Source organism: Lutra lutra, chromosome 15, assembly GCF_902655055.1.
Source record: "Lutra lutra chromosome 15, mLutLut1.2, whole genome shotgun sequence".
In the NCBI taxonomy this organism is placed as follows: domain Eukaryota; kingdom Metazoa; phylum Chordata; class Mammalia; order Carnivora; family Mustelidae; genus Lutra; species Lutra lutra.
In genome coordinates, this window is record NC_062292.1 from 37,088,667 (window position 1) to 37,160,755 (window position 72,089).

The 72,089-nt window shown below is 37.5% G+C and overlaps 1 long non-coding RNA gene and 1 other non-coding gene across 2 annotated transcripts; both read right to left on the minus strand.

Moving 5' to 3' along the window:
* Window positions 1–37,429: 37,429 nt before the first annotated feature.
* Window positions 37,430–49,225, minus strand: LOC125086048 (uncharacterized). Its single transcript, XR_007123084.1, has 3 exons — window positions 48,886–49,225; window positions 41,742–41,747; window positions 37,430–37,440 (listed from the first exon to the last, which is right to left on the minus strand). It is a non-coding gene; the product is annotated as an uncharacterized LOC125086048 (long non-coding RNA).
* Window positions 49,226–65,908: 16,683 nt separating this feature from the next.
* LOC125086511 (U6 spliceosomal RNA) lies at window positions 65,909–66,016 on the minus strand. Its single transcript, XR_007123235.1, has one exon. It is a non-coding gene; the product is annotated as a U6 spliceosomal RNA (small nuclear RNA).
* Window positions 66,017–72,089: the final 6,073 nt, after the last annotated feature.

The following is a 72,089-nucleotide window of genomic DNA, read 5'->3' on the forward strand; positions in this document are numbered from 1 at the left end:
AGAAAAAGAAAAACATGGATTGGAATGGGTAAAGAAAAGAGATAAAAGGAAATAGTAATAGTTTAAAGAATAAAATCAGTATAATAACAGTTTAGGAAGTGGATGTTCATCTATTTTTAAAACAGATGAACAAAAAGTAAGATCTAAGTATGATAAAGTAGAAATATTTATACATAGGTAAAACAGTGAAGTAAATAAAGGACTTAGAAGAATCAGAAATAAGACCTGGGACAAGTAACATCAAAACACTGAGTTAGGATAAGGAAGGTGCCCAAGAGGAGTGAGAACAAACCTCGCCTGACAGGTTAATGTCCAGGCTGCTTCCAAACAGGGGCTTCAAAAATAAGACGAGGTCAAAGGAAAAGAAGGAAGAAGGAGAAGGGTCAGAATTAGTCCATGGGCTGTAAGAGCTTTAGGCAACAGATAGAAATACTGTGTTTGCTTTCTTTTCAGAGAAAGGTTTAGGTTGACTTGTGAAGGACGCCAAATGTTTGTTTGGCAGAGTGGTAACACAGAGAGAAAATGTTATTTCCTAGCAGCATTCTCTGCAAGAAAGAGACATGTAAATCTCTAAAGAGCATGTGGAGGTTAAAAGGTAGCCACAGTTGGATTATCAGGATTTTGTTTTGCCTGGAGTGTGTAAGGTGTGTAAGATGAAGGTTAGAGAAGAAGTAGGGAAAGAGAAGAGATTTTCAGAGGTCATGTTGCCGTAGAGAGAGGAAAGCCAAGGAGGGAGGAAACTTTTTTTTTACACTGAGGCATAGTTGAGACAACAATGTCACATTAGTTTCAGGTGTACACATAGCGATTGGATAAGTTTATAAGTTATGTTAGGCTCACAAGTGTGGCTACTATCTATCACCCTATGACACTCTTAAAATACCATTGACTAGGGCGCCTGGGTGGCTCAGTGGGTTAAGCCGCTGCCTTCAGCTCAGGTCATGATCTCAGGGTCCTGGGATCGAGTCCCACATCGGGCTCTCTGCTTGGCAGGGAGCCTGCTTCCCTCTCTCTCTCTCTCTCTGCCTGCCTCTCCATCTACTTGTGATCTCTCTGTCAAATAAATAAATAAAATCTTTAAAAAAAAAATACCATTGGGGGCGCCTGGGTGGCTCAGTGGGTTAAGCCGCTGCCTTCGGCTCAGGTCATGATCCCAGGTCCTGGGTCCCAGGTCCCACATCGGGCTTTCTGCTCAGCAGGGAGCCTGCTTCCTCCTCTCTCTCTGCCTGCCTCTCTGCTTACTTGTGATTTCTCTCTGTCAAATAAATAAATAAAAAAAATCTTAAAAAAAATACCATTGACTATATTCCTTTTTGTCCCCGTGACTTAATCATTCCAATGACTGGAAGCCTGTTTCCCCCACTCCTCTTCTCCCATCTTGCCCATCACTCACCCCGTCCCATCCAAGAGGGAAGAGATTTCAAGGAGAGATGACAGTTAAGGACCTTAGTTTTAGGTGATACCTGCAGCTAATTTTGATCGTGTGTCCCCAATCCATAAGCAACAGAGGAAGATAGTGTAAGGGATCAATAACCATAGAATTGACATAGAATATAGTGATATGAGTTCACTTTTGGAGTCAAACTGACCTGGGTTCAAAACATACCTCTTACTTCCTGTTAGTGTCACCTTTTATGCTTCTCAGACTAGAGTGAAAAACAGAGATGAGATCAGTCTTTTGGTCCTTTGTAAAAACTACTAATTTTACTAATAGTAATTTCTATTTTCTACATTGAAAAAATATATATATACATTTTGAAGTAGGAAACATTTGCCTGATGATATGGTGTATCTGAAATAATTTTGTTTTAAATACACAGTCAAGGATACTCTTCCAGAAAATATTTAATTTAGGGTCCAATCTTATCTTTTACTTTTCTTTTTTTTTTTTAAATTTTTTAAAAAAGATTTTATTTATTTATTTGAAAGTCAGAGATCACAAGTAAGCAAAGAGGGAAGCAGAGAGCCCAATGCGGGACTCAATCCCAGGACCCTGGGATTATGACCTGAGCCAAAGGCAGAGGGTTTAACCCACTGAGCCATCCAGGTGCCCCCTACTTTTACTTTTCTTTTTTAAATTTTTCTTTTCAAGTTTTTTTACTTTCCCAACATTTAATGTACTATTTACATAACAGACTCTGAAACTCAGAGCAACTTCCTGGAGACCCAGAGGAAATGAATAGTGGTTGATATACATTACTGTAGGTCATAAAACACGATTGCATTAAAAATTTTTAGGTACAAACACATTTGAATAAACAAACCCACAATGCAGAAACACACTAAGTTTTAAATGGATAAAGATTTTTTTTCCACTGGAGGGTGCAATTTGTCAGTGTATCAAGATTTCCATAGTTCCTTAAATGAGTGTACTTTATAAATAATATAAGAGAGCTGATTATTGCCAAGACGCTAATGTAGAATGCTGAGTAGATTTCGTGAACTTTAAATAAGTGAAATTTCACTAATAGGAATCTGAGCTTTATTCTACAATATACTTATGATATAATTGGAATCAAGTGATTTATAAACTGAGTATATTTTATTCTTTTATTCTCTTTTCTGGATACTATGTATGACTCTTCTTGGCTTTTTTTTAGTTTTTTGTTTTTTGTTTTTTTAGACTTTTTATTTATTTATTTGACAGACAGAGATCACAAGTAGGCAGAGAGGCAGGTGGAGGGGTGGGGGAGCAGGCTCCCCACTGAGCAGAGAACCTGATGTAGGGCTCCTGGGATCATGACCTGAGCCGAAGGCAGAGGCTTTAACCCACTGAGCCACCCGGCACCCCTCTCTTGTTTATTAATACTGCAAAAGTGTATGTTAATAATTCATAATAAAGAAAAATACAATCTTACCTATATATTATGATGTTTTGCAGTTGTTTTCCCCAGCAGTCTATATATTCATTGAAATTCTCTACAAAATATAAATCACTTTCCCGTTATTAGATTTCACATGCAGTAATTACATGGAGTCTAACATTAAATGTAAATTTAATAAACATACTACTAATACATGCATTTAATTGAAAATATTTTTGCTTTTATTATATACCTTACGTAGTATGAAGGCTATTAGATAATGTGTGCTTTAGATATAATACTAATAGAACATGAATTATAGTAACAGCCAATATTTATTGAACACCAGCTTGGTGTCAGGTAGAGTTCTAAATTAATTAACTTTCCATTTTTAACTTACTTAATTCTCACAACATTTTCAACAAATAGGCACCATTTCCCCCACTTCACAGATGAGGAATCTAAGGTCAAGTGACTTGCCCAAGTTGACTAAGGTAGTACCAGAACTCAACATAGGTAGTCTGAATCCATGGCCCAGACTTAATGACTGCTTAATAATTATGTGAAATTCACTGGTACCAACCATGGTTACTTAGATAGTAAGGTCTTGGATTTTTATTTTGGACACTTGCAGATAGGTACTTTCCATGGTGGGGTTAATATCTCAAAAACATCAATCAAATGTGCCTTTTTAACTTGGCCCAAACTGTTAGAACTCCTGTTAATTATGATTTAGATAAATGATTTTGTGGCGCAGACTCTTAATTGCCTACCTTCGCAACCCATCTTCCCTGTCAGTGACAGAAGAGCAGTATTGGGTTGGCACAGGTCATTCTGGGTAGGAGACTGCATTGACCAATCTCATGCAGTCTCAGCAATGCATGGCTGCACAAGGAAGTGGGTCATAAAGTGTTATGTAAGTGTTGTGTAGGATTTCTGGGGAATCTCCTTGAAAAATAAGGTCCATGCCTTATAATACTTACTCCTTATTCTTTCCACTGCCTGTAGTGCTGGCATGAAGAGCAGCTGGATCTTAAGCAGCCACTCTGAGCCTTGGGACAAGATAAATGACAGAATGACAGAGCAAGAGGGAAGGATTTCTGTCTCCCTTAAGCCTCTATTTTGAATTTTTCTATTATAGGCAACTATAGTTAATTATATTAACAGTTAACAGATTTTGATAGCATTAGGAGCCCATTTATCTTTTTTTTTTAAGATTTTATTTATTTATTTGACAGAGAGAGAGATCACAAGTAGGCAGAGCAACAGGCAGAGAGAGAGAGGAGGAAGCAAGGCTCCCTGCTGAGCAGAGAACTGGATGCGGGACTCAATCCCAGGACCCTGAGATCATGACCTGAGCCAAAAGCAGAGGCTTAACCCATTGAGCCACCCAGGCATCCCTAGGAGCCCATTTATCTTTTAATCTTATCAACACCAGACCCCTGACTTACTCAATAGATGTGACTCTACCATGAGGTCATTAATTGTTTTTTCAGACTTCATTAATTTTTAGTATTTTTTAAGCTAGTAACATTGGTTATTTTTTTACACCATAATTTTCTTAAAGATCATTTCTACCTGTAGTTCAAAATCAATTGTACAAATTGTTCTTCTCAGGTTAACAATTTGTGACCCCCTTTTAAGTTGTCAACTATTTAAAATATTTTAATTCTTTCCAGGTTATCTTTCCCTTTTTGTAACCAGGAAGAATACTATGGTGTACTTTTCTTGCAGTCAAATAAATTAAAAACTATTTTTATGAGATTAGTATCATGGCTTTGCAGTAAAGAATAAGTATGACACAGTTATTTTCTACAAAGGAACTCATAAACTTTATTTTCTGGCATATCCTCTTTGCTCAAACACAAACCTAGCTTCTGCTGTCCTCTCTTTAAACTTGCTGCCAGCCTCTTATTTAAGGGAAAAGAATAATGAGGGTTGTCTCAAGGCCCTTTCCTTGTGGTTTAATCGAAGTTTTGGGGGAAAACCCCATAAACTTCATTCTAGATTAGATGACCATAAGCCTATGGGAATTATGAAGATCACACAGGTTTTAAGATTGCCATATGTAACAATAACAGTAGCAACATAGTATGCTTGTTAATAATACCATCTTACTTATGTTGTACTTATGTATTTGGCACAGTACTGATTTGTATGTAATGTCATTTGACCTTCACAATACTCTGAGAGGTAGCCGAGGGAACTGAATCACAATAATACTAAATATCTTGCTCTAGATCACTCAGCTAAAGTGGAAATAACAGGACTTGAACCCATGTTTATTAAACTTGCAATATTATTATAAAGTATTATTACATTCCAGGGTGCATGGGTGGTTCATTTGGTTAAGCATGTGACTCTTGATTTCAGCTCAGGTCATGATCTCCGGGTTATGAGTTATAGCCCTACATCAGGCTCCACACTCAGCATGGTGGAGCCTGCTATTCTTTCTAACCCACCCTCTCCCTTCACCCCTCCCCCAGCTCACATTCTCTCTCTCATAAATAAATAAATAAATAAAATCTTTTTAAAAAAACATATAATACATTCAGAGAGTTGTTACAATTATTGCATTAAAATACAATTGGAAATCAAAATACAATTGGAAAATATATACAAAAATACAATTGGAAATATATACAAAATCAAAATACAATCAAAATACAATTGGAAAAATATACAAAACTATTAAAGATAGTTTTTGATCTATGCTTTTCAGATCCTCTTTCTTAGTACTGAAAGGTAAATTTATGCACATTGCCATCTGAATATTTATTGCATTAATGATTTAACATTTTAATTTTATTTTTTTTACTAAATTAAGTAACTTCCAAAGGAAACAGTCACAGCATTCATTCAAATTCTTCATATTTTTTTTATTTTTCTATGACTTTACCATATGTAGATATTAGGATAAATGTTTTCACTCAGGTTTAGATTCAGTATTGGGAAAGAATCACCAGGTATCAAATTATTCAGTTTGACAATGTGCTGATTACGTCTAGTTCTCTTTATTTATAGTTGGCCCAGAAGGTAAATAAAGTTATCCACCTCCATGTCTACCAAGAATATCCAAAAGGAAATGATATGTAGAGCTGGAAAGATACTTTAAAATAAATTAACATTCCCTGTATTTTGTAGAGGGAAATAGGGTTCAGATTCATCAAAAAACTTAGCCAAGATAATTTACTCAGGCAAAAGTTAACAGTAAAATATGAAGAGCATGTACTTCAGTGTCAGGAGATATAGGTCAAATCTTGGTTCTGCAATTCATTAATCAAGAAAACGTGGCTATGTTGCTGAATCTCTGGGAGGGATCAAGTTTTTAACTAGTGGAATTAGCTAATGATAATATCTTCTCTTAAATTATCATGAAGACCAAATGATAAGATACAAATGGTAGTGTTTTGCAAACTAAGTGTTATATAAATGTTGGCTATTATTAATTGGGTTTTGCTTTCTATTATAGAGAAGAGATACTATAAAATGTATACATCATCAGCAACTTAGAACTGGTTCCCATACTAAAGCAAATACCTAATATCTTCTTTTAAAAAATATTATAGAGTTGTCGACATTAGATTTCTGGGGAAGATGGCAGAGTGGGAATATCCTAAGCTCACTTCATCCCATGCATACAACTAGATAACACCCACATCAGTGTAAATAACCCAGAAAATGGCTGGAAGACTAGCAGAACAGACTCTCTATGGCTAAATATAGAGAAGAGGCTACATTGAAGAGGGTAGAAAATGTGGAGATACAATCTGGAGCTAAATGGACTCATGGGACTGTCTGAGGGAGGGACACTTCAGGATGCAGAGGGGAAAGGACCATACCCTGCAACAGGCCCTCCAGGCACAGGGGACCCACAAAAAGAAGATGAATCCCCAAAACATTTGACTTTGAGAAAACCAGAGGGGAATTATTTCATGAATTCTTACAATCAGTGGGGGTTAATGTCTGGAACTTTAAAAATCAGTAGGCTCAGCTCTGGGAGTGCTGGAAGGGCAAGAGGAAATTGAGACCATGTCCTTAAAGACACAGCACAACAAACAGTCCCATGGAGATACACCATAGAAGCAGTAGTTCGAAAAACATTGGGGTACTCAGGAGATTTGTTTACTAATCCTAGAGCATGTGCTGCAGGGGCAGGTATGATTGGGAGACTTCTTCAGGAACAAAGGAGCTCGTGGGTGCTATTTCCCTTCCTCATCCCCCAGCCTAGACACACAGATACCTGCAGAAACCAGCATGGTGCCAATATTCTCTACCTAGCTTGCTAACAATGTACCCTACTTTTGCCCTGTGTTCTCCTGTGTACATGTTCCTCCAGCAAGGCCTTATCCAGTTCTTCTCCAAGAGCATACTCATGCAAACCTTGCTAACACCTCTTCCCCACACTCCTCTGGGCATACCCCTACTCCAATGGCTAGTGTTGGCAGGAGTTTTGGGCAGCTGCATGTTCCCTCCTATAGTGGAACCGTGCTGACCTTGCTGGTACTACATGTCCACCATACTCTTCTGCAGACTTGCTTCCTCAAGCCCTGAAGATGGAATTTCTAAAGTAGCTACAGGTTCCATCCCACAAAGACCTGCTCAAATCTTACTAACATCATGCCTCCTGCCCCCATGTTCTCCTGTGGACATGTCCCTTCTAGCACATCCTTGGACAGAGCCCATTCAAAGAGGTGCCAGAAGCCTGGCAGTGTGCACGCAGCCCCCACAGGGGCCAGTACCACTCCAAAGTGACTCCTGCTCTGGAGACAGGGGAAGAGAAAAACATACACACTGCCACCCCAGCAACGGGATGGGGGAAAACATCTGGTCTGACTATAGACCCTGCCCACTAACAAAAGGTTTTCAGGGGATAAAATAGAGAAAGTATATTACAGTTCAGTGCTACTACATCTCTGGAAAATGCCTAGTCTGACTCAACTCAAGTCCAATGTAGTCCCAAGCTAGTCCACTAACAACACAGGGACCAAACCCTGCTCACAATAGGCAAAGAGAGTCATTGTAGATGACAGGACTGAAGCCAAAAGTGGCTCAGCTACAACAGTTAGGTGCACACCACACACATGGGAGACACCCGTTAAGGGTCAGGTTCTGGTGAACAGGGCATATTGCACTGCAGGGTCCTAGAGAACCTCTTTTTCATAAGACTTCTACTTTCAAGAGCAGAAGATGTAGTTGACTTTTGTAACACAGAGAAACAAACACAGAGAGTTAGATAAAATGTGGAGACAGAAAAATATGTCCCAGATGAAAGAACAGGACAGAGTCACAGCAAGGGAGATAAACTAACTAAAATAAATAATATGCTTCATAGAGAATTTAAATTAATGGTCATAAATATACTCAGTGGACTTGAGAAAAGAGTGGAGGAATTTGGTGACATTCTTAAAAAGGAGATAGAAAACATAAAAAAGAACCAATCAGAGATGAAGAACTCAATAACTGAAATTCAAAAATGCACTAGATGGAATAAAAAGTAAACTAGAGGAACCAGAAGAACAAATCAGCAAACTGGAGGGCACAGTAATGGAATGCAATCAAGGTGAACATGAGAGAGAAAAAATAATAAAAAATGAAAATAGACATAGGAAACTTACTGATATTATCAAGTGTAATATCATTCAGGAGGAGAAGACAGAAAAGGAGGCAGGAAATTTATTTGAAAAAGTAATAGCTGAAAACTTTCTAAATCTGGGGAAGGAAACAGAAATCCAGATCCAGGAGGCAGCAAGAACTCTGAACAAAATCAACCCAGGGAGGTCTCCACCAAGACAAATAGTAACTAAAATGGCAAAACTAGTGATAAAGCATCAAGAAAAAAGAGAAGAGTTACATGCAAGGGGGTAAAAAAAAAAAAACCCATAAGATTACCAGCTGATGTTTCAGCAAAAACTTTGCAGGCCAGAAGGGAGTGGCAAAATATATTCAAAGTACTGAAAGAAAAAAATCTGCAGCCAAGAATACTTCATCCAGCAAGGCTATTATTCAGAATAGAAGGAGAGATAAACAGCTTCTCAGGCAAACAAAAGTTAAAGGAATTCATGATCACTAAATAAGCCTTATAAGAAATGTTAAAGGGAACCCTTTGAGGGAAACGAAAGACCATATGCAAGGACTAAAATAGGAAGCACCAAAAAAAGCAGTAAAAATAAGGATATCTATCAAAATTTGTCAAGGGATTCACAAAATAAAATGATGTAAGGCATGACACCATGTAAAGTATGATACCTAAAGTGGAGGTGAGGGGGTAAGGAGTAAAGAAGGGGTTCAAACTCAAGTGACCATCAACAATATAGACTGTTATATGCATAGCATGTTAAATACAAATGTAATGGTAGCCGTAAGTCAAAACCCATTAATAAATGGCAAAAAATGAACAGCAAGAAATCTGGTATATCACTAAAAAAAAGCCAGCAAACCATGAAAGTACAGAGCAAAAGAAGAAATGAACAGAAAAGAACTAAAAAACAAAAACAGAACAAAAAAATCCAAAACCGTAACACAAGTAACAAAATGGAAATAAGTACATAACAATAAATGAATGTAAATGGACTAAATCCTCCTATCAAGACAACAGGTGATGGAATGGATAAAAGAGCAAGACAACTGACATACTGTCTACAAGAAACTCATTTTAGACCTAAGACAAATGCAGATTAAAAGTGAATAGGAAAAAAACTAAGGGATTGAAAGTATTTATCATGCAAGTGGAAGCAAAAAGAAAGCAAAGGTAATATAATACTCATGTTGAACAAAATAGCCTTTAAAACAAAGACTGTAACAAGAGACAAAAAGGACACTATATAACCATGAAGGGAACAATACAACAAAAAGAAATAACAATTGTAAATATTATGCACCCAACATGGGAACACCTAAATATATAAAGTAGCTAATACAAACATAAAAGAAGTCATTGACAGTAATACAATAATAAGTGGGGACTTTAACACCCCACTTACATCAATGGAACGATCACTCAAAAAGAAAATTATATGAATGACATATATGAATGAAACACTGAACCAGACAGATCTGATACATTCAGAACCTTCCATCCTCAAAGAGCAGAATACACATTCTTTATAAGTGCACATGGAATATTCTCTGGCAAAGATTACATACTGGACCATAAAACAAGTCTCCAAAAATTCAGATGATCAAAGTCATACCATGCATCTTTTCTAACCACAAAAGTATAAATCTAGAAATCAACCACAGGAAAAAATCTGGAACAAACACAAATACGTGCAGGTTAAATAAAATGTATTGGAGAACTTTGTTACATAGCAACAGATTATCAATATGCTTGTAAATCACCATCTAAAAGTATCTGCTATTGAAGAAGCACTAAATAGACAAATGACAACTCACTTGTCATCAGTCAGCCTCTGTCATCAGCCACTCCAGTGCTAGTAAAATGACTGCAGAAATAGGAAGCCATGACTCAGGAACGAAAGCTATTCATGGTCCCAACAACATGATGTTTATCTATTCAGTTACTGCTGCTCCTGGAAGTCCAAACTGATAGAAATGGAGAACAACACTGAAACATTCTATGAGGAAACTAACCAGCCTGCTGATAAGATACAACATTAGATGTTTCTCACTGTCCAAGTTCAGAGATTTTCCTGTTATCCTTATATTACTGATTTTCTTTTGTTTAGTTTTCTTTTTCTTTCTTTCTTTCTTTCTTTCTTTCTTTCTTTCTTTCTTTCTTTCTTTTTATATGGTTAGAGAATAAGCTATTTCAATTATTTTCAGTTGAGGTTTGTTTATAGCATAGGTTATGGTCTATCTTGATATGTGTTCCATGTGAGCCTGTGAAGAATATGTATTCTGCTGTTTTTGGGTAAAATGTTCTATAAATGTAACTTAGATAACACTGGTTTATTATGTTTTTGTGTTCTCCTATTTCTTTGCTGACTTTCCATATTTTTGCATCGATTTTTAATAAAGGGGTGTTGAAGTCTCTAACTATAATTACAGACATGTCTACTTGTCTTTTCAGTTTTATCAGCTTTTGCTTTACTTATTTTGCAGCTCTGATTTTTGGTATATACACTTTAAGATTGTATTTTTATTTCTGGTATGTATAATTGTTTCTCTCAGGGAATTTTCTTTTCTTTAAAGTCAAATTAAAAGAATATTAATATAGCCGCTTCTGCTTTAAGTAATATTTGCATTATGTATTCTCTTACATTTTTTGCTTTCAATCTGCCTATATAAAGAGAGAACTTATAATTAGCCCATGACTTTAGACTCACTTTGTGAATCTCAGTCTTTTAATTGGTGAATTTTGTCTATTTATATTTAATACAATTATTGATACATTAGGGTGAAAGTCTGCCATTATAGTTTTTGTTTTCTCTTATTTCTCTACTTTTTTTTTCTCTCTTGGTGTGGGTTGTAATTCCATTTTGATTTTACCATAGTGCTTTTTGTTTATTTAGGTCATCGTATTTTTAGTTCTAAAATTTTCATTTGGATCTTCTTTATGTTTTCTACTTCTTTACTGAGACCTTTTCTTTCCTGAAGGTTTATGTTCTTTCATTTGCTTCAAGGATGTTTGTATTTGCTCAATGAAGCATTTTTGTTATGGGTGCTTTAACAATTTGTTGGCATTCAGTGATGTTGGCATTCAGTGATTAGTATTATTATTTTGCTCATTCTATTTGAGATATTTCTTGTTCTTACTATGAGAGGTTTATTTTTTTAATGGAAACCCAGAAATTTGCGTATTATGTTAAGAGATTCTGAGTCTTATTTAAACCTTCTGTGTTAGTTGGCCTCCTCTGACACTACTGCATGGGAATGAGACAGGTGTATTATAATTACTGTCAGGTGGGTAGAAATCTAGGTAACTCACTCAGTCTCTATTGACATCCAAGAGTCGTGTAACTTTTTGGCTGTGAAAGGAAGAAATGTTTCACTGCTCTGATGGGCCTTCACTAACATGATAGCAGTGGGAGTGATCTCATTAATTCTGGGCAGTGGCAAACATTCTAATTTTTCTATAAGGCTCCTATGATACCATCCCAATGAGGAGGGATGCTTCATAACTGAATGTGGTTAGAAATACAGGCTCCCCTCATAGTCTCCACTAGCAATATGGGGAAGGGCCTGTTACTACTGAGTGGGTATAAATACTAGTCCCCTGCTTAGTCTTCTCCAGCAATACCTCAGCAGGACAGTTGGGGTGACTTGTTAAAGCCTAATGGCATGAAAGTCTGGGCTCCCCACTTGACCTCTGGTGGAATCAGTAAAAGTGGGACCACAGGTTTTTTCTATGTTATTTGGCTAGACTTGAGTGGCTGTTTAAAAGTTTTCTGTCTTGCTAGGTTGTCTCTTTCCTGGTCTTTTGGCGAAGAGGGCAGGTTTTTTTGGAGCTCTGTTTGTCTGCACCCATTGGTATTTCTGAGCTGCTGGTTTTTTGAGTTCTAATTCTGGGATGTTGATGGCAAACAAAACAACAAAACAAAACAAAGCAAAACACCCAAGGAACTGAATTCTTTTCATTTTTTGAGCCCTGAGTACACCAGCCAGTCTGCTTTCTTCTCTCTCTCTCTCAGAGTCTCTTTATGTTTGCTTTACATATACTGCCCAGGGTCCTAAGTTATAATTAGCAGAAGGAATAGGGAAAGTATGTGACTCCATTTTCCCAGAACAGGTCCCAGGACTATTTTTGTATTTTTAAGATGTTTTAAAAAAACAATATAAGAATAAAATTTCATTATACACGAGAATTATATGAAATTTAAAATTTAGTGTCTATAGTTTTAGTTGTCTATAGTTGCTTTTGTGGTATACTGACTCAGTCTGAGTAGCTGCATCAGAGACTGTACGGTTTACAAACCAGAAAATATTTACTAGCTGATCCTTTATAGAAATTTGCTGACCCTTGGGTCACCTAATGGAATGAATTACTAGCATTTTATTAACAGAACTGAGTAGAGTACCTCCTCAAACAAAAATAATAGAAAGGGATGTGTAAACTCGGACAGACTCTACTCAGTTTTATACTCTGGTGAATACAGGTTTAGTTGAAATGCTGGTCAGGAAAGATGATGCTATCATAGAAGTTTCCTCCACTCCTACTACCTAGTATCCATATTTTTTTACAACAATCCTTATCTCATCAATTCTAAGAAGTACTTTTTCTCACATTTGAACATCTCTGATGTGACTTACAACCAGTATCTTGTCATTTTTAATTGGTATTTTTTCTTTCTTAATCATGCATAAATTAATGATGTACCTTAGAACTGATGATGTCTTAGATTTATTGAAATATGCAAATGATCTGGAGCAATTACAAATAAATTCTTGTGCAGTTAAGAAAACATCCTTTTTGAGTTTAAGCCAAAATCTACTCAGGTTATACTGAATCAGTTTTCCTTACACATTCACCTCAAAGTTACTTTTTAAATTCTTCTTGGTGTAAAATATTTTCACCTATAATTTTTTCCAATTAGACGTTTTTCTAGCAAAGTCTAGTATAAATATTCTCATATATTTTTTCTACTGTCAAAATATTCTCCAAGAAGTTTGAACATCTCCAAAAAACATTTTTTGTTATGATTGTACATGTTTTGTGTATTTGTAATTCTGTTTTCATGTTGTAATTGTATAGCCAAGGTTGTCACTGTCATAATGTTGACCAATTCTTATCCTAGGAGTCATAGATAGTAAGTCCAAAACTAATTTGGAAAGGCATGATGTAAGGGGGAAAAAAAACACCCAATGGTACTATTTCCCACTTATCTAACCTTTCAAGGGCACTTAGCAGTTAGAAGAACATTATAAGTACAGACAGATTTCATGATTAGAAGGTTCATTAGTAAGAAGGTACAGAATACTAATCACAAGACTTTCATTTGCACTGACAAGGTCTGACCTAGCTAGCATTCATCAGTGACAGTGGAATTGCTCCCTGGTGGTATCAACCACAGGCAAGGCAGGGAAAACATGGTCTTCATGGAGGAATTCATCAAAAGTAAGCAGAGCTGTATCACACACCATTGCTTTCAGGAACTCCCTAGAGAGTAGCCAGCATCTTATCTGAGTCAGTTTGTTTGGTCTAGAAAATGCAAAGTGCTCAGAGGAAGTTTGAATGTTAAAGAAAAACAGTTTGAACTTTGGAACTCTGGACAAACAACCATCACATGAATATGAATCTTAAATAATCTAATCGACCACGAGTAGGTGCTTTAGTTAATATTAAATCCATAAGCATAGAAGTATACTCTGAGTTTAATTACCTAACATACAGGGTTGGAGTAAGGGTTAGGTAAATGGTGATTACTGTAAACAACTCCAAATAATACAGTCAGTATTTCAAAGGCAGGAATACTTCATTTTATTGTATTTTGGTCTATTGTGCTTTATAGACACTGCATTTTTTTTTTAACAAACTGAAGCTTCGTGCCAACCGTGTGTTGAACAAGTCTATCAGCATCATTTTTCAGCATCAGCATCATTCATGTTTCTGTATCACATTCTGTTAATTCTTGCAAATATTTCAAGCTTTTTCATTATTATTATATGTTATAGTGATCTGTGGTTAGTGATCTTTGATGTTACTGTTATAATTGTTTTGGGGTGCCACAAATCACGCCCCATATAAGATGATGAACTTAATAAATGTGTTTGTCCTAACTGCTCCACTGGCCATTACCCCATTTCTCTCCCACTCCTCAGGCCTCCCTATTCCCTGAGATGTGACAATACTGAACTTAGGCCAGTTAATAATGCTACAATGGCCTCTAAGTGTTCAAGTGAAAAGGAGAGTCACACATCTCTCACTTGAAATAAAAAACTAGAAATAATCAAGCTTAGTGAGGAAGCCATGTCAAAGGCTGAGGTAGGCTGAATGCTAGATCTTTTGCAGAAAACAGTTATCTAAGTTGTAAATGCAAAGGAAAAGTTTTTGAAGGAAATTAAAAATGCTGCTTCAGCAATGTCCACAACAGTCAAACTATGGAAAGAGCCAAGATGCCCTTCAACGGATGAGTGGATAAAGATGTGGTCCATAATGGAATATTACTCAGCCATCAGAAAGGATGAATACCCAACTTTTGCATCAACTTGGATGGGACTACAGGAGATTATGCTAGTGAAATAAGTCAAGCAGAGAGTCAACTATAATATGGTTTTACTTACTTGTGGAAGATAAGGAATTACATGGAGGACATTAGGAGAAGGAAAGGAAAGGTGAAGAGGGGAGGGAGTCAGAGGGGCAGATGAGCCATGAGAGACTGTGGACTCTGAGAAACAAACTGAGGGTTTTAGAGAGGAAGCAGATGGGGAGGATGGGTGAGCCTGGTGATGGGTATTAAGGAGGGCACATAGTGCATGGAGCATGGGGTGTTATACGTACACAATGGATCTTGGAACACTACATCAAAAACAAATGATGTATTACATGGTGACTAACCTAACACAATAAAAATTAAAATAAATAAATAAATAAAAATTAAGAGAAATAAAAGTGCTGCTTCAGTGAACACACAAGCAACAGAAAGCGAAACAGCCTTATTGCTGATGTCGAGAACGTTTTAGTGGTCTAGGTGGAGCATCAAACCAGCTACACATTCTCATCAGCCAAAGCTTAATTCAGAATAAGCCCCTACCTTTACTTCAATTCTGTGATGGCTAAGAGAGGTCAAGAAGCTGTGGAAGAAAAGTTTGAAGCTAGCAGATGTTGGGTCATGAGGTTTAAGGAAAGGAGCCATCTCCATAATGCAAAGGTGCCAGGTGAGGCAGCAGGTGTTGATGGAGAAGCTGCAGCGAGTGAGCTAAGAGACTTAATGAAGGTGGCTACCCTAAGCAACAGATTTTTAATGTAGAAGGAACCGTCTTATATTGGAGGAAGACACCATCTAGGACTTTCATGGGTGGAGAGGAGAAATCAATGCCTGGCTTCAAAACTTCAAAGGATAAGCTGACTCTCTTGTTAGGGGTAATGCAGCTAATGACTCTCTAAAAGCCAGTGCTCATTTACCATTCTGAAAATCCTGGGGCCCTTAACGAGTATGCTTAATCTACTCTGTGCTCCATAAATGGAGGGGGAGCCTTAATGATAGGATGTCTATTTACAACATGGTTTACTGAGTATCTTTTCTTTTTTTTTATTATGTTCAGTTAGCTAACATATAAGTTTACTGAGTATTTCAAGCTCACTGTTGAGACCGGCTGCTCAAAAAAAATTCCTTTTTGAAGATTACAGCTCATTGACAATGTACTTGGTCACCCAAATCTGTGCTGGAGATGTATAATGAAATTAATTTTGTTTTCATGCATGCTAACACAAATCTATTCTGCAGCACACAGATTAAGGAGTAATACTGACTTTTAAGCCTTATTATTTAAGAAATACATTTCACAAAGCTATAGCTCTTACAGACAGTGACGCTTCTAATGGGTCTGGGCAAAGTAGTAAAGTGAAAATTTTCTGGAAAGGATTAACTATTCTAGATTAACATTTGTGATTCATGGGAAGAGGTCCAAATGACAACATTGACAAGAGTTTGGGAAAGGTTGATCCTGACCCTCATGGATGACTTTGGGGGGTTCAGGACTTCAGTGGAGGAAGTAACCACAGATGTGGTGGTGGAAACAGCAAGAGAACTGGAACTAGAAGTGGAGTCCAAATATGTGACTAAACTATGATAAAACTTAAACAAATGAAGAGTTACTTTTTATGGATGAATGAAGAAAGCCGTTTCTTTTTTTTTTTTTAAATATTTTATTTATTTATTTATTTGAGAGAGAGAGAGAGAGAGAGAGAGAGACAGTGAGAGAGAGCATGAGCGAGGAGAAGGTCAGAGAGAGAAGCAGACTCCCCGTGGAGCTGGGAGCCTGATGTGGGACTCGATCCCGGGACTCCAGGATCATGACCTGAGCTGAAGGCAGTCGCTTAACCAACTGAGCCACCCAGGCACCCAAGAAAGCTGTTTCTTGAGATGGAAACTACTCCTGCTGAAGATGCTATGAAGATTGTTGAGATGACAAAAAATATACATATGTATTTTGAAGATTTTATCTATCCACTTTTCAAAGAGAGAGAGATAGAGCACAGGCAGAGGGAGAAGCAGATTCCCCAATGAGCAGGGAGCCCAAAGAGAGACTCAATCCCAGGACCCCGGGATCATGGCCCCAGCCGAAGGCAGACACCCAACTGACTGAGCCATCCAGGCACCCTGACAAACAATATTTTAAATATCACATAAACATAGTTGATAAAGCAGCAGCAGGGTTTGAGAGGATTGACTCCAATTTGGAAGAAGTTCTTCTGTGGAGGGTGCCTGGGTGGCTCAGTGGGTTAAAGCCTCTGCCTTCAGCTTGGGTCATGATCCCAGGGTCCTGAGCTCTCTGCTCAGAGGGGAGCCTGCTTCCTCCTCTCACTCCCTGCCTGCCTCTCTGCCTACTTGTGATCTCTGTCTTTCAAATAAATAAATAAAATCTTTAACAACAACAACAAAAAAGAAGTAGTAGTTCTTCTTTGGGTAAAAGGCCAGCAAACAGCATCGCATGCTACAGAGAAATCACTCATGATGAGAAATCACATCAACTGATGTGGAAAACTTCATTGTTGTCTTATTTTAAGAAATTGCCACATGCTCCCCAGTCTTCAGCACCACCGCCCTGATCCATCAGCAGCCATCAACATTGAGGGAAGACCCTCCACCAGCAAAAAGATTATGCTCACTGAAAGCTCAGATGATGATTAGCATTTTTTAGCAATAAAGCATTTTAAAATAAAAGTATGTACTTGTTTTTTAAAGACGTGTTTCTATTGTGCACTTGATAGGCTATGGCACTGTAAACATAACCTTAATGTACACTGAGAAACCAAGAAATTCTCTGGACTCACTTTATTGTGATAGTCACTTTATGGCAATGGTCTGAAATTAAACCCGCAATACTTCGAGGTAGGCCTGTGCAGGAAAACACCAAAAGAGAAAAAAGAGTCCAATGACATGAGTGAAAGATGAGGTTACTGGGGTCAAGACTAGGGCTAGGCCTTAAAAAGTTCTCTATTTCATATACTAATAAAATTATTATTTTCTTACATTGGAGGTTTTCTGAAATGGATGTTAAAACAAATGGTGAAAAAAACAGCTAAGGACTAAATTATGATACAGTTAACATTGACTACACTTCTGTCAATTTATGAAATACAGGTAGGTGATTTTTTAACTTTAATTTGTATTTTATTACTGATTGAAATGCCTTCACAACAATTAAACTCTGTTGCAGGATTAAAACAAAATGTTACTTTCTAAACAAAATATAATTAAATTCCACAGATTTCTCAGAGTAAGTCATGAAACTTCTTCTTAATTTATAAAGAATATAATTATAAACTCAAAAACAGGAAGTATAAAAAGGTATGGAATTAGTGTAAATGAGGGCATACTGGAGTAGGATAGGCCCTTAATCCAATATGACTGGTATGGTTACAAAAAGGGGACATTTGGAAAGAGGCACACAGGGAGAAAGCAATGTAAAGATGAAGGTAGACATCGGGGTGGTGTGGCGGAAGCCAAGGAACATCAGCACTTACCATCAAACCCCTAGAAGTTAGAAGAGAGGTATGGAATAAATTTCTTCCTCGTGGCCCTCAGAAGGAACCAACATTCCCAACACGTTGAACCTGTTCTTGTAGCCTCCAGAACAGTGAGACAGTACATTACTCTTGTTTAAGTCACTCAGTTGTGGTACTTTGTTATGGCAGGGCCCACAAAACAAATATAGTAGGCCATGAAAGCCTTCCTGAGAAAATAACACTTGGTAATGACACTGAGCACTGAAGGATAATATACCGGAGCATTTACAGGCAGAGAGAACAGCATGTGCAAAGGCCCTATAGTAGGAAGAAGACTATGTGAATCATCCTTTGCCATATATATATATTACCATTATTTTTCTCACTTATTTATTTGTTTTTCAATTGGTTCAAATATAAAATGTTTAAAATGTTTGTTTGGCATTAGTGATAGAAAGTTTTCCCCATGCTAAAATGATGAAGTTGCACCTATATTCTGTTATGCATTATTTATTGTTTTATTTTATTTTTTTTTTAAGATTTTATTTACTTACTTGACACAGAGAGAGAGAGAACTCACAAGTAGGCAGAGAGACAGGCAAAGAAAGGGGGGGAAGCAGGCTCCCCGCTTGGGCAGAGAGCCCGATGCAGGATTTGATCCCAGGACCCTGAGATCATGACCTGAGCTGAAGGCAGAGGCTTAACCCACTGAGCCACCCAGGTGCCCCTGTTTTATCTTCCTCATGTAAATTATTCTCCCATTAGAAATTTTTCTTGGTGCATAGCTTTAAGCAGGGAAAAATACTTTGAAAACTATTTTCAATTCTCCTGTGGCATTTGCTTATGCTGTCCCCTTTATTCAGTCAATTTCTCTCATCACTTAGTTCTTGTTTAATAAAGTAAATGTTTAATTTCAAAGATAGTACAAAGCTCCTTTTCTTCTCTTTATTCATTTTTGAATATGTAGACTAGTATTTTCCAAAAAACTCCATGATCAGATTCTTTTCAGACTCCCTTACTATCCACCTACATTCTGTTAATGGCCCCTTTCAGATTTTACTTTGAAGCGTTGCTTGATGTAAATTGTACCAGTTCAGCAATGTAATACATATTATATGTAGCACAAATAATAATGTAATACATATAATAATATATATAATGTCGACATTAAAATGCTATCCCCCAAATATAATTATAACCACCATTTACTGAACAACAAAACATAGACTTCACGCTGCTTTGCATATTTTATTTTATTTGGAGCAATAAATAGAGAGCAGTAGTTAAGAGCAGGAATGCATAGAGATTGATTTCCAGTCACAGCTCTGCAGTCACAAGCTGTGGACGCTTGTGCAATTTATGTAACTTCTCTGAACTTTGATTTCTTCATCTACAAAATGGTGTCATGAGGATTAAAAGGAATGCTTAAAGTAGTCTCCCATAATCCACGGTTCCCCTTTCCCTGGGATGAGCCACAGTCTGGAAGAAAATGACCCTCTTTCTGATAAACCATCATAAGGTCAATAGTAGCCAACAGGATGATACCATGCTTATGTCATTGCCTTCACTTCATCTCATCATGAAGTCATTTGATCATCTCACATCATCACATCATTGAGTACAGGACAATAAGATATTTTAAAAGAGAGGCCACATTTGCATAACTTTTATTACAGTGTATTGTTATAATAATTCTATTTATTATCATTGCTGTTAATCTCTTACTATGCCTTATTTATAAATTAAACTTTAGTACAGGTATGAATGTATAGGCAAGAACATAGTATATACAGAGTTAACTACTCTGTGGTTTCAGGCATCCACTACAGGGTCTTGGAATGCATCTCCTGCAGATATGGGGGGACCACTGTATACAAAGTGCTTAGAGAAATGCTAAGCACATAGCAAGCACTGTGAAACTGTTTTTCTTTATCCAGAATGATGGTGGTGGTGATTTCATTTTTACAGGATAAGGTACTGTTTTAAACAGGTTCAGAGATGTTAAGGTCATAAAATATCATGTAATTGCCTAGCATACAGTTGGTACTCATTAAATACATATTTGATGAGTGAAGTTATAGGGATAGAATTATATTGTGTAGATAAAGCTGACATCAAAGCTTGTGCTTTTAATCACTATTTCTCGAAATATCTCTTCTACTTACTTCCCACCAATTACTATCACTTTGTTCCAAAGCAGTATCATGGTGACTCTCGCTGGCTTCTTTTGGTCTCATTTTCAAAACATTCTGTCAAAAATGCCTCGAAATTTGTCCCACAGAGCTGGCTTCTTCCCAGAGTTTTCAGTGCAATGTGGGATTTTCCAATACTTTAATGTTGTTTTCTACAAAATCATTCTAGTTGGTGTTGTGGTATTAGAAAGAAAGAGGAGAATTAAATTATCTGCTTATTACCAGTCTACTCAATATTCTAACATACTAATATTTTTTTCTATTGAGGATTTTTATCAGTTACCAGAACCTGAACTGGGTCAATATTTAGAGCAATTAATATTTCTAGGTGATGCTGATACTTTACAAATGGTGGTAGAATCTTTCTGAATGTAACTCAAATTGGACCTAGGCATCCAGCTGGTTTATATCCTAGATTGCCAGTCGTTAAATATTTTCTAAATATTTAAAATAAATATTTTAGACCTTGTAGACTACATGGTCTCAGTCACAGATACTCAACTCTGTCATTGTAGTGCGAATACACAGACTCTATGAATGCAAAGCAACACGGCTGCGCTCTAATAAAATTTTAGTTATGGACACAGATATTTGAATTTCATATATCTTTGGCATTTTAAACATCACGAAACATTATTCTCTTCAAACTTCAACTATTTAAAAATGTAGAAACCCGTTCTTGGCTTGCAGGTTACAGAAAACTAAGCAGCTGTTAAGAGTTGGTCTGCAAACCATAGTTTGTATTCGCCCTCCTCCTGCCCTAGATGACCACAATCCCTATGATCCAGAAAATCGAATTATCATTCTTAAATTTAAACTACTAATCTAATTTTATCATTTCCTACCTTATGATATTTCATTGATTCTCCAAACTCCTTGGCATGACCTTCCTGGTCACAAAATCTGTGAGTTTACTTCTTTTAGACTATCTTTCAGTATTTTCTCTTAGCATCCCTTGGTCAAGCCCGTCCCAGTTACTTGCCAGTTCCACAAATATGTTAATATATTCTACTCTCTCCTGGGGCTGGAATACCTTTATCTCACTTTGCTACTTGGCATATTTTTACTTATTCTTTAAAAGTCTATTTAAAATAGCACCTCCAGGGGAACCTGGTTGGCTCAGTGGGTTAAAGCCTCTGACTTTGGCTCAGGTCATGATCTCAGGGTCCTGGGATCGAGCCCCGCGTCGGGCTCTCTGTTCAGCAAGGAGCCTACTTCCCTTCCTCTCTCTCTGCCTGCCTCTCTGCCTACTTATGATCTCTGTCAAATAAATAAATAAAAATCTTTAAAAAAAAAATAAAACAGCACCTCCAAAAAAAAAAAAAATTTTAAAATGTCATCCCTTCCATGAAGTTGTTTCTAAATATTCAGGAAAAATTAATTACTTTTGCATTCATGCTTTCACAGCACTTTGAATATGCTTTAAAACATTTATCTCACAAGGTTATAATGCATTGTATCCATGATTATCTACAACAAGTTCGGCATGAGCTCTTAAGGTAAGGGACTTTATTCTTACTTTCTCAAAGCCTGGTACATATTTGTGATTTGATGAATGACTTCAGATGCTACCACAGAAGAATTAGATTTGAATGTCCACATCTGCCATAATTCACACAAACCTTGTTTTATAATGAACAAAAAGATACATAGCACATTTTGGAAGGAAAGGAGTATAGGGGTTTGTCATTTTGCAAAACAAAGATTCACTTAGTAAATTAAAAATCACTTTAAAATTTGTTTTGAGTTTTTTTCCTAGTGGGTTTGAATTTTTAAGGCTATACTTTCAGTTGCTAAAACGATCAAGGTTTTAAAGAAATAATGGGCTCTTTGTGCCAATAGGTTCTACTACCACTTATAGGGAGGCCCGGTGAGATCAAAATTCTAAATCTGAGGATTGGGAGGTTTTTTTTTTTTTTTTTTTTTTTCAGTAATAAGTACTTGGGCACAGAAATATTCTCGGAGCTCATCCCAAATGTCCTAGGGCTGCTAATGATGAAAAAGCTTCAGGCGGTGATTGATCCAAACTCCGAGCCTCCCTTCTACTCTCTTCAGCTTCCAATTCATTCTTCACACAGAAGCTGGATAAATTTATCTATAGATATAAGCATCATTCCAGGGAAGAAAGCCACAACACATGCATTGGATAAAAAGCTTCCTGGAGATTCTACAGGCTTGAACACTTTGTGATTATTCGCCTCGAATGGCAACTCAGGCCCCTCAAAGACCAGAGGGAGCACATGAATCCCTCTGTATCCCTTTGCCCTCCTTTGTCCTGAGCAGTGCACACAAAACTCTGTGGAATCATTATTCCTATCAAGATATAAGAAAAATTACTATAGGGGGCTAAAGTTTTCAGTCCACTAAGGATTTTAGAAATTAATATTTATATCATTAATAACAACTACTCAGAATCGTGTTCTTTTCTTAATAATGTCACCGTGATCTATCATGTGAACAGATTTTTTTTTTTCATATTGTCTCTCCTACCTGAATCTCAGGCTCTGTTGCTATTTCTACTTCTCTGTAGTGGTGATGACTGAATGAAGGGAGAGAGCAAAAAAAGCCTCAGCTATTTGAATTTCTGAGTAGATTTCTGACATAGATTAACTAGAACCAGGACTGCCACCTGAACTCAGTAAGTCAGTTTTTAAAAAGGTGTCTTTGTAGATCTTTAAATGAAATACAATAATTTCTAAAGGCAATTATAGGGTTTGAAAATACTAAGTTCATATATGCCAATAAATTAATCAAATAATTGCTTTATCCTATTATGTGACTTTCTAAATTTATAATATTTGTGCTCTCCCTGTAATTCTAAAAAGTATCTCAATGAAACGTCTGCAGAACTTGGTAACACAAATGAGGACATTTAAAAAATATCCAATACATTTGCAGTGGGACTTCTCTTCAATGGGGACTAATTTTTTTCTATGTCATAATGTACAATGATTTATTCATTGGATTTTATTGTTGTTTAAATTTAAAAGCCTCTTAAGGATACTCAAGCTTGTCACAGATTCTTAATTTTTTTCTCTTTAGGCTCATAATAGGCATTTGTTCCTTTTGGCTGCCTGCATCCACTTCCTCTTCCTTTGATAGCAGCATTCTCGATTCCTTTGGAGGACTTAATCACTTTGCCATTTGCTGTAGTTTGGCAGTACTATGTGCAAATCAACATGTGCTGTCCTACCTTAGGGATGCTATTCTTTTTCTCTCTCTCTGGCCTTTGACAGATGGGAAAATGAAATTCATTTGAGTGATATTAACCCTGATAAAATTATGTGATTTTTATTGTCTTGATTCTGCATTACCATGATTCCATTCTAGTCATACCTGCTCTCCTGAGTTCAACTCTATTCTATGAGGAATTAAGTACTCTGCCAATAAATTCTTTGTTTCTTAAGGTAATCTGTTACTTATAATCTAAGAACTCTTTCTTAGATACGAATGTAGCCAGAGAAAATATTTATTGAGTCAATACCTTTCAGTGATTCACATCCTGGCTAAAAATGAGCATTAATAATTGCAAGAAGGTGGGGCGCCTGGGTGGCTCAGTGGGTTAAGGCCTCTGACTTCGGCTCAGGTCGTGATCCCAGGGTCCTGGGATCGAACCTCGCATCGGGCTCTCTGTTTAGTGGGAAGCCTGCTTCCTCCTCTCTCTCTCTCTCTCTATCTGCTTCTCTGCCTACTTGTGATCTCTGTCTGTCAAGTAAATAAAATCTTAAAAAAAAAAAATTGCAAGGAGGAGCCCACAATTGAACGTAACTTGATTGCTGTCACATATGCCTGTTTTGGAGAAACAGACTCTCTTTCCTGTCTGTCAGTTGCTTTATTCCAGGTTGCTCAGCTATAGTCACAAGAGAACTTTCAAACTCTAGACTAAGCCTTACAGAGCTGCTGATACTTTTGTCAAAGTGGTAGACACTGGGAACTGGAATTAGTCTGGTTGCCTTTAGAATATTCTCTCATATGATTACAAAGCTTGTTCTTTCAGTTTAATTCCTATTATACTTTTTTCAGCACATCTGAATTTCTGCCTGAGCTTGCTGATTTGTTTTTTTTCCCATTCTGGGTGTGAGTCCCTGTTTTGAATACAACCCATGAGCCTGGAGTCCTGAGTACCCTAAGTAGATCATGTCAGTATTCTCTCCGCTGTGATGGAGCCCAGTGCCTTAGAGCATGACCACTGGCTGAACTTTTGTTCGAAACAGACCAACTTGAAACCTCCTGACTCTGGGTATGATTCTTTATCTAGTGCTGCTGCTGTACCACGCAATCTACACACCAGCTCGTGGAAACATATGCTTTGCTATGCATTTATTTACATCCTATCCATTCCCTATAGATGTGCATGTGTGTATGCTTTCTGTAGCAAAATCTATTTTTATATATGACAGTAAATTCTGTATTTTTGTATTCTTTCAATTTTTCACTTTGCCTAGAATTGAGACGCAAAGGAATTCCTACTTCTTTGGCTTTACTGTCTTCATTAAATATCCCCATTTGCAAGGCCAGAGGGCCGGGGATCACTCCTTATGCCTCCTTCTCCTGCGCTCTTACGTTCTACCAATAACTAAGTCCTGCCAGGGCTTCTTGAATTGTGAGAGCGTCCAGTTTAGACCCTTGTATCTCAGCCAAGAAAAATGTGCTGACCTCATACGTTGATTCTCTGCCTTCAATTGTTCCCTTTCAAAGCCGTCCTCCTCTAATTTATATGCTCTATTACTCCCCACTTAAAAAAACTCTTAGATTTTGGGAGTCACTGAAGTAGATTAGTTGTATCAGAATCACCTAGGAAGTATTTAAAATACGAATTCCTGGCCCTACCCCAGAGAACCCAATACTGGAGAGCCAGGTGGAGACAGATGCTCCGCGGGACGGTGTCCAGCCTGCTTACCTTCGCTTTTTAAGACTTGACTACAGTATTTCTAGCTTAGCTTCATTCCCTCTCATTCTCCCACATTTCATTCTACACTCAAGTGAAGTATACATCTCCACACTCATTATAATGTTTCATAAGTCTATGTCTTACATTCTATCTTTTTGGTCTAGGACACCCCCACCTCTCTTCCACTTCTTTATTCAGATCATTAATTCAGATTCATAATTTAAGATTATCTTAGAGGCCACTTTCCTAAGGAAACTTGGGAGCATTTTCTCTACACCTACTGCTTTCTTGCATAATTCTTTTATTTGGTATATAACAGATTATACTTGAGGCAGATTTACAATAGCTTAAAGGACCTCCCAAGAACCAGTCCCTTCTTGCTTTTCTGACAACTTCAACCAGTCTTCTCCTTACTCTACACTCCAGAGCCTGATAAAATGATTCAAATTAAACCTGCTTACAGTCTCACCTGCTCCTTCTTGCAGAAATCACAATCAAACCTTTGCCCACATTTTTCTCCCATTCCTTCTGTCTCTTGACTGACCATGGTGCTTCCTTGTCTGTCCCTGCATAGCCTGCCGTTTCCTCTGGTCTTGGACACTGTGAATAACAAACTACCTTTTCAGTGGCAATCATGTACTGATCCACTGGCCTTACTCTACATGAATAACAATAAAGATTACATTTCAAATGAGTGTTTTTAAAATGCTACATGTTTATGTGTCTTTGTTTGGATTTCCTACAATGATGCAAGGCTTACGTGCTAATGTCTTATTTTAGGTTTAATCCTAGAGCAGAAGGAGTGAGGAAAGAGGTAAATGAGAAAGAGAAAAGGATGGGAGGAAATATAAAATGGTACTTTCCTTAATTGTCCCTTGCTTCATCAGTCACACACAAAAAAGCATTATTTTATTCTGTCTCTACTGGGTTCAAACTTGGTAATTAGTATTTTTCTACAAAATTATGCACTGAATCTAGATTTCCATATTTATTTACATAGAATTACAAAAAGCAATCTCTTAAAATTTAGCAACATTCCTCTTTAATCATTATATCTCTCTTATCATTTATTATGTTATTTTTTTATTTGTGCTTTTTGATATTCTCCTTGATTTATATATATATATGTATATTTCGTATTTGTAGGACATTAGGCTCTATAAAATCAGAGACTCAGGATCCACCCTCGTGATTATTAGATGAGAGCCAACTGATCTGGAGGCACAGAGATGGGGTAATACAGCTTGACTCTGTAGAAGTCAGTGACAGGAGACAAAAGAGTAAGTTGCACCTGGCTTACTTACCCAGAGGTGGGGGTAGATTAGTAATAGGTGAGTCAGCTTCAAAGACTATGGTTAATCACCAAGGAGACATGAATGTTGAACCAAAGTCTGAAATTATTCTTCTCCATTCTTGTGAGCATACGTTATTGTTTATGTGAAGGAAGTGGCCAGTAGTTCTCCTGGTTATTGTAGTAGACCTTTCTCTGACAGCTTCCTATGGGCCTGTCCCATGTGTCCTTAACTCCTTGTTGTTAAAAGACCAGGTTCCTTAGAAGGTTTCCCCCAAACAGAGGGCAGAGCCCTTGACTCCGTGGGGCTATGATATTGTAAAAGAGAAAGCCCTAGCACTGGTACTAGGTATTCTTAGTGCATCTTTAATAGAATGTCTTATTTCCATCTATACTGTTTCTCTTATACTTGTAAGGAGACATACCTATTCTTCTAGACTATAGATAATGTTCATATCAAATTAAGCTAATTGTATTTAGCTGAAGATGAAATTGAACCAGCAATTAAAATCCATTTATGAAACCTAGCTTTCTCTTCTGGTTTTTTTTTTTTTTTTTTTTTTAAAGATTTTATTTATTTATTTGACAGAGAGAAATCACAAGTAGGCAGAGAGGCAGGCAGAGAGAGAGAGGAGGAAGCAGGCTCCCCGCCGAGCAGAGAGCCCAACGCGGGGCCCGAACCCAGGACCTGGGATCATGACCTGAGCCGAAGGCAGCGGCCCAACCCACTGAGCCACCCAGGCGCCCCTCTCTTCTGTTTTTATAGTTTACAATTTTTCCAAATCTAAAATGAAGCTCAAAAACAAATGAAAAACTCTTTAAGTCACCAGTACAGGAAAATGACATTATAAACATCGTTAATATATAATCAAAACAATAAGATGAATGGAAAAGAATTAAAGTTAAAAGACTTCTCTGGATTAAAAAGTAGTTCTTGAAAGCAGGAGTGGCAATCCTTATATCAGATCAATTAGATTTTAAGCCAAAGACTATAATAAGAGATGAGGAAGGACACTATATCATACTCAAAGGAACTGTCCAACAAGAAGATCTAACAATTTTAAATATCTATGCCCCTAACGTGGGAGCAGCCAACTATATAAACCAATTAATAACAAAATCAAAGAAACACATCAACAATCATACAATAATAGTAGGGGATTTTAACACTCCCCTCACTGAAATGGACAGATCATCCAAGCAAAAGATCAACAAGGAAATCAAGGCCTTAAATGACACACTGGACCAGATGGACATCACAGATATATTCAGAACATTTCATCCCAAAGCAACAGAATACACATTCTTCTCTAGTGCACATGGAACATTCTCCAGAACAGATCACATTCTTGGTCCTAAATCAAGTCTCAACCGGTATCAAAAGATTGGGATCATTCCCTGCATATTTTCAGACCACAATGCTCTAAAGCTAGAACTCCATAACAAGAGGAAATTTGGAAAGAACCCAAATACATGGAGACTAAACAGCATCCTTCTAAAGAATGAATGGGTCAACCAGGAAATTAAAGAAGAATTGAAAAAATTTATGGAAACAAATGATAATGAAAACACAACGGTTCAGAATCTGTGGGACACAACAAAGGCAGTCCTGAGAGGAAAATATATAGCGGTACAAGCCTTTCTCAAGAAACAAGAAAGGTCTCAGGTATACAACCTAACCCTACACCTAAAGGAGCTGGAGAAAGAACAAGAAAGAAACCCTAAACCCAGCAGGAGAAGAGAAATCATAAAGATTAGAGCAGAAATCAATGAAATAGAAACCAAAAAAACAATAGAACAAATCAACGAAACTAGGAGCTGGTTCTTTGAAAGAATTAATAAGATTGATAAACCCCTGGCCAGACTTATCAAAAAGAAAAGAGAAAGGACCCAAATAAATAAAATCATGAATGAAAGAGGAGAGATCACAACAAACACCAAAGAAATACAGACAATTATAAGAACATACTATGAGCAACTCTACGCCAACAAATTTGACCATCTGGAAGAAATGGATGCATTCCTAGAGACATATAAACTACCACAACTGAACCAGGAAGAAATAGAAAGCCTGAACAGACCCATAACCAGTAAGGAGATTGAAACAGTCATCAAAAATCTCCAAACAAACAAAAGCCCAGGGCCAGACGGCTTCCCGGGGGAATTCTACCAAACATTTAAAGAAGAACTAATTCCTATTCTCCTGAAATTATTCCAAAAAATAGAAATAAAAGGAAAACTTCCAAACTCATTTTATGAGGCCAGCATCACCTTGATCCCAAAACCAGATAAGGATCCCAACAAAAAAGAGAACTACAGACCAATATCCTTGATGAACACAGATGCAAAAATTCTCGCCAAAATACTAGCCAATAGGATTCAACAGTACATTAAAAGGATTATTCACCACGACCAAGTGGGATTTATTCCAGGGCTGCAAGGTTGGTTCAACATCCACAAATCAATCAATGTGATACAACACATTAATAAAAGAAAGAACAAGAACCATATGATACTCTCCATAGATGCTGAAAAAGCATTTGACAAAGTAAAGCATCCCTTCCTGATCAAAACTCTTCAAAGTGTAGGGATAGAGGGCACATACCTCAATATTATCAAAGCCATCTATGAAAAACCCACCGCAAATATCATTCTCAATGGAGAAAAACTGAAAGCTTTTCCGCTAAGGTCAGGAACACGGCAGGGATGTCCGTTATCACCACTGCTATTCAACATAGTACTAGAAGTCCTAGCCTCAGCAATCAGACAACAAAAGGAAATTAAAGGCATCCAAATCGGCAAAGAAGAAGTCAAACTATCACTCTTTGCAGATGATATGATACTATATGTGGAAAACCCAAAAGACTCCACTCCAAAACTGCTAGAACTTGTCCAGGAATTCAGTAAAGTGTCAGGATATAAAATCAATGCACAGAAATCAGTTGCATTTCTCTACACCAACAACAAGACAGAAGAAAGAGAAATTAAGGAGTCCATCCCATTTACAATTGCACCCAAAACTATAAGATACCTAGGAATAAACCTAACCAAAGAGACTAAGAATCTATACTCAGAAAACTATAAAGTACTCATGAGAGAAATTGAGGAAGACACAAAGAAATGGAAAAATGTTCCATGCTCCTGGATTGGAAGAATAAATATTGTGAAAATGTCTATGCTACCTAAAGCAATCTACACATTTAATGCAATTCCTATCAAAGTACCATCCATTTTTTTCAAAGAAATGGAACAAATAATCCTAAAATTTATATGGAACCAGAAAAGACCTCGAATAGCCAAAGGAATATTGAAAAAGAAAGCCAAAGTTGGTGGCATCACAATTCCGGACTTCAAGCTCTATTACAAAGCTGTCATCATCAAGACAGCATGGTATTGGCACAAAAACAGACACATAGATCAATGGAACAGAATAGAGAGCCCAGAAATGGACCCTCAACTCTATGGTCAACTCATCTTCGACAAAGCAGGAAAGAATGTCCAATGGAAAAAAGACAGCCTCTTCAATAAATGGTGTTGGGAAAATTGGACAGCCACATGCAGAAAAATGAAAGTGGATCATTTCCTTACACCACACACGAAAATAGACTCAAAATGGATGAAGGATCTCAATGTGAGAAAGGAATCCATCAAAATCCTCGAGAAGAACACAGGCAGCAACCTCTTCGACGTCAGCCGCAGCAACATCTTCCTAGGAACATCACCAAAGGCAAGGGAAGCAAGGGCAAAAATGAACTTTTGGGATTTTATCAAGATCAAAAGCTTTTGCACAGCAAAGGAAACAGTGAACAAAACCAAAAGACAACTGACAGAATGGGAGAAGATATTTGCAAATGACATATCAGATAAAGGGCTAGTGTCCAAAATCTATAAAGAACTTAGCAAACTCAACACCCAAAGAACAAATAATCCAATCAAGAAATGGGCAGAGGACATGAACAGACATTTCTGCAAAGAAGACATCCAGATGGCCAACAGACACATGAATAAGTGCTCCATATCACTCGGCATCAGGGAAATACAAATCAAAACCACCATGAGATATCACCTCACACCAGTCAGAATGGCTAAAATTAACAAGTCAGGAAATGACAGATGCTGGCGAGGATGCGGAGAAAGGGGAACCCTCCTACACTGTTGGTGGGAATGCAAGCTGGTGCAACCACTCGGGAAAACAGCATGGAGGTTCCTCAAAATGTTGAAAATAGAACTACCCTATGACCCAGCAATTGCACTGCTGGGTATTTACCCTAAAGATACAAACGTAGTGATCCGAAGGGGCACGTGCACCCGAATGTTTATAGCAGCAATGTCTACAATAGCCAAACTATGGAAAGAACCTAGATGTCCATCTACAGACGAATGGATAAAGAAGATGTGGTATATATACACAATGGAATACTATGCAGCCATCAAAAGAAATGAAATCTTGCCATTTGCGACGACGTGGATGGAACTAGAGGGTATCATGCTTAGCGAAATAAGTCAATCGGAGAAAGACAACTATCATATGATCTCCCTGATATGAGGGAGAGGAGATGCAACATGGGGGGTTGAGGGGGTAGGAGAAGAGTAAATGAAACAAGATGGCATTGGGAGGGAGACAAACCATAAGTGACTCTTAATCTCACAAAACAAACTGAGGGTTGATGGGGGGAGGGGGTTGGGAGAGGGGGGTGGGGTTGTGGATATTGGGGAGGGTATGTGCTATGATGAGTGCTGTGAAGTGTGTAAACCTGGCGATTCGCAGACCTGTACCCCTGGGAATAAAAATATATGTTTATAAAGCTGTAAAAAAAAAAAAAAAAAGAAAAAAGAAAGGATGAATCCCCAAGTTTTGTAGCAACATGGACGGGACTGGAAGAGATTATGCTGAGTGAAATAAGTCAAGCAGAGAGAGTCAATTATCATATGGTTTCACTTATTTGTGGAGCATAACAAATAGCATGGAGGACAAGGGGAGATGGAGAGGAGAAGGGAGTTGAGGGAAATTGGAAGGGGTGAACCATGAGAGACTATGGACTCTGAAAAACGATCTGAGAATTTTGAAGGGGCGGGGGGTGGGAGGTTGGGGGCACCAGGTGGTGGGTATTGTGGAGGGCACGGATTGCATGGAGCACTGGGTGTGGTGCAAAAATAATGAATACTGTTATGCTGAAAAAATAAAGAATTAATAAAAAAAAAAGTAGTTCTTCCTCTTTGAAAAAAAAAAGTAGTTCTTCCTCTTTGAATACACAGATTTTTAAACTCAATATGAAATTTATTTTTGGATACTGTTTACAAATAACCTTTATTGAGAAAAATAATTGATATTTGGGAAGAAGATTATGGAGATCTTCAACAACCTAATTATAACAGAAATCAGTTGCATAAACAAGAATGGATAAAGGAAATGTTAGACTGTTGGAACCCAAAATAGAATCATAACTACACAGTTAAAATGATGTGCATACAAAAAAAATCTCTTGTAGGTATTTTATCAAAACTCAATTTAGGGGCACCTGGGTGGCTCAGTGGGTTAAAGCCTCTGCCTTGGGCTCAGGTCATGATCCTGGGATCATGCCCCACATCGGGCTCTCTGCTCAGCAGGGAGCCTACTTCCTCCTCTCTCTCTGCCTGCCTCTCTGTCTACTTGTGATCTCTGTCTGTCAAATAAATAAATAAAATCTTAAAAAAGAAAACTCAATTTAAAGATTATCATTAAGCACTATTTATCTTTTTACAATTTATGACATTAAAATTATTCAGAGAATTAGACATTACACCTAAAACTGTCCTAGGCAATTTGGCGTATTCAACTATCTGGAAGAAATATTGACCATTTAAATTTATGTTAGTTGAGATAATATTGACCATTTAAATTTATGTTAGTTGAGATAATATTCAACCTTATTTTCAAATGACAAGATCTTACCAGATCCAGGAGAAGGGAGTTCATATGAAGCAGAAACATACATGCCAGGAACTATCTACTAATCCCAAAATTTAAGAATTGTTATATTTTGTTAAGGATTTAAAAATAAAATCTAGATGCAAAAGGGCTCTAGTAGTATAAAGCTACCTAAAAAGAGATTCTATGTCTTTTGAGGAAATTTGTAACATATAATTTTTTACATTCTCTAAGCAAGAGGAAACTACTTTTCTCAACTTTCCCTATTCTACTTCTTCCTAGGGCACAGAATACAGCATTAAAAAGATTTGGGAGGCACATTAGAAGTCTTTGAGGATGATGAGTGCTGTGAAATGTGTAAACCTGGTGATTCACAGACCTGTACCCCTGGGGATAAAAATACATTATATGTTTATTAAAAAAATAAATAAATTTAATTTAAAAAAAAGTCTTTGAGGAGAAAGCTCTACTTAGTGCCCACCCCCGCCCCCAACGGTCATAAGCTTCTTAAATACTTTCATGTCTTGGTAAGCTTTATTAACCCACAGCTTCCATAGGCTAACCCCAAATCTGCTTTCTTGTAATTTCCACCAGTTGTTTCTAAGATAACCTAGATCAAGTCTGATCAGCAATCTCTTTTGTATTTACACACTTCAATATCTCACTGCCTGAATTCAATCAACCTCAGTCCCATATCATCGGTTCCTCTATCAGATTAAGACCATCTATCCAATAGGACCTTATTCCTTTTCTGTCTGTTAATCACTTTCTTCATTACACAGCTCAGTACCCAGTGTCTCTCACAACCACTTATGAGTCCCTCCCTCACTCACTTACCCCCATTCTGAAAACTCCTAACTCTGGAGGAATCCCCTGGTTTCCCCAGCCATGCTTCCACACCGAACTGCTTCTGCTGCTGCAAGATCACGCCAGTGTGTTTCTTAGCAGGATTATGAATGAATGAGACAGCAATTCAGTGGGACCCTTCCCTTCCTGCTGTTACTGTACCTGGTAGGTGACATGTTCCGTGATTCTTCAATTCTTACTACTGAAGTACTTAATATTTTCTTCTGTTTGAGACTTACTCTCACTGGAATCCCGTTTTCCCCACCTCCTCAGGAAGCTTGCTCTAATAAGTGTCCCTTATCTTCTCCACATCTTTGGCTTTACGGTTCCTTCTCTATTTCTCATGTATTTCAGTGTTAAAAAGAAAAACTTTTGCCATACATCGCCTGTTAACATTGCTAGAAATATTGCTCAGTGAGAAACGCAAGCTGCATGATAACACACATAGTATGATATCATTATTTTAAAAACATAAGTGATTTTTAGATCTATTAACTATCATCTGGATATCTATCAAACTATGTTCTAAAATGGTATAAAGCAAACTTCACAAACAATAAGGATGGTAGAAAACTATTAGAAAAGACCCAAAAGGGGGATGAATCCAGTCCAGCCTGAAAAAAATCTGCACCAGGTTTGAAAAATCACTCCACCCTCCCATGTAAGATGCTTGGAAGCACAACAGCTTTTTGAGTCTAAGTCCCTGTGTTTTCCAGTGAAGTAGATGTAAGAGGGGTAGAGGCAGGGATGGCATCTGGACACTCTGGGGCACCCGCTCCTTTCTGAGTCAGACAGGGGTCACGAGCAGACTTGGACCAGAACCACCAGCAACACATCAGAGCATGTCTTCTGAGTAAGACCATGGCGCTTATGAAAATTAACTACTTTCTCATCTTCTACCTCAGTTTCTCACTGGTCACCTACATAAAAAGTAAGCTTTTTCCATTTATTGAACTTTGGCACCTTTCCTGACTTAAATATTTCTAGCAAATAGTTGATAATGTTGCATGTTCTACAGAATACAACACTTAAAAAAGAAGTACAAAGAATTTGATATAATCAAGTGTCCTGTGTTAAATAAGTCAGTAGTACCAGTCAGTGTGAATAATATTCTGATTTTATGATTTCCAATAACTAGACACAGAAACTGTTCTTTTTTAACCCTTACAGTTGTGGTGAGCAGGGGCTTGAAATGGCCACAGAGAAAAGAAGGTATTTTATTGTGTTTACATTTTTACAAAATAGATTTGGCACTTGATCATTGATATCCTTTGAAAGGAAGTTCATCATAAGCTATATTGCATTTTATCCCCAATACTATGTATTTATCTTCACTTTTAAAGAACTTCATTTTGCCACCTTTGCTCTCATAATCAAGGGGATAGTCTCAATTTTTCCCCAAAGGATAATGGTTCAAAACACCAGAGAAAAATGGGCTTCTTTTCTTTTGTGTTTGCTTCTGTTTTATAAATGAAGATACTGGTTTCCACAAACTTCTCCAAACAAAAACAGAAGTAATGTTTCTAGGGTATCTTGTCAGATGTATCACAGTGTGGAAAATCAAAGGAGACTGAATGGTCTCAGCTGTGTGTTTATGAAGGACAGTAGCTACTGAATACATTAAAAATGAAGACAGAGTGTGTGCTTGCCAAAGGGGCTATGTGATTTGTGTCTGTTGAATCTGAGTATCAGTAAGGCAAAGCATAGGGCAGCTGCCACTGAACAAGAGGACCTGGCATTAATGCACAGTGTTGTATAATCTGGGTCACCTTCTGTAGCCAGTGATTGCTACTTGTACAGTTTACATCTGACAATGTATCAGAGGCCGGGCAGAGATAGGAGTAGACTCTACAGGTAGGTAGCTCAACGCAATTACAGAAAATCCAGGTCAAACTTTAAATAAATGAACAGTAAAATCTACCTGATTGCAATGAACACACATGGGATTTTGGGGTTTGGTGCTATATTTGTTAAAAAGAATTGTTACTCAGTTATTCATTCTCCTTGAAACTGAAAGTGGGCCCCCTGCAATAGGAAGTGAGGAAGGGAAGTAATAATGTCGAGATGTACAGGTGGGAGAAGAAAGGGAGCAAAAGAAGTAAGACACATAAAAGGAAAGGTGAAGTGAGTTTACAATACATTTTATAGCAAAGAACTTTGCAATGTCAATGCAGTATGTATTAAAATTCCTAGCACTTGCTGCAGTTAGCTTTTTTTAAAAAAGATTTTATTTATTTATGAGAGAGAGAGAGCGAGCACAATTAGGGGAGTGGCAGGCAGAGAAAGAGGGAGAAGAAGGCTCCCCTCTGAGCAAGGAGCCTGATGCAGAATTGGATTCCAGGACCCTAGGATCATGACCTAAGCTGAAAGTAGACACTTAACAGACTGAGCCACCCAGGCATCCCAGCTGCAGTTAACTTTTAAGGAGATAATATGTAACCTCTGAAGTATGCATCTCTTTTTTTTAAGGGCCTTATAATCATGAACATATAATTACATACAAATGAATTCTGAGTGGGTGATTTTACTGCTATCTCTAAGTACTTTGTAATTATTTGATTTATTCTCTAGCACACTATTTCTACAGTTTAAAAAACAAATTTGAAGCTCCAATTTGTTTAATTTTTAAGCAGGCCAACTTTTTTCTGTGTTAATATATTTGTTGGCAAGATATGATGATATTGCCTTCCGTGTTAAAACACTTACTTTAGCCTCTTTTTTTTTTTTTTTTTTTGGTACCTGGCTTTAACACTTTTACAACCTGGCCTTAGCCTTCTTTCCTACCTTATCTCTTAGTACTCTTGCAAATGTTCTAGTCAAACAAAATAATAGCTAACTGTGTAAGTGTTGAATGTGTTAACATTTTACTTATGCTATATTCCACTTAATTCTTACAACAACTCTATGAATAGATACTGTTATAATCATAGGCATTTTACAGAATGAGACCAAGACTCAGATCACTATATCAGTGTTATCTCAGCCTTCGGTGCACATCAGAGAGAGGGAATGGTAATTGGAGATGCAGTTTCTCGAGACAGCTCCAGATACTTAGTATGTCTCATAGATCCTAGGAGCCTATCATTGATCCAGCTCTTGATTTCAAAAGCAGGTGATCACAAGTTCTGCAATACCCAATAAATCTTCCTTGAGACCTTTACTGAGAACATGATGATGCTAGGAATCATTGAAATAGTAAAATATAAACATATCTCTCTCCTCTAAGTGATGATTTAGGAGAGAAGCTAGGCAATGTAAGTCTTGCAAGCATTATTCCCATTTAATATACTTAACCTACGTATCAAGTAGAATTTGTCATTAATTCCATTTTGCAGCTGAAGAACCAGTGGCTCCTACAAGTTTATTTACTTGGCCAAGGCCATACTGCTAGTGAATGGCAGAATTGGGACTAGAATCCAGTGGTCACCTCGGCATTCTGAGCTCTTAGCTTCCCTGTAGTGATTCCCTGGAAATGATACAGTGGAAGACCCTTAACACACTGTTCACAGTAAAATAAACATATGAGTTGAATGAATCAATAATTCTTCCTCTTGACTTTTGAAATATATCCCCTTAAATTTGTGAGAAAAGAATCACTTAAACTATATATATATATAGTTTAAGTTTAAGTTATAGTTTAAGTTTTTATATATATATATAGTTTAATGTATAATCTATATATATATAGTTTATACATTAAACTATATATATATATAGTTTAAGTGATAAACTATATATGTTTTATAAAAGTGGTGCCTTGCTCTCCTATCAGGGCTGTGACATTTATACCGTTTGTCTAATGTCCTACACTCTTTATTTCCTTCTGGATGAGCACATGGGACAGGATGAGTATTAGAGCAAGGTTCAGGAAGTGACATTTACTTCAGCTTCCTGAGCTTGTAGATATTCCCCTTTCCATGAAGTTGCAATGAATTTGCTATTACTCTCCCTGTTGTTTTCTTCTACATTCCACAATTTGCAAAATTGGTTCTCACGTACTTTAATAATTCAGGAATTATTTTAATTTGAATTATTTTCATTTTAATAATTTTAATAATTCAGGAAGGTCAATAATTTTTTGCTTTTGATGTATTAAGAAATAATTTTATTGGAGAAAGAGTTTCCTATAGTCAATTTCTGGGGGCTGCTTAAATAACGAGAACACCCTGTAATAACTCTCTATGCAACTTTGACATATGAATCTGATGTGAAGGAGTTTAAAAAAACTATCAAAATAAAGCAACCATGAATCAGAAAAGTCATTTATGGCTATATTTCACTAGTCTTTCATACATTTTCAGGTAAATTGAATATTTTTCTATGTAAATGTCATATTTAGACTAATTTAAAAGTAATTATTTTAATCCATCTTCAAAGCACATAGTATGTAAATAACACATGGTTTGATGGAACTATTATTAAAGTTATTTTAAATAACTTCAGTGACTTTGGGGTACTATCCAGTCTTCTAGAGCTTTCAGCAATTATTAAGTGACTGAATCTGAATAGAGTCATTTTTAAAAATACTTTCTTTTTAATCTGTCTCAAGTATAAAGAACAAATAGAATCTATGAAGATATGGTCTGATTTATCCAGTCTTAATGCCATTATCAAGAAAGACTTGAGTTTGCTCAATGAGTCACAGAAGGTTATGCTACATGTGTGGAGAATTTAAAAGTTTGGTATTCACTGTGCTAGTTAATATCATTGCAACAAACAGCATGTTGTACATTGCCTACATAATTATTAGAGAAAAAGATTTATTTGCTTCTTCATAAATATTTCATTGGCTTATAATAAAATAGTTTCTACTTCATGAAGGTCACTCACTATTCCCTAAATACTATAACAGAATTAATTTTAGCTTCTATTTTTTTTTTTAAGATTTTTATTTATTTATTTGACAGAGAGAGATCACAAGCAGGCAGAGAGGCAGGTAGAGGGAGAGGAGGAAAGCAGGCTCCCCGCTGAGCAGAGAGCCCGATGCGGGGCTCGATCCCAAGACCCTGAGATCATGACCTGAGCCAAAGGCAGCGGCTTAACCCACTGAGCCACCCAGGCGCCCTAGTTTCTATTTTTTGAAACTTATCTAAGGTAAATCAGATTTTTCTGAAGAATTGCAGGCTCCATGACCAGGGTGAAGCCCCACACACAGCTCCATCTCACGACCCTGAGATCATGGTGGCTGAGCTGAAATCAAGAGTCAGATGCTTAACCGACTGAGCTACCCAGGTACTCTGTTCTTTTTTCATTTTTTGGTGATTTTCAAAAATTACCATTAATGGTATTAAAATACCATATTTTGAAATTCAAGTGGACAAGAAAAATCAGTCTTTAGTTATCTTTTAAATGTTATAGCTAATTTCAAATAAATAAATGAAATCTTTTAAAAAAAGAAAAAAAGGCGGTGCCTGGGTGGCTCAGTCATTTAAGCGGCTACCTTTCGCTCAGGTCATGATCCCAGTGTGCTGGGATGGAGCCCCCCATTATGCTCCCTGCTTCATGGGGAGCCTGCTTCTCCCTCTGTCTGCCATTCCCCTGCTTGTGCTCTCTGCTCTCTCATTCTGTCAAATAAATAAATAAAATCTTTAAAAAAAATGTTACTGCCTGTTTATCAGGAAATCTGAGATGTCCAATTTTTTTCATTGAGAAAATGAAAATAAACGTGTAACTCTTTCCCATTCACACCATCTCTGTTCATTCCAGGTTCAGCTTTGTGATCTATACTTACATTGAACTTTGTATTTATATTCTATGGCATCAAAATTTGGAATTATTATGTTGATTCATTTTTTTATTAACTTATAATGTATTATTTGTTTCAGGGGTACAGGTCTGTGAATCATCAGGCTTACACATTTCACAGCACTCACCATAGCACATACCCTCACCAATGTCCATAACACAGCCACCCTATCCCTATCCCCCCACCCCCAGGCACATTTTTCTTCCCCTACCCCCCACAACCCCCTGCCCCACCTCTCAAATTGATTCATTTCTTTTTTTTACCTATTATACTATAATCATGTAGATTATACTACATAACTCTATGAACCATGGGTGTTTTGCTAACTTATGTATCCTGAACCAGTGGGAGGGAACCACATAACAGGGTAGTCATTCATGGAATAGTTACTAAATAGATACATTAATGAAGGAATTTTTGTAACATAAAGAATTGAATGGGCGCCTGGGTGGCTCAGTGGGTTAAGCCGCTGCCTTTGGCTCAGGTCATGATCTCAGGGTCCTGGGATCGAGTCCCACATCAGGCTCTCTGCTCAGCGGGAAGCCTGCTTCCCTCTCTCTCTCTCTCTGCCTGCCTCTCTGTCTACTTGTGATCTCTCTCTGTCAAATAAATAAATAAAATCTTTAAAAAAAAAAAAAAGAATTGAATGTAAGAACTGAACGCTTCCCTTTTCATGACATTTCTGCATTATTTTAAAAATTCTTACATTGTTTAACTTTTTTATAATAGACTTTATTATTTTAGAATAATTATAAGTTCACAGAAATATTGAGAGGATGGTACAGAGCAGTCCTTATATCCCACACCCAATATCCCTTATTCTTAAGATTTTACATCTGTGTCATTGATTTGTAGCAATTAATGAACCAATACTGATACATCATTAACTAAAGTCCATGGTTTATTCAGATTTCCCCAGATTTTACAGAATATCTTTTTTCTATCCAGTATCCCATTCAGGATACCACATTACATTTAGTTGTCCTGTATCCTTAGGTTCCTCCTGGCAGTGGCAGTTCCTTAGGCCTTTGGTTTTGATGACCTTGACAATTTTAGGGAGTACTGATTAGGTATTTTACAGGATCTTCCAGTATTCGAATTTATTTGATGTTCTTCTCATGGTAAGACTAGAGATCTCAGTCATTGAAAGGAAGACCACAGAGGTAAGGTATCATTCCCATTACATCATATCAAGGATACATATGATCAACATGATTTGACCACTGGTGTTGACCTCAGTCACCTGGGAGGTGGTATTTGTCTGTATTCCTTTCTTGGAAAGGAAGTCACAATGCTCAGCCTACACCTATTGAGTGGGGGAGTTATATCCCCACTTTTGGAGGGAGGAATATCTACATAAATTATTTGGGATTCTTCTGCATGAGAGATTTGAGTCTTCTTGTCCATTTATTAATTTATTCAAGTATTTATTGATATCAGCATAGACACATGGTTATTTATTTTATACTCTGGGCTATAATCTAATACTACTCTATTTTGTTACTCAAATTGTTCCAGCTTTGGCCACTCAGAGTTCTTTCAGTTGGCTCCTTGTTCTCTTTTAACTTACCCCCCGTCAATGTGAGGGTTTTTTTTTTTTTTTTTTTTTTTTTAACTTTGAAAACTATCTTACTTTCTGGGTCTACAAGATGTTCTAGACTTATCTTGCATATTTCTTGCCCCAGCCCTAGCCTAGGCCCTCATTCCAACAGGCCCTGGTTCCCTTGTACTATGTAAGGACCTATTTAGCCAGAGAGATTCCATCTGGTTAATCAGTGGTTTTGTTGTTTATGCAGTGAAACTTAAACTGAGCCTGCCTCCCCCCACCCAAGGGACTTACTTAAAAGCAAGTCCGGGAAACCAGTGCCAGGTAACAAAGCTCAAGGGCGGGTCAGGCCAGGTGGAGACATCCCATCAGTGGGGTGCGCATACTGTCTCCCTAGCTACCAAGGAGTGTGGGCCCCACCTTTTGGGTGCCAATTCTGACCAAGGTGATAGGCTAGTTCAAATAGCTACTATGGGGTGAATTGTAATTCAATTGGCCACCCGTGTATGACCTAGCATGACTGTGCAGGTTTCTCTGTGTGTTGCAATCTCATTGGCCACCTGTGTGTGGCCAGGCTCAACCACATGGCCTTTGCTCTACAAAAGTTAGTCTGTAAGGCAGGGAGGGGTCACCCTCTCTGTAAAAGGTGGCCCCAACCGGTTGGTTTGATTCTGGATGCTTGGCGTGGAAATAAAACTTTGCTTGACCTTCACTTTGTATCAGTCTTGCTCCTTTGATTAAGGACCCAACATACTAGAGAACAGCAAACCAAACCAAGATCTAAATGTAAGGTATACTTGTTGCTACTGGGGTGTCATTTGTTTTAGGCCACCTCAGTTGACAGAACATAGAAATAAATGTGTGTATGTTAATGTGTGTGTGTGTGTGTGTGTGTGTGTAGACAATATGTTCATTGGTACATACTGAGCTAAATATGCATTAATACTAATACCTCTAACTTTATTATCACATGGATTAAATAGTTCTAGCTTCCTCCCCCTGCTTCTCTGTAAATTCCCACTCCAATAGTGAGAAACTTGGTTCCTACCATCTGTCATCCATTTACTTATTGAATTCAGTAAATATAGTTTAAAAAGTATATAAAATATACAGCAGCATCAAATTATTTATCCATAATCCTGTAGAAATAACTTTATGTGTTTGAGTAGAGCACTTACGTGCATTTCCTTTCATCTTTAATCTAAACACTCTGCCTGTTTCTAATGCTACTTAAGCCAATGCTTTTTCCCTCATTCCCTTCTGTGTGATTGTTATATACATTTATAATACAGTTAGATTGTTGTGTCACAGTCAACATCCCTTCCTGGAATACTCTTTCAAAATGATTTTTGAAATTTGCATACAATAAGGTTCTCCCATTGTGCCCTAAAGTTCTGTAGGTTTTGACAACATGATACATTACAATATTATACAGAATAGTTTTACTACATTAAAAGTTCCCTGTGCTTTACTTTTTTTGACCCTCCTTTCCTGCCTCAACCCCCAGGGAACCATGGATCATTTTATTGCCTGTAGAGTTTTGTCTTCTACAGGATGCCATATAATTGGAATTGTAAAATAAGGCTAGCTTCTTTCAAGTTGCAGTACTTTAAGGTCCTTCATGTCTTTTGTCATTTGACTCATTTCTTTTTATCACTGAATAATACTCTATTGTATGTACCAGTTTGTTCATTCCTTTACCTATCAAAAATTATCTTGGTTTCTTCTGGCTTTTGCCTATGGTATCAGTTTCCTTAGGCAGCTATGGCAAAATATCATAAACTGGGTGGCTTAAACAACAGACCTTTATTCTCCCATAGTTCTGGAGTCTAGAAGTCTGAAACCAAGGCGTCAGGAGGGCCATCCTCCCTCTAAGACTCTTGTATAAAATACCTGCCTCTTCTTAGTGTCTGGTGGTGGTCTTCAGTCTGTGGCATTCCTTGGTTTTCGTCTGCACCACTTCAATCTCTAATCTTCTGGTGTTCTCCCACTGTCTATCTTGTCTTCTTATAAAAACATCAGACATTAAAAAAAAAAAAGACATCAGTCATTGGGTGAGGACAAATCTTACTAACCTCGCCTTCACTTGATTCCATCTACAAAGACTTTGTTTACAGATTTAAGTACTAGGAGTTAGGATTTCAACTTGTCTTTTTTTTTTAATTAAATTAATTAATTAATTTGATAGACAGAGATCACAAGTAGGCAGAGAGGCAGGCAGAGGGAGAGGAGGAAGCAGGCTTCCCGCTGAGCAGAGAGCCTGATGTGGGGCTTGATCCCAAGACCCTGGGATCATGACCTGAGCCAAAGGCAGAGGCTTAACCCACTGAGCCACTCAGGCACCCCTTCAACTTATCTTCTTGTGAGAGGGGTGCCTGGGTGGCTCAGTGGGTTAAGCATCTGCCTTCAGGGCAGGTCATGATCCCAAAGTTCTGGGACTGAGTCCCACATTGGGCTCTCCCCTCAGCAGTCCCTTCTCCCTCCACCCTTCCCCCCAGCTCACATGCACGCACACACATGCTCTCTCTCTCAAATGGGTAAATAAAATCTTTTTTAAAAAATTTATCTTCTTGGGGCACCTGAGTGGCTCAGTGTGTGAAAGCCTCTGCCTTCGGCTCAGGTCAAGATCCCAGGGTCCTGGGATTGAGTTCCGAATCAGGCTCTTTGCTCAGTGGGGAGTCTGCTTCCTCCTCTCTCTCTCCCTGCTGCTCTGCCTACTTGTGATCGCTCTCTGTCAAATAAATAAATAAAGATCTTAAAAATATATATAGATCTTCTTGGGAGACAATTCAGCCTATAGTATCTACTCCGAATGAAACTCTGATATATGATGAAACTGCTTGATTAATATTGCTTTTGTTGGTAAGTTAACTTCATGTGCATACTGAATTATAAAAGGATTTTAAAACATGGTAACTGGCCAATACAGTATGCTCCTATTTTGCTCCTATTTTTCATCTTTCATTACACTATCCCCACCTTTTACACATTCAACCTTCTGGAACGCTCAGAAATTTTCTCCTTCATAGATTTGCCCTATGAAATTAATCAGTGTCTGATTAATATTGAGAGTTGGCACTAGAAGTGGTTATAAATGTGTTTCCATATTTACTTGGGACAAATAGTTTAGCTCTTTACCTAAATAAATGTTCATTATCATTACTTGAAGCTGCTTTTCTTTCAGAAACTGTATTTGTTACTTGGGGCACCAAACTATTACTAGGTCTTTCATTATCAATTAAAACACTGATTATAAATTACTGTGGTGCATTATTTGTTATATTTATTAATATGCCATTATCTGTTCTCCTCTTATGTTTTTGCCATACAAGTGAAATTAGAGAAGGAAAGTAACTCGGTCATCTAGCACTAGATCCTGTTTGTTGGTATTGTTAATACTTTTTAATCAATCTTCTAGAGTTTCTTTCACAATTTAATAAAAAGCAGTGATTTTTCCAAAGTTTTACAGCAGTATGTTATGTAGGTTGTCCTATATTCCCTAGCTTTTCCTTTGTAAAGAACAAAGGTCTATTAAATGTAAAATTCAAGCCAATAATAACAGTAAGGGACCCAGAATAAGAGAAGACACTGTGGTAGGAATGGGTAGGAATATTTAGAGCTGAATGGTTTTAGTTTCTTGGTTCCAGAGGGAAATCAAGGTAAGATTAGTTGTCCCTAGCCTCAAGATAGGATAATTAATAAATGCTAAAAGTTTTCTATTCAATCACTTCGTTTATTCCAAGATTTCTACTCTGTCCTTATGGCTGATACTGTTCTAGGCTTTGAGGATGCAGTAGTCAACAAAGAGACCATAATCCTTGCTATTGTTAAGTTTATATTTTAATGGGGTGAGAAAAAGAAAAACCAAGTAAATAAGCACAATATGTAATTGTGAGGGGGCAATAGTGCTTTGGAGAAAAGCAAAAGATGAGAGAAAGAAAGCAGATGAGATATGAGGGTATCTGGGTGAATAGTATTTTGGCAAAGAAAATAGCAAGTATAAATGTCCTGAGGCAGGCATGTGCCTATAGTGTTTGAGCTATTGCAAGGTGTTCAACATAGCTGGAGTAAATTAAGCAAAATAGAGCAAAGTAGTAGGAGAGGTATCAGTTACCTGTGTCTACTCTTACAGTGATCTTACACAGTAGCTATTATGAAGCCGATTAAGACAACTAAGGCCAAGACAGTTCATGTAAAATATTTACTACACAGTTATGAGGTGATAAAATTAAGATTTAAACTCAGGTCTGTCAGGTTCTAAGCCTCATACTAGCTCATAAAAACCAAAAGGTAAACATTCAGGAATTTTGCATGTCTGTTATTAAACCACTCTAGTTTGCAATGGTGGAAGTAATTGCATCACAGAAATTTTGGCAAACACAACAAATCAGGAGGTTTTTTTAAAAATTACTATTCCTAGATAATTAAGTATCTATTTCACCTTTAAAACTTTTCCAAATTAAAATGTTTACAGTTTCAACTGCTATCGTACTCTTGTGACTAATTTCCAGAGAGACAGGAATTGCTCGTCTCTAACCCAGATTACTCTCACTGTAGTCTTTTTGGTTCTTTACATAATTGTCCTGATAATTCCTAATGAATAGTTCTTTTCTCTAAATTCAAAATTCTTTGACCCTTTAAAATAAGCCTGCTTTAGGCAAATTAGTGAGAGCAGGCGGCTAACGAGGTTGCGTTTACGGTTCAATCTCAGGACAGTTCAGTCTGCTTCACGCAGAGACCAAGTCTGTTAAACAAGCAATGGTCTGTCCAGTCAGTGTCAGATTTGTAGTTTTGAGCACAAGGAAAGAGAATGAAAACTCTTAGCAAATGGAGAATCATTACTGGAAAAATCAACGTAAGTTAGCAGCAATAGGTAGATGAATTTTTGTGATTTCTTACCTTTCTATAATTTTAGCTATTTTTCCTTCGAAATGTAGATAAAGAGCAATTATTTATATTTTTAAATATGTAGAGCCGGGACATTCAGATTCAGGCCCTAGTCCATCATTAGTTAGTTACCTGTCCGTAAATGCATCACTTCAGCTCACAGGTCTCTAATTTTCCTCACTAGTCAGATGAGGGGGTATCATTACCAAGTTTTCTTCAAGATCTACATTTCATGACTCCTTGATTATTTTAAATAATTGAGTCACAGAGCTTCATAAGTAAAGGGTATTTCTAGTAATCTCACCCTGTATGAACTACCTTTCACTAGGTTATGTTGCAGCAACAAACAAACTCAACATTTGAATGGTTTAAAACAAAGGTCTATATTGTGTTTCCACAGTACACTTCAACTACAACTCTACTTCATGTGTCTTTTTCATTTGGGGACCTAAATGGAAGGCATGGTCCCTTTCCAGAAAATGGTATTTTTTATGGCAGAAGGAAAAAAGCAATGGTAGAGCCATGTAAAGGCTCTTAAATCTTTAGCTCATATATGACTTACATCACTTTGGCTCACATTTCATTGTCCAAAGCAGGTCAGGTAGCTAAGCCTGATGTCACTGGACAAGGGAAGTACTGAGGCAGAAAGTATTTGAAACAAATAATATAGCTTGCTCCATTTTTTCTGTCATTTCCAACTTCTAAGAAGATATTTCTAAACAAGTTAATTTAAGTAACCATGAATATTCAAAATGAATGAATAATAAAGTGAATAATAAAAATTTAAAAGACACTGACAAACATTTCAACAAATATTAAGCAGTTAATATGAGTAAGGTATTGACTATTAAAAAATACCATTATTCTCCAGGCATATCAGTACTTTATGTGGAGCAGACAGATAATGTTCACACATTATCTAAGAGAATATCACACTCTGAGATATTGCCAGAGGTCTGTGCACTGATTTGGGCATTCCTTCCAGATGTAGCGATAGAAAATTTAGTCCAAAAAGGTCCAACTCATCTTGTGATATGAAGAAATGTTTTCGGTAAGGAAATATAATCAAACTTGCTTTGAAATCATTGGCCCTAATAAAATTATACTTCAACGTTAATTTCAGATCAAAGTTAGGGAACAGCGTATCTAGTTTGTAGGTTATAAATTCCTACTTCTCTTTATCTTCTTTTTTTTTAAGATTTTATTTATTTGGGAGAGAGCTTGAGCAGCGGTGGGGAGGGGCAGAGGAAGAGGGAGAAAGCAGGTTTCCCCACTGAGCAGGGAGCCCCAGGACACCTGGCTTAATCCCAGGACTCTGGGATTATGACCTGAGTTGAATTCAGCTCAGTTCTGACACTATTTACCTGGGGTCAGAGCAAACCCACCAGACCACCAGACCACCCACTCCCACCTTCCCCACTTCATGTATCCAATTACAAGTCCAGGTTTCCGCTCATTTACTTCTGACAGACTAACTATAAATCAGAGGCTCCCACAACCATTTTCTCAGGCCTGTTAAATTACTAGAGTGATTCACAGAACTCAGAAAAAGTCAGTTTATTTACCCGATTATGGACGTATTGTAAAAGGATATAGCTCTGGAAGAGTAAGATGGAAGAGATGCATAGGGCAAAGGATGTCAAGTGGAAAAGGGTGCAGAGTATTTGTGCCCTCTCCAGACATCTCCACGTGTTCATCAACCCCGAAGCTCTCCAAACTCCCTCAGTTTTTTTCTTTAATCATTACATAGTCATGATTGATTAAATCACTGACCATTGGTGATTAACTCAACCTCCACTTCTTTCCCCCTCCCTAGAGATCAGGTGATGGGGCTGAAACTTCAACCACCTAATTACAGGGTCGGTTCCCCTGGCAACCAGCCCCCACCCTGTGGCTATCTAGGGGCTTTCCAAAAATCAGCTAATTAACAAATAGTGGTGTGCCTAGAGGGCTCACCACTAACAAGACACTCTTTTCACCTTTATCTCTCTGGAACTGTTTCAGGAACTAAGGACAAAAGACTGAATATCATAAAAATGATGCTTCGATGGCTCTTAGGAAATTACAAGAGTTTCAGGAGCTGTGTGCCAGGAACTATGGGATGAAGAGTTGTATCACAGTTATATCACAACCTCTATCAGAGGTTGGTTAAAAGAAAGAAAGAAAGAAAGAAAGAAAGAGAGAAAGAAAGAAAGAAAGAAAGAAAAGCTTTACATTTTAGGTATCAGTGCCTAAAAATTACATCAAACGCACTATTGCAAGAAGCTATTGTTAAGAGATAAATTGAAGCAAATGCATTTTAAGTTTATTTGAGCAAAAAAATATCTCTGAATCAGGCGGTGCCAAGTGGGACAGGGTTAGGAGCATTTCCCTGACAAAGAGCTAAGGGAAGGGCTGTTACAGAGAGCTGGCGGAAGCAAAATGAGGCAATTATTTTGCCAATACTTAAGCTCCTGCTTTTATTTAGGAAAGCCTGATTGACTGTTTGTGATTGGTTGTCCTTAGGTTTTGATTTCTTAACCTTGAGGCATTACAGGTATAGGTCTTGGTTTGTTTACAAGGCTTGCGAACACAGTAGGGCCATCTCAGTGTAGTGGCCTCCATGTTTAATTAATACTTTCTGGACTAAAAGCCTTAAGAAAAGTCTCTTCAATCTACCTCTTACATTATTGACGTATCTCTACATTTTCTCCTAAGCTAATCATGAGATAATTAAAGAACTATTTTCTCTATTTATAAACTTAAGTAATTATAGAAATAAATAGAAATGTTCTTCTCCTAACTAACCTCATTATATCTAATTTATTTTGCCTCCTGGATTCCTTTATGCAACTCTCTATGGAGAACTGAAAACAGGGTATGTATGCGCATTTAATTTTCTGCTCAGCAGCAGCAGCTAGCTGACTAGCTGTTGGAACTGCTTGAGGTTCTGAACTAAGCCCTAGAAATAAGGGAAAGTGTACATAAACTTGATGCTTCCTCTAGACTTGGAAGAGCGAGAAGAGAGGCAGATGTGTCCATGTCGAGGTACTTGCTGGGTCCGTGGTCAAAGGAGCAAGACTGATACAAAGCAAAGGTCAAGCAAAGCTTTATTTCCGTGCCAAGCATCCAGAATCAAACCGACCATTACAGAGAGGACGACCCCTCCCAGCCTCACAGACTAACTTTTATAGAGCAAAGGCCATGTGGTTGGGCCTGGCCACACACAGGAAACTCCACAGTGATGCTAGGCGACCAATTGAATTACAATTTACCCTAGTAGACATTTGAACCAGCCTATCACCTAGTTCAGATTTGGTGCCCAAAAAGGTGCCCAAAGGTCGGGGCCCATGCTCCTTGGTAGTATGTGCACAGTATGTGCCCCCACTGATTGAATACCTCCACCTGGCCTGACCCACCCTTGCATTTGGACTTTGTTACGTGGGACTGGTTTCCCAGACTTGCTTTGAAATAAGTTCCCCTGGGGCGGGGGGCAAGGTCAATTCAAGTTTTACAACAAAATGGCAGTTCAACCGGGGTGGGACTGCTCTGGCTGAACAGGCCCTTACAAGACAACTCTGCCTCCAAACTTTTGGCTTTATTAAATTAAATTTTTAAAACATTTATTTTAAAACAATGTAAATATAACTGGCAATCATAAATCAGAAAACATAATCTAGAGAGGGAGATGCAAGGGGAATAGCATCAATTAAGCCTATAAGTAGGTTCCACTTATGAGTAATGAACTACTGCTTAAGTCATTAGAAAGAAAGGTATTAAATAAAAATTATTTATCATGCATTAATGTGGAATGTTGGGATATGGGAGCGAACAATCAAGAAAGAATTCTGAGCCATTTTTGGTGTGAAAAAGGTGGTTTTATTACAGTACAAGGACAGGACCTGTGGACAGAAAGAGCTGCACTGGGAACGTAAGGAAGGGCTGATTATATACTTTCAAGGTGGGAGGGGGTTGGAGATAGTGTGAGTCTCTAAGGAATTTGGGAGCAAGGTTTCCAGGACCTCAAGGAGCTAGCTATTGATAGGATAAGGTCATTTATACTCTCTAGTAAGACTTTAGTCATGAGACCCTTCAGATGTGTATTGGTGTGTCAAATGCTTGGAGGATGGTTTCTGACTTATATCTTGGGGGGGGGCAGAAATAAAGTTTTCAAAAGGATTTTTATTTATTTATTTATTTATTTATTTATTTATTTATTAAAGATTTTTATTTATTTATTTGACAGACAGAGACCACAAGTAGACAGAGAGAGAGGAGGAAGCAGGCTCCCCACTGAGTAGAGAGCCCGATGTGGGGCTCGATCCCAGGACCCTGAGATCTTTAACTCACTGAGCCACCCAGGTGCCCCTCAAAAGGATTTTTAGATGTTAAAGTAGACTTACAGGATCCTGGAGGTGGGGCTAATGTCAAGCTAAGGTTGCCTTTTGAGCTTTGCAAAGTATTAACATTGTAGCAGTTGAGTTCCCCGGGGGAAGGTCACTCTGCCTGTCTCAAGTACTTATCAATTGGTTGTAAGTTGTAAGAAAATTTAATTTTTTTCTACATTTCTCTTGCCTTTGTTCTCCACCTCATTCATCACCAGTGCATATGCTACAAGTATAATTCCAAGTATCGACATACTGTATATCCTCGAAGGGAAAAAATGTGAGAATGATGATGGAATTTCAAAGAATCATGAACTTGGGGAATAAACTGGCTTTAAAAAATTCCAAATATCATACTGACCATGTTTTCTACCAGGCACATTTCTCTAAGGCATTTTAATTTACTCTAAAGGTGATTACTTTTTTACTTTAATATTGGAACTGCTTAGAGTACAGATTGTCATAAAGATAGATCTTATTAATTTGTAGGGTGAATTATAGTCCCTACCATCAATATAACCATTTATTTTTTAAATGAAGGGTAGTTTCATATTCTTTTTCTTGCAAATATTTCACTGAATTTTCCTATTTAACTCTACTTGTTTCTGCTATTTTATGGCATACCTTTTTTTTTTAATGGCATATCTTAACCATGATTTGTAAACTATTTGTAAACAGTCAGTGAGATTTTGTGCACACTAAGGTTTTTACACAATTTAATGTGTAAAATAAACACATGGGAAGTGATTTAAGTGGTGGATTTTTATGAGTTCCAAGTCCAAATGTTATAATTCAGTTATTCCTAGGTGGGACCCAGGAATCAGTTGTTTTTGTTTTGTTTTGTTTTGTTTTTTAAACAAGCCTCACATGACTCTGATGCATGTTATTTACAGATCAGACTTTAAGAGACAGTAATCCATAGTTTAACAAAATAGGAGCTGGGAGATTATTGATTCTCAAAGTGTGGCAAAGGCTGGTGTGAGGGAAGAAGTGGGTAGAGTAGCGGAGTAACAGGTAAGAAAAAGGCAAGAAGCAACCAAGGGCGCGGTATGTTTGGGAGCTATTAACAGAAAAATGCATTAGTGGGGAAGTGATGTGAGATAAGTGGGTGTGGGTGGTGTTCATGTAGGAACAGGCTTTAAGTGCTATAAGGAAGCGTTGCTCTCTTGTCAGAGTTGCTCAAGTGTTTTCATATCAAGGCCCATAGAGAAAGGGTAATACATGCTTACCACTCTAACCACACTGTCAGGACTGCTGACAACCAAGGATGACCACCTAGGGCATCCCACAGCTCTGGCACTCCTGTAACCTACTCTTTGCACACATATTTGGGAGAGCCACTAAGAAGATGGGAAAACACTGAAGGGGTTTTTTGGTTTGTTTTTTTTTAAGATTTTATTTATTTTTTTGACAGAGAGAGATCACAAGTAGGCAGAAGTTAGGCAGAGGGAGAGAGAGAGAGGAAGGAAGCAGGCTCCCTGCTGGGCAGAGAGCCTGATATATGGGGCTTGATCCCAGGACCCTGGGATCATGACCCCAGCCTGATCCCAGCCGAAGGCAGAGGCTTTAACCCACTGAGCCACCTAGGTGCCCCAAATACTGAAGGACTTTAAACAGGAGTACTGAATCTCCGCTTTGGCCACAATGAGGATGTACTAAAGAGGGGAAAGGCTGCAGGTTGAGAGGCTTAGCTTACAGTGATGGGGACCTGATACAGTGTGGTCATAGCAAAGAGGAGGAAACAGGGGGTACTTAGAATATTTAGAGGGAAACCAGCTAAGCATTTGATGAGAAATGAGTGAGAGGGAAAGGGGGTATAGTGAATGATGACTTCAGGCTTCTAAATCTTAAATGGTATGACAGCATCTCAAATAGTAAATGCAAGGAAGAAGTGAGGTTAAATACCTACAACTGAAATTTTTATTTTGAAATATAATGGGGACATTCAGGTGAAAATGTCCATTAGGCAGTTGGAGATGCCCTTCCAAAGCTCAAGAGAGAAAACCAATTAGGAGATGAATATTTGAGTCCTCACTTGCTAATAACTATCATTGAGCCCATACTCTGGACTATTTACATGATAGGAACAGAAAAAGTCTAGAAAGAAAGTCTACAAAAACTTTTTACACTTTGGATCAAAGCCTTAAATATGACTGTTCATACCTAATGACCCAGTAACTCTTCTAGGAAAATAATAATTAAAAATGAGGGCAAAGATTAATGTGTCAAGGTAGTTGTAACATTTGTATATACTGAGAAATTAGAAACAGCCCTAATGAAATGGTATGACATGGTATGACAATCAAACATACTCATACTAAGAAAATATTTGAAACAAATTGTGTTGCTTTATGATCTAGTATCTAGAGTTACTTTCTTTTTTTAAAATTATTTTTTTATTTTTTTTATAAACATATTATGTATTCTTAGCCCCAGGGGTACAGGTCTGTGAATCGCCAGGTTTACACACTTCACATCACTCACCATAGCACATACCCTCCCCAATGTCCATAACCCCACCACCCTTAGAGTTCCTTTCAAAGATAGAAACACAATCCAGTAGCCAAAATTAAATTAAAGCAATTTTAAATGTTTTGTGGTGTCTCTTAAACACATGGAAATACAGAATATAATGCACAGGGAAAAAAACTTCAAAGAAATGCTCTTTCTCAGGGCAGCTGAGAAAGTCATTAAGTGTCTGCCTTTGGCTCAGGTCATGATCTCCGTGTCCTGGGATTGAGCACCACATCAGGTTCCATGTTCAAGAGGGAGACCTGCTTCTCCCTCTCTCACTCCCCCTGCCTGTGTTCCCTCTCTCGCTGTGTCTCTGTCAAATAAATAAATAAAGTCTTTAAAAATAAAAATACCCTTTCTCCAATTTTATGTTCTCAACATCTCTGGCCACTTTTCCAGATCCAATCTCTCAGCCTTCCCAAAGATCTTTCCTCTTGAAGGGCTCATCGGTTCCCCCTTCTTTTTTTATCTTTGAAATAAATCTCAACCCTTTCTTATCTAAGTCCCCTGTCTCGGATTCTCAAATCTGTTTATCTCCTTCCCCATTATATTAATTTTGCATCAGAAAAACCCAGGGGTAAAGCTGGCAAGGGTAAAATGATTTATAGAAGTTGGAAGAGGGGTAGGGAAGATGAACAAATAAAACCAAATTTAGTCTAGAGGGCAAGAAAAGGGGGAAAGAATGTCAACACTTATGTGAAAGTTAACTTTTGTCTCCCCCAAAATATAAGTGAAAAAAAAAAACATGCATAATGTCATATTGTGTGTCATGTACAACATATATGTGATATAAAAAAAAGGCAGGCAAAAAATCTTGAATAATCACAAAATAGAATATTATTTATATACATTTTAAAAATAATATAGATATTCTAACAATAAATTTTAAGTCACCGAGCTCCTGCTAAGAGGAGTTATTTATAGACAAAAATATTAAGTTAATATTTCCTATTTTAAGATGCTGAAAATATATGCTTATAAGTGAGAAATCAGTTTTGAAAATATCTAAAAATGAGAAATAGTTTTTCAATCACAAGCTGTATGACCTTGACCTGTTTTACTTTAAATTCTGTTTTCTCTGTTTTTTTCTCATCTGCGAAATGGAAATGGTGTTAATTTTTCTTATTTATTTATTTATTTATTTATTTATTTTATTTTTCACTGTGTTCAGTTAGCCAACATATAGGGTAGCATAAGGTTTTGTTGCAGTGAATGTTCAACGATTCATTAGTTGGGTATAACTTGTAACTGCATTGGAGTTCGTGAGGATTAAATAAAATCATGTATGTGTGACACCTTCTGCTTTACCGGGAATTGTGGTCTTAACCTCAGACTGAGAAACTCAAGATTCACAGCAGGCTTCTTCAAGCGCTAAGGCTGGTTATCTTTAAGAAAGTTTACAAGACAAGCATTGTGGCGCACACAACAACACAGCAATGGTCATGTGATCCCTAGGTACAGCTTTGGATGTCCCAATCATTCTCCACACTGGGTGTGTGTAAGTCACAAGGAACAAAGTTGACTGGATACAACCTCAGCTCAGGGAAGCCATTGGCTCTGAGGTCTCTTCAGCTTTTATGTTGAGCCATATGCATGCAACTCTCTAGTCTAATCTTAGGTTTATGCGAATAGCCCCCACGCTGCAGGGCGGCTCCATTTCATTCATTCCCAATCACTCATTAAACAGACTTGACAATGAGTTTCAAGTGCTTGGTCGAGTACACAGGACTTTCGTTTATCTTGTACCCAACATAGGTAATTTATAACCATTCCTGAGTTGCTGCTGCAAGACTAAAGGTCAAACCTTCAGGCATGTCTGACTCTAGGGAAAAGGCCAAAGAAACAGCTGTTAACCCTTCTTTTCCAGTATGTAAAATGCTGAGACAGTAAGCAAATAAAAACCTTCAGTCATTGCATTGATCTTTTAAAAGCTGATAGATCAAGTGTTCATTATAATACTGTAATTGTTTTAGAACGAGAACAAGGAAATCTGCTGCTTGGTTGGAATCTTTTCCTCTTTGATAGTTTTTTGAAATGATCGTTGTTAAAATCAGGGGTTCCCCCAAGCCTGTCCCAATCCTTTCACTTTTAATAAAAATTTAAACTTATTCTGTTCCTTCAAATCGTATTCTGTTGCAGAAGACTTTAAAAATTCAGTGTCGGAGATTGGGGGATGAGGACAAGCTGTGATCTGGAGGGCTGGTTGCTGAAACAGGATGGGGATGAAGGCTACTGAAGTGTAAGGTCATCATTAAACTGTGAAGGATTGTTCTTATCCGCACGCAAGTCCCTCCGGAGTAGGAAGTTACTGGATGGTAGTTGGGATAATTGTTTGGAGGGAGTGAAAAGGTGAAGCTCCACCTGCCCCAAAGACATGGCTTCTAAGAAGATCATGCAAGAGAATGATAGCTAAACCACCTTTAATAATAAATGGCCATGGATGTGGGGGTCAGAGAGTAAAAAAAGAGACCACGGAGAAAATGGAGGATGAGGGAGGAGATTGGTCAACTTGGCAGAAGATTGATAGGTCCAGAGGAAAACAGCCAGTGAAACATTCCTCTCTTAGGCATGTCCTAAGGACTAGGGACAAAAATGTCAAAGTCTCAATTCTAACTCATATGTATTATGGCATTTTAAAGCCTCTCTGTGTCTCCAAAACTTCTGTGAGATTTTTTGACTTATAGCCTTAGGGAGTGGAATGGTGAATAATGGTGAAATTGAGCTATAAACAGGTGTAGCGTGATTCAGTCTTGCCTCTCTGCCAAGGCCAGTGTGATGGGAACAAGAGTTTTTTGAGAGATCAAAGTCTGGAAGCTTGAGGTGGTGACTGACAGCAAAGTGAGGAGTAGCCCACGCGGTAAAACATCTGTGCACAGGAGAAGCAGGGATGCATGACTCAGGGGACAAAGCTTCTCCCGTTTCACCGCGGGAAGGTCATGTCAGGGGAAAGACATATGATGATTCAATGAGGAGAATCATCTAGATAGAACTGAAACTTTCCCAGTAAATTATAATTTTTAATAAAGACAAATATAATTTTGTTTACTCTGAATTAGAGGATAATATATATATATGTATGTATATGTATATATATATATATGTAAAATATGTTTTCTTGGGTCTCTGTGTACTTCTAGAACTTCTCAGCCAGCGCTGGAAAGTCGGTGTTTGTTAGAATTAATCTTCAGTGTTATCATAGGTTATTAGTGCCTAAAGACCACTGCATACCCTGGATGACCTCTTAATGTACCATCTAGCTTTATAAAGAAATCACTGACACAGTTCTCATTTTTTGCATTATAATTTGATAAATATTTTGTTTCTATCTGTAATTTAAAGCAAAGCCATATGGTTGCCAAAAATAATTAAAATTTGATTTGATTATTTAAGCATGTGGATCATCTTCTCAGGTTCAAGGGTAAAAGGAAAACTACTTTGAATTCTACTAGTTTTCTTCATAGAGTATTGGACATTTATGAATGAAAGTTCACAAATATCAGAAAATTCTCAAAGTAAATTTAGGATGATAAATTAGTTTATAGTGTAATATTTGTATGCTTCTGGAATTCTAAACATTTACACTGTATCAGATTGTATTCACATTCATAGGTCACAAGACAAGTAAAATGAGTTTCTGGAATATAGCCTGAATAAGTAGAAGTTAATTAAGAATACACTTATCATGATGAGCACTGAGTAATGATGTACAGAATTACTGAATCACTATATTATATACCTGAAACTAATATAACACTGTATGTTAAATATTCTGGAATTGAAATAAGAAAACTAATAGAAAAAAAGAAATAAAATATTATGTTATATTATGCTTTATGATATATTTTAGAATCAGAAAGGCAGAACTTGATAATAAAGAGGCTGAATTTGATTAACTGCAGTTTGGGAAGGTATCACATAAGTGGTTCCAGCCGTTGGAACTACAGAATATTTTCATCCTACTAAAACTAGCCTAACATATCCAAATAGTCTGATGTACTACCTGAAATCGTCTCCCCAGAATTTCATACTTTTGTTAGTTACGACTCCACAGAAGGTTCTTTTATTAGAAGGCAATTCTATATTAATCCATCGATTCATCAAATAGATTTACTTTCAGTTTATTAACTTAGAGACTTGAAGCAAGAAGACCTAAATAGATCAGCTGTGGAAGAGTGTGGAAGAGTTTTTAAGCATGTGAAACTGCTTATAGTGGCCCGTATAATGGGGATCCTGATTGAGCCCAAGGCAGAATGGGTATGCTGACTTTTTTTTTTTTTTTTTTTTTTTTGCCAGAGAGAGAGAGGGAGAGAGAGCAAGCACAGGCAGACAGAATGGCAGGCAGAGGCAGAGGGAGAAGCAGCCTCCCTGATGAGCAAGGAGCCCGATGTGGGACTCGATCCCAGGACGCTGGGATCATGACCTGAGCTGAAGGCAGCTGCTTAACCAACTGAGCCACCCAGGCGTCCCGGGTATGCTGACTTTTTACTGTGCAGAACAGAGGTACTAAAGAAAGATGTTGGAGGCGGTAAGAAGGCAACATTCACTCATGCTCACTTTATCTATGGCCTGCCTGATAAAAAGGAATCGCTCTACTCATGAAGGAGAAAGAAATACAACTAATCAAATGATCTACCTGGAATTGCCTTCCTTCTCAGCTATACAACCTTAAGTAAAAATGAACCAGAATCCATTGCATTTAAAGGTCATAGTCTGAAGGGCACTTCTGCTTCTGAGCAAATGGAGTAACAGGGACCAGAATTACCTTCCTGTCTGAAGCAATAAAAAATTTGACAAAATATATGAAACAATGGTTTTCAAGACATGGGCTATTAGGTAATGGACAGCCCTCCCCAAGAACTGGGAAACAAAGAAAGTGAGCCCTACCATTGCTTGAGCTTTCTATGTTGACAGTTTCTAGGCAACAGCATAGGAAAGGGGCGCCTGGGCTGAGCCCAGTAAATCACTGAATTGAAGGGGATGTTGAATGTTTGAGGACACTGAGACAGAAAGAATTCACAGTACAGGGTACTAGAGAAGATTTCTGCACAGAGAAAGAATACCAGAGATCTCCAGAAACTTCGCCTTGAGTATTCAGCTGAGTTCTGATCAGCTCATACATGTGATGAAACTACCCAAGACCTGGGAAAGGATACGACTTGAAATGATTACAGGTTATAGTGGCCGGCAGTTACAGATGCTGATAGCAGCACTTGTCCTCACTGGCCAGACCAGATAACCTCATGATTTATATAGGACATTGGATAGAGTAAATAGGGTCTTGCTCAGTATTGCGAATAATTAGCTCTAGACTCCGCCTGCTCTTGCTTCACAAATTTTAAAAGTAAATAGGAAAAAGATCAAACTATTTCCAAATAACTGCATCCCAAAACACACCTCAAGCGGGATCATGCGGGATCGAGCCCCGCATCGGGCTCTGCTCAGCGGGGAGCCTGCTTCCTCCTCTCTCTCTGCCTGCCTCTCTGCCTGCTTGTGATCTCTCTGTCAAATAAATAAATAAAATCTTTAAAAAAAAAAAGAATACTTATAGGAGTATAAAAATAACCAGGATGTAACAATGCGAAATTCACAATCAAAAAAGGCATGCAAAGAAACAGGAAAATAAGACCCAAATGAGGATAAAAATCAGTCAACCAAAACCAATCACAAACTGACACAGAAGTTAGGATTATCAAATAAGGACATTAAAACAGGTATTACAACTGTATTACAGATGTTTAAAAAAGTTAAGTAGAAAGATGGTAGATATATAAAAAAGATTCAAATCAAACTTAGATGAAAACAACATGTGAGATGAAAAGTACACTGGATGGGATTAATGACAAATTAGACATTGAAAGAAAGATTAGAGAAATGAAGACACAGCCATAGAGACTATCCATAATTAAACACCAGAAAAATGGGGATTAAAACCAAAACAAAGTAAAACAAATAAGCAAACAAACAAACAAACAAAAACACCCACCATAAAACAGAGCAAGTGAAATGTGGAACAAAATTCAAGAGGTCTAATATAGGTGTAACTGGAATCCTTGAACAAGGGGATAAGGGGAAAAATTGTTTTAAGAAATGATGGGCAAACTTCTCCAGGGGACAAATCACAAATCAGACAGAACAAAAGAAAAAACAAAACATAACAAAACCCTCAAAGAACTCAATACCCCCTTCCCCCACAAAAGCAAAAACCCCCAAAACACATCCAAAGCATAAAGAAAACTACACAAAAATACATCATAATCAAATTGCTCCAAATAAATGGCACAGAGACAATAGTAAAGGCAGCCAGAGGGAAAAAAAGACATATGACCATACAGAGGAACAAAGACAAGAATGAGAGCATTTTCCCTCAGGTAAATATATAACTGGTGAGCCATCTCCTGGCAGACTGATTATACCACTTTTAATATGAAGGAGAAGTAATTCATTCCAACTGAAATGGACAATTATTCTACATTTGGATTCGTTTCTCCTACCCACCAGAGTCATCAAAGCAACACAATCCACAGACTCCTAAATGCTATAGTCACATCATGCTATCCCACACAAAATCATTTCTGTCTTTTCCTATTGCTATCCTGTCTTATACTGGGAATATTGTTGATGTTTAATATTCTAGTTTAGTTCACGGGTTATAAAATGTCAGCATAAAATCTTGACTCAATGTAGAAAGAAATGTAGTAGAGCCTAAGATGGCCCACAGTGATCTCCCCCACCCCACCCATGATGTTCATGCCCTTGTGAAACTCCTCCTCCGTGAGTAGGGACTGAACCTAGTTCTTAAGGAACAAGTAATAAGAAAGTGATAGAATGTCTCTTTCAATATTAGATTGTAAAAAAACTCTTGCACCTGTGGTGCTTAATCATGTTCTCTTGTTTGCTTGTTCTGAGGGAAGCTAGTTGTCCTACTGTGATCATCCCTACAGAGGGCATCACATGGCAAAGGACTGCCTAAGGTGAACAGCTAGTGAGGAACTCAGACCTTCAATCCAAAGATGTAGGGAACTGAACTCTGCCAAAAACTACACTGGTGACTTTGGAAGCAGATTGTCCCCTGCTAAGCCTCAGATGAGACTGCTGTGCAGCCGAGCCAACAGGATGACTGTGACCACATGAAGGACCTTGAGCTGGAGGTTTCCAGCTAAGCTGTGCCTAGATTTCTGACACACAGAGACTACACATTAATAGATCTTTGATGTTTTAGGCCACTAAGTTTTGCAAGTGCTCTGTTACACAGCAATAGAGAACTACTACACTCAGAGCTCCTAGAACTGGTGAATGATGTGTCAAAAATGCAGAAATAGGAAAATTAAAACCATCAAAATCAACAGCATTTAATAAGAGTTCATGACACATCTAAGAACAATTCATAGACTGGGAGCTTTTAAATTCAAAGACTGATAGGAATCTCACAGGTGTGACATTATAAGAAGGCTTATCAAGTGAAAATGAGGATGTTGTTTAACATTTACAATGACTGATTATTACAGTGGGGGTTTCCAGATTGCTGGGCGTTCATTAAAATGTTAATCTTTTTCTCGTATGTTTTCTGGTATGATTATCAAAGACATTTACAAGAAATATCCTGAGTTTCATTTGTTTTGCAGAATGAGTTAAATTAAGTTTCACTTCTGTGGTTTTCTTGCTCAGGGAATTTCCAAGTCTGGTCTCCATTCTGTATTTAATATCTATGAACGATGAGCATATGAGTGGAAAGGGTTCTAGTGTTTTCTTTTTCAAGAGGAAAGGCTTTATTATATTAGGTGGGAGTCTATTCTTTTATTTTTGAAGTTTACATAGGGAACAATGGTGCATGTTGATGACCAGTAGGCTTGCACAGAATTACATGATTTTTGCTATGTAGCAATTTTTTTAAGACCCATTTTTGTAGTCAGGCAATGTCCCACTTTGTTTTATCTTCTCAAGATAAAAGTCAGACTCCCTGATAACTAGAGCACAGACATGAAATGTAGACTCCGTCAATCAGATAGACATGCACGAAACTTGGATTTGGAAGGAGGCAGATGAAGTGGCAGATCTGCCCAGTGGGACTGATATAATACTACTCTGGCAAGCAGGATGACAGAACTGTTTGGCAAGATGGTGAAATTCTGGCATCTGGTACTGATCGTTACTGAGGCCAAGCTGCTGTAGCAATGGAGTTTTCTTGTGGTAGGACTGCCATTTTTTTTGGCTACACACTCAGAGCCAGGATGTCTGACTTTCAAGTGAGGCTCTGGGCTATCCAATATTCTTTTATAAAATTCTTTTCTGTTTAAAATACTTGGAGAAGATTCTGTGGCTGGCAACTAAAATCATTTTTCCCATAGATTATAACCTATTGAATGGCCCATTATTTTCCCAGCACCTTGTCGTTGTATTTCTAGGTATGTGCATATGGCTCTAAATGAAGGCTCTTCATGGTTCCACTCTTCTTTTATCTACCCCTATACCAATACCACATGATATTATTAGAAATTTTTAAAATGCTTTACCTATCAATTTTTAAGATTACTGACCTAAAAATCTTTTACATGGTTGGCAAGGAATATGGAAAACTATGTTTGTAATTTCCTCAACTTTTGGTCTTTTTAAGCTTTGTTTTACATGCATACAGTATGTTGATGATTATTGTATCTTTCCAGTGAGTTGTCTCACTTATAATTATTCCTTTTTATCCCTAAAATTTTCTATGAAGTCTGTTTGGTAGTAATTTAGGTATATCCATTTTATTTTCGTTTACAATTTTTTTGGAGTGAACTTTTTATTCCTTCATTTCAGCCTTTCTGTATCCTCACATTTTAGGGTAATTTCTTGAACATGACCCATATCTAAACTTTGTTTTTATATCTCATTTGAAAATTTTAATCACTTAAGTGGTGACTTTTTTAGTTCATTTATATGTATCATGGTTATTAATAAATGTGAATTTGTTTATATCATCTTATTTTGTGTTCTCTGTTTACCATGCTTTTTCATACTCTGATTTCCTTCCTCCTCCTTTTATGTCTGTTTTGGGGTTGATGAAATTTTCTTTATTCCTTCCCCATCTCTACCTTCTGATTTGACAGTAGTATTTTTTTTTTAAAGATTTTATTATTTATATATTTGTCAGAGAGAGAGAGAGAAAGAGAGCACAAGCAAGCAGAGAGAGGCAGGCAGAGGCAGAGAGAGAAGCAGGCTCTCCACTGAGCAAGGAGCCCGCTGTGGGACTCGATCCCAGGACCCTGGGATCATGACCCGAGCCAAAGGCAGTGGCTTAACCAACTGAGCCACCCAGGAGCCCCTTGACAGTAGTATTTTATTTCTCTTCTTTTAATGTTATTCTTATAAATTTAACAGACACAATCTTATTTTTAAAAGTCTAAAGATGGGGTGCCTGGGTGGTTCAATCAGTTCATTGACTGACTCTTGATTTCGGCTCAGGTTATGATCTCAGGGTTGTGAAGTTGGACTGTGTCAGGCTCTACACTCAGTGGAGAGTCTGCTTCTCTTTCCTTCTCTCTCTCTGCCCCTCTCCCCACCCATGTGCACTCTTTCTCAAATAAATAAATCTTTTTTAAAAAATTTGAAGATAAAAAATATCCCTGCACTCCTGTTGAATGAATGTCTTATTTGCTTCACTTGTGACCCCATGCCGTTCATATATTTGTGTTACTATATTATTTTTCTTGCCTCTCCTTGTTTTATACTCATAAGTTTATGTATTAATGATTTCTTTCCCTGTAAGCTTTTAACATATTATCTTTTCCATCCAATTTCGGTTTTTCTCTTCCTTAAGTATATGTCTTTGTCTTCCATAGTGCTGTCAATAAGTGGGAAATGTCTTCCTGAAAAATCATTATTTTCTCCTTAACTCTTGAATGGTATCGTATCTTTGAAGGTATTAAGTCTTTGTCTTCAGGCCAATATTGTTTCTGTGGAGAACTGTGATCCCACCATAATTTTGGTTCCTTTGGTGTCTCTCTTTCCTCTCTGGTTTACTACAATTTCTTCATCTTCTATTTACTGTGATGTGCCTTGGTTGGGAATTTATTTATTTTTATTATTTTTATTTCGTTTATCATGTTGAAGACTTTTTGAGCTTTTTCTTTTTCCCGGAAGCTTCAGAACTTTCATGGGTTTTGAGGAATCTGAGCCTTTTATCACCTGAATACTATTGCTTTCCCATTTTCTGTTCTGTGTACCCCTTTTAGATGATTATGGAACTTTCTCTTCTCTTCTTATTTCTGTTAATCTTGCTAACATATTTTCTCTTTTTCTCTTCAGCTGTTTAACTTATTGAGTTTAAAATGGCTACATATATAGTTATTTTTATCCAGTTATATAAAAGTTGCATTTGTCAGTCTATTATCTTAAAGATCGGGGTTTGGTCTCCAGTTTATTGCTTCTGTAACTCATTGCTTTTGTTTTCTTTTATGACTTGTGATTTTTTTATTGATCTTTTTTTTTTTGAGAGGTTTCTTTAAAATTTTTATTTTATTTATTCCGTGAGAATATTTTGTGATCAGAACTATGGGAGATTCCCTTTGAATACCTTTTTATTTGCTTTTGCTGAGAAGCCAAGTACTCTATTGATTAAGGAGTTTTTATGTTCCCTTTCTTGTGTGTGTGTGTGTGTGTGTGTGCGCGCGCGCGCGTGTGTGTGCAGAGAAGGGGGACCTCAGGTCATATGCACACTATAAATGGGACAGATGCAGTCTTTTGGTTTTGATTCCTTGGAGATCTGAGGCTAGGAAGTCATTAGCTTCATGGTTGCTCCCCCATACCCTTGATAGTGGGAAGATTATTTGTTAGGCCTTATTTTCACTGAACACGTTATTTCCAAGTCCCCCAGCTCCTTTGCATGGACATAAAAAAACAAGCTCCCGCTATATAAGATCCATACTCCGCTCTTCATTTCTCCCCCATTGATGAACACCCACACAACGCTGATGTACGTAATTATCCTGCCGATTTGCAACTCCTTCTTTGTATCACCTGGTGAGCTCTCTTTCCTTCCCTTACACATTTGTTTTATTTGATTTGATATTCCTGAGTATTTGTAATGGTGGAATTTTAGGTTTATATACATTTCAATCTTGCTAAAAAAATGTTAATTATCCATTCTTGAAGTAAAGATATCTGTTGAAATGGCAGGCTGTTACTGTTTCTTGCTCCTGGTTCCCGGTAGTAAATGTAAATGCATTTTTAATTGTAATGGACTCTTATCAAGATGAGACCTTCTTTAAAATAAATACCTTTCAAAATAAGAGATGAAACTAAATACACCATGAACATTAATCATCTCGATTTTTATATATGTCAATCTCAAAATTATCTACTTCTGTAAGTTTGCATTTAGTAGGTTCTAAGTAAAGGTAATAATTTCAAGAACCAGAATCACTTAACATCTTAAACATTAATAATTAATATTTAAATATCTTTACAAGATGATTCATTTCTTGAGCAATATCCTTTTTAAAAATGCCATTTGAATGGGGTTATTAATAACAAAAATATTAAAATATTCAAGAAAGTGGATATTTATGTCTTTTCCTTCCATTCTAATGAACTGAGTTTTACTTTTTTAAAAAAAAGATTTTATTTATTTATTTGAGAGAGAGAGTTTGAGCAGAGTGGGGAGGAGCAGAGGGAGAGGGAGAAGCAGACCCCTGCTGAGCAGGGAGCCTGACTCAGGGCTCCATCCCAAGACCCTGGGATCATGACCTGAGTCTAACACAGGTGCTTAACCAACTGAGCCATCCAGGTGCCCCTGAGTTTTGCTTTTCTGTCACTGTGGGCTAACAATCATAAGAGACTTTGAGGTAGTTTTTTGTAGCTTTTCATTACATGAGAGAATTTAATAATAGTAAGGTAATATTATTATAATAGCTATTAATTATTCTAATTAATATAAATAAATTATTTTTCCAATATTATCTGATTCTATGGGTTTTTTTAAAGTTAATGTTCTTGATTATTGCAATTATCCCATACTCAAAATTACCTCAAATTACATGGCAAAATCTCACTTGATTGACTTTTATATCAATTCAAACATTAAAAATATATAACATTGTCAGATATTGTTCATGCTATTATATTTCTGTAGTAAAAATCACAATTAGCCAGAGATTTCATATCTATTTCAAGAGGCCTCATCTATTGGTCTTATTGGCCTCATTTATTGGGAATTTAGTGTAAAGTTCCCAGACAGCTGGTCTTTATCCATTTAAATTTTAAATTACACATACATTATTTAGATATTATATTTAATAACTCATATATAATACATGTATGCATACATAACAGTGTAAGTTTCATTATGTACCACTCTTTCTTTCCAATCTATATTCTCCTGGGAGGTGTGTGTTAGATGAAGACTTCAGAATATTTTACTTGAGTATTTGGGTGGGGAGCAATTTTTTCATAATTGGTATGAGTGATATCCTCTTAATTCTTATAAAACTACAAACATTTTTCAACCTACTGGCAGGGTATAGGATTCTTGATTTTAATCTTTTTCAGAGGTCTGTAGATGCTCTTCTCTTGCCCTCTAACTTCTAGACTGTATTTCACTGATAATGGAATGGCTCCATCCCAAGCCTTCATATCTGTGGCACTGCAACATTTCCTACCTCCTCTGTATTTCAGGAGCTTTAATTTAGTCACCCTCCCCTCTTCCACCCACATGATTAAGATTTGTTAATGGAGGTATTTGTCGGACAGAACAAGATTGTGAATTAGATTTTATTTTAAGTGTGACACATGGCTGAGGAACTAATCTCATTTCTGTCTGAGACCCAGTGTACCTAGGATGACCCTAATAACGGACTGTGTCTTCATAAAGACAAAAGCCAGGCATTCCATAAAGTGTGGCATCACATAGCTGGAAGGGAGCTTCTTTTGTTTCTGCCTGCCTGCTTGAAGAAAGACGACAGCTGAAGTCTTTTGAGATTTTTGGTTTCCTCTTCAGACAAGACAAAATATATTTCCTTCATGAATGCATTTCATGGGAATAATGGGGCTCTGAGATCATAAACACCAGACTGGGAGATTTGAGTTCCAGAACTGACTAAACTATAAAATACAACTTGCTTGATCTTTTGGGATTGTTCTTCCATATGCAAAATATGGGTGTAAGTAATGTCCAAAACTGTAGCAAAAGAAAACCTTTTTTCATAGAAGAACAAAGTCTTTAGAGCCAGACTTCGGGGGTTGATTCCTGCCTCTACCACTTATCAGATGTTTGGCTGGAGGAAACTATTTTTCCAAGCCTCAGGTTTTTTCCATCTGTAAAATGGGAATAAGAATTATACTCACACAAAACAGTTTTTTTTTTGTTTTTTGTTTTTTAATGGAATGCTTTACGAATTTGTGTTGTCATCCTTGCTCAGGGGCCATGCTAATCTTCTCTGTATCGTTCCAATTTTAGTATATATGCTGCCGAAGCAAGCACTACAAAAGAGTTTTTATAAAGCTTAACTGACATCATAAGAGTAAATGATTTAAGACAGTGCTCCTGACCCCACTTAGCTGACATCAGAAACCCAGGCTTTCAGGAACCGGTTTCTCCTGGTAACCCAGTCTCTCTCCATTGATTGATTTATATTCATTGTTCTTGATTCCCAACAGGTGAGTTTGGTTCCATTAACTTGGTCTCCCCAGCATCTGGATTTTCTCATTTTAATATGTAATTACTCTGCGATTGGATGGCTGAATCCTGTAGAATGATTCCCTACTGTGAGCACTTGGGCCATCTGAAACCTCTCCAGTTACTTACCATGATCTCAACTATGTTCTTTATTTGGTCCTTGCCCAGCACTCCTGCTATTCAAACTGTGCTTTTTCTCTTTTAATGATTTTCTTAATCATTATCATCTGATCCTGTGTCCCTTTCTAGACTAAGAGAATATTGGTTGTGCTACTACACAGGTATGAGAGGCCTTTGGGAGCTAGAGTCTATAAGATTTGATGATTGAGTGTGTTGGTAAAAGAGAGGAAAAAGTAAAAAAAAAAAAATGACACTCCAGATCCTGGCTCGGTCAGTTGTGTGGCCATTGCTGCCCTCAACTTCCTAGGTGAGATTTGGAATATGGTGGGAGGAGAAGTGTTGGGTGGGAAGTGCAAGGATAAGTGATGGTCAGGAATGTTCGCATGTGTGTAAATTGAATTAGAATGGAGGTGCTGAATAGGATGTTAGATCCACAAGCCTCAAGCTGAAGAAGGAGAGGTGCCCTGGAGATTCGAATTTGGGAGACATCAACCTATACTTAACAAGTGAAGACAGGATAATTGAGGACTGCGTAGGCAGAGAGTGTATGGGGGGAGGGGAAGAGGGCCCTCCAGAAATATTCATTTTAAGTAATAGATTGAGAATACTTGAGGGAAGGAACTTTCAAGAAGGAGAGATCAGAGAATTCAAATGCCAGGAATTCATGAGAAAATGATTCCAAGTGCATTACCCATGACCCTAGCTTTGGTGGGTTCATGGAGGGCTGAGGACAGAAGTCAGATGGCAGTTGACTGGGTACTGAGTAAAAGCTGAGTAAGAATCACTGTTGGGCATAGACAACTATTTTAAGAGGTTGGCTGTGAAGAGGGAAAGAAATACTATAATAGCTACAGGGAAATGAAGGATAGATAAAGATTTTATTTACATATTTAACTTCTTTGTAGAATATAAAACTAATTTTCCAGAAAGCAGTTTGACATTAGTTTATAAATCTGACCATGGTATCATCTACAACCTAGTAATTCCACTCCTAGGAATACATGCCAAAGGAAAAATCTTCAATGTGTATGTGTAATGGGAAATGTGTATAAAAATATTCATAGAGGGAAATGCTGTTGGGACCCTCTCACTCTTGAGAGCTTTTTCTGTATCTCCACTTAATAAACTCTTATCACACACACAAAAATGTTCACACAGTGTTAATCCTAACAACAAAAAATCTTGAAAAAAAAAAATGTGTTGACCAGACAAGGAATACATAAACTATATTTATATAGTGATTAGAGAATACTGAAATGAGTGAAATACTGTTACATGCTACTGCATGGAAGAGTCTCAGAAATCTGATATTGAATAAAGAATCTCAGAAATCTGATATTGAATAAAAGAAGCATGACTCCACAGACTATGATATGATATAGTTATGAAGTTCAAAATTAACCAAATCCAAGTAAAATAAGGCCTAAAAAGGGCCTACAGCACACAAGATAAGGGCAAAAGTGGCCATTGTTGAGTTAAACGTCAAGAGAGTCAAGTCTGAGTCTGCTAATCTGTCTCAGACTGACAAACTGACAGAATAAAAAATCCCAGGGGAGCCGGACAGAGAAGTGAACGCATCAGGCCATAGTAAGAAAGTCCAAGATAAGATCTCATGGCAGAAAGTGGAGGATACGAACCTGGGGCATGGGAGCCTCTTTAGGTCAGCTTGAACTGAAATCTGTCAGTGTTAGAAAGAGCATCAAATTAAGATCAGCAGGGGCGCCTGGGTGGCTCAGTGGGTTAAGCCGCTGCCTTCGGCTCAGGTCATGATCTCAGGGTCCTGGGATCGAGTCCCACGTCGGGCTCTCTGCTCAGCGAGAAGCCTGCTTCCCTCTCTCTCTGCCTTCCTCTCCGTCTACTTGTGATCTCTCTCTGTCAAATAAATAAATAAAATCTTAAAAAAAAAAAAATTAAGATCAGCAGAACTGAACAGGTTACTGCAGTTAAATGCCCCTCTAAGCAACAGAAGCAAAGTGGGAAGGTATGTCAGGTTCTTAGCGGTTAAGGATATATTCTCAAGGCATACCTACAATCACACGCATTTTCTAAATTTCTCATCTTTAACGAGGCTGCACTAAGTACAAGCATTTTGTATGTTATTAACTTGGTCTCCAGCATCCTACTTGCTCATTAGCCGTTATTTGCTAAAATGAGTCCCAAATCCAAACAGCTAGGCCCATGACGCCTAATGAAGAGAAAACCTCCTCCGTTTTTTTTCTGTTTATTTTTACTCTGAAGCAAAAGAATTATAACTTCTAACATTAAATAGAATATAAAATAACCAATAAGAGTAGCGTCTTATATTTTTAGATAGCTCTGGATATTGTTTAAAAATATCTATTATCTAGCTTTATTCCATCAACCCCTGTATTAAGTGGCAATTCAGGCATTAATCATCCCAAGTTTAAACATGAAGAAATTCAGACACTAGGAAAATAAGTGACTTGTCCCAGGGAGGCTAATGATAGGACCCAAACTAAAATTTAGATCTTTTGATTCATGTTCTCCATGGATAAAATCTAAATAAGTCATGTTAGAGCTCCCATTTCTATTTACTTTCATCTAATAGGTAAATCTATTTTTATCGTAGCACTGAAAAAGAGTATCACATACTTGGGAAAAACACTGAGAATATTTAAAAATAGACATTGTGTTCCGGAAAAACAATAAAGCAGTACTTGAGAGATCTTTCAACAAATCTTCAGCATGCCTTTAAAAAATAGAAGTTATGTGTTGTTATTTGGTCATGGTATTGGTGGATCAGGAAATACTAGGAACTCCTGTTCCTACTATCAGAAGTACCAACTAAGACAATCCTATGCCCAAATTCTCAAAGCCCAGCTCTCAAAGATGGAGTATAGTATATTTCTTTTTTTTTTTTTTAAGATTTTATTTATTTATTTGATAGGCAGAGATCACAAGTAGGCAGAGAGGCAGGCAGAGAGAGAAGAGAGGAGGAAACAGGCTGAGCAGAGAGCCCGATGTGGGGCTTGATTCCAGGACCCTGGGATCATGACCTGGGCCGAAGGCAGAGGCTTTAACCCACTGAGCCACCCAGGTGCCCCAGGAATACAGTATATTTCTTAATGATTTTATCTAATTTTTAAAATTCAAGTTTAGTTTGGTATTTGCTTTTCTAATGGCCACATTAAAAAATATATTGATATGAATTTCAAATGACATTAAATGTTTAACCACATTTGGGAGAGACTGATTTGGGACAGTGGGAGGTAGTGGAAAAGAACATTGGGTTTAGTCAATAAAGGCAAATATATGTCTTGGCTGGGCCATATTCTTACTTAACTTCTATAATTCTCATATTCATCATTTATAAATTAGGGGAGTTCATCTAGGTGTCCTCTGCGGTGGATATTGTGGCTTGACATGACCATCCTCCTTCCATGTGTCTTTCTGTATTACAGAAGCTGGAAAGCTAAAATCTGTATTTCTCAGTTTCCATGCAGGTAGGGTTCAAAAAATAAATTAGATGCCACCAGTTAAAAGCACTTGGAAGGCAAAAGTGAAGTAGAAGGCCATCCTCCTTCTCTTGGCTGTGTCTATAAGCTCACACAGCCATGAAGACATCAGGATTTTGGCAACAGCATTCCACTCTTCATTCTCCAGCTACCTAGATGTTGAGACAGCTGTGGCAAAGAGTGACAACCTGCCACATTTAGTGTTTATTCACCTGCTTTGCGGCTGTCCAAGGACGATAACAGTGGTGACAGGGACAAGCAGGCAGCCCCTGTCCCTAGATAATAGTTATGGCCCTGTGTTTTAAACTCAACAATTCTAGTGGTGGGCTCAAAGTCATTCTGGATTGTTCTGGAAGACATTCCTAGAAGCCCAGCTGCAGCCCATTCTGGAGCCCTTCCCATGATGTTTGCACCTAATTCTCTATATTAAACTTACTTGTATAAAAATATTTAGAATAGTTTTTGTGCCTTTTACTGAATCCTGACACAGAATCCAGATTTTCTTTGTGCTCTAATGTTCTTTGATTCTATTTTCTTCATTTTCCTCATGTTTTTAATACACAGTCTCTATTTTTTATGGTAATTTTCTTAAATCATTTCAGTTTCTCTCTGTGTAGAGTCTATCTGTAATGTAATTTTAATACTATCCAATAACTGTCCTAGTTGGTTTTGAGTATATGGGAGTCAAGTGTATACACCTGTTTGGTAATGAACCAATAGCCTTTAAGTTTTTATTTATTTATTTGACAGAGAGAGATCACATCTCAGCAGAGAGGTAGGCAGAGAGAGAGGAAGGGAAGCAGATTCCCCGCTGAGCAGGGAGCCCGATGCGGGGCTCGATCCCAGGACCCTGGGATCATGACCTGAGCCAAAGGCAGAGGCTTTAACCCACTGAGTCACCCAGGTGCCCCAACAAGTAGCTGTTAAAGTAAAGGAGAGTGGGTAACTACTGGATGTAATTAAAAATAAAAAGTATACATAGAAGTTTGAAAAAAATCTTTTGTGTAATACTACAGTGAATTAAAATGTCTGAAGCAGATTTTAAAATATGTAATTCAGTGTTTTTTTGTAAAAAACTTTTGTGGTTAGGATAATGACAAGAATTTTGTATATGTAATATATATTTAAAATATTTATTAAAATCTGTGTGTGGTGTGTGTGTGTGTGTGTGTATGTGTCTATCTGTATGCCCAGAAAGACTGAGAAGAAAATAATAATTACATGGATGTCTGCTAATAATCTGAAAGTTTTCCCCAGGGTCCTTTTACAAGTTTTGCCTTGGATTAACTGTTGTATACAGCACCAGAAGAATTATGTGACTTTATAATCAGCTTCTTAATGTCTTTGATAATCAGTTTTAACTGTACCTGAAAACTTCACATCTTCTTGAACTTAAAAACTCACAAATACTGTCAATCCTTCTGAATATGTTCCCCAACATGCAAGGTTTATATTTTAAAGAATATGATATAGAAAGATATTTTATATAATGCAGATGATGAATTGTTCATTTTAGAAACTGACCCTTGGGATCTAATTAAGAAAACAAAACAAAACAAGAACTGAGCAAGTCTTTGGCTCAATTCTGGGAATATTTTTGAAACTGAATCATAGGGAGTGAAACCAAAGATGCTTAGGGGCAGTCTCATTGTCAATAGTGTCTGAAAATGAAGAGCATCTGGGAAGGTGAGCAGAGGACTAGGTCAGACCCAGGAAGACAACTGAGCTGGGGACATGTGCAAGGTCATGTTTTAGATGAGGCATTTGGCTGGGATGCTATAAAACAGATAGCTTCAAACTGGGGTAAATTTCTAAATGTAGGACAATTGGTAGGTCCTGGGTTGTCTGAAGGAAATTACATGGTGAAGGAAGGGTAAATTGTGAAAAAATTCCAACCAAGAATCAAGAGAAACCAAAGAGCATATCTGAAGTGTCAGGAAAGAGAATCATGTTGATAAAGGAGATAGATTTCCTACCTGAGATTCATGGTTTTTCTAAAGCCTAGGGAAGAACTTATCCCACAGTGGACAGTCCAGCTGACCAGGAAGTTGAGAGACTGTGCCAAGAGACTGAAAAAATGTCTAGAGGCAAAGGGGTTGGCATATCTAGCAAGTGAAATTTTTGGTATGGTGTTACGAGGGGTTATTCAGGCTGTGGGAAGAGAATTCTTTGCCGAGAGCAGGGCTTGGGCAAAGATGTCTCAAGAGACAGGGTCAAAGAAGAAAGAAATTAGTCCAGTGCTGAAAATTCACTTGCACGAAAAGGATATAAATACCGAAAGT